Genomic DNA, 72,089 nt, shown 5'->3' on the forward strand with positions numbered 1-72,089 from the left:
TACAGGGAAACCATGCAGACAGACAGGCAGGCAGGCACTTCCAGAGAGGGGAGAGAGAGAGAGCATCTCAGCCAACATAAGAAGCCCCACATCACGTAACCGTCTCATACTTTTGAGGAAGCCAACGCACGTTCCTCTGCACCTGAATGTGACGGTGGTAGGGACAGGGGGAAGAAAGAGGATGGCCCATCACCACCACTTGAAAGACGTAGAGGGAAGCGAGCTACCTCCCTCTCTCTGTCGTTATGTGAGGTCTCAACCAATTAACTTTCACTCAGCATAAAACAGAGTCAACAGACAATTTCCTACTGAATTGAAATTAACTTTAGACTCCTATCTTAGACACTGCATATAATAAACTGGTGTTTTTTCCCGACTCTCTCTCTCTCACACTCAGAACATTCATGGTTAGTGAACGAAGCAGAATATTATTTATATGAGTGTCCCCACGGACTGCTTGTATCTTTAAGAAAGAGACGGGGAGAGCTGTAAAAGGGGGAGTCAATAGCCATTGGTTAGTGTGTTTCCTAACTTCAATGTGCATTAGAGAGAGGAAGAGAGACAGGGACAGAGAGACAGAGACAGAGACAGAGAGACAGAAACAGAGACAGAGAGAAATAGACAGAGAGAGGGAGAGAGACACAGAGAGAGAGAGAGAGAGAGAGAGAGAGAGAAGATAAGGAGGATAGAGATCATCATTTGGATAATAGTAGGGCTCCAGGACCTTCTTTCTGATTAGGATGTTGTTGGAGAGCTTTACAGTACTGTACATCAGTTTAACCAGGGGACATCACTCTGTTATGCATTGTTATTTATGTCAACTTAGCCTTGTCACCAAAACAAAACTACCCCCTGAGACATACCAGCCATAGAAACGAGAGGTGTTATTCCTTCCCTTGCCTGTGCACAATTTGACTTAGTGTCCCTTTGAGTCCCTGACATGTATTTTATGTGTAATAAGCTGCAACGGTCTCACTCTTATGCATTTGAGTTGTCCATTCCCCAAGAGACACATACATGTATGAACTGTCAGTTCTCAAGTATTATCTTTGGTTGTAAAAGTAACAGAAAGCATAATACGCCAAGTCATAAAAGAACGATGTGTTGGCATTTTAATCATTTATTACACATTGATAAAAATGTCAACGTGACCAGGTTTATTTAAAGACGTATGTTGAGAATCAGATTCTACTGAGAGTCATTTTATAACAAAACCAGACATTTACAGAAGATGCACCTTTCCATCCAATCCAACAGAATCCTTCCCCTTCTCCATCATCGTTGTAATTGATCAGCTGTTCCATATCAGTGTGTGTGGATGCCTTTCACCCTCATCCATTATAAATCTGCAACATTTGCGCTTTCGAAAATGTGTTTTTATTTCCGATTTAAATATATTTGTATGCCTGATAAATAAATGCACAAGAAAACAACAAACTCCCACAGGCACCTAATATTGATCAAAGACCCAACTTTGAAAAGCAATGAGGGAGGATTCTCGATGGGGGATCACTTGGTCTCCAACATAGGGGATCGGTTTGAGGTGCTTTTACATGTTACAGCTGATGAATGTAAAAAGGAAAGGGGTTGGAAGCTCATGTTTGAAAATGTGCCACAGATTCCACAGCCAGTGCTATGGAGCAAATACAATGCCTTCCTAAATGAGTATGCCAGAATAACAACAAGTGGGGTGGGTCCACTTTCCACTATGAAATGAATTGTAGCTGAGGTTTTCATTTGCTAAATGATAGAGGAACTAACTATCTCTAAAACTAAATTGCTAGCTATGTGGAAAATAAAAAAGTGTATTTATCCAGTCTGCAATTCATCAGTCTCAGATTATATAATCAAATCTGATTAATTTCATCGTCAAATAAAAATGTATGTTAACTTGATATACTTTAGCTTGAGGTTTTCAATTGACTAACTTTATTACCATAACACCCCCCCCCCCACCCCCCCCAAAAAATGCATTCGACATTCAAAGCCATCATCTTTCCATCAACCATCATTAGATTCAGACATGTACATCAAGAAATAATGGTAGAGTAATTCACAATCACTATCAACTATGTGATTACCCAGCAGAAAAAAAGTGTTAAACGGCTAAGTAGGTTGCATGGTTGATTAAAGAGTTAAGCTTTTTACAACACATTTTTAATTGGACAAACAACGGTCAAAGGAAAAGGTGAATTAACGTGGTGCAAAGCTGTCCTTGTACAGCACAAAGCTGTCCTTGTACAGCACAAAGCTGTCCTTGTACAGCACAAAGCTGTCCTTGTACAGCACAAAGCTGTCCTTGTACAGCACAAAGCTGTCCTTGTACAAAGCTGACTACATACATGTAAAGTATACTTCTAATGTGCAAAAGGCATAACAATAGGTTGGTACAAACAATATTTATCATTATCTTAGCTAGTATGTTTTATGAAATAGTCATATATGCATTATGTATATTATATATATATTTATACTCTTTTCGTCATGATATTAAACATCCATACAATACGTTTGAATTTAATTATCTATGTATTTATATTTGTACATTTCACACGGAACTTGTGTTCCTGACGCAGTTTGAAACAGACTACTCTGTGCACGGCAGAGTGAACCTGCATACTGAAAGCCCTCCATCTCCAGGAATGGATTCTGTCTATTGGTCGTAATGCAACTGACTCTCTCCTTCTCCCTCTGGGAAACACTGACCTTTTCACCCCTGTGCACTGATATACAATACACTCTAGTCTTTCTACAAGGTCCAGAGATGTCATCACCACTGCACAATGTCCAGTACTATAAAACCCATTTACTGTAAAAACACCCCAGCCCATGCTATGCAATACCCCCACTCTCAAATTGGATCATAGATTTCTGAAAGCAAGTCAGGTGCTGACGGCTTGAAAACCACAGAGAAGAAAAAATATAAGCCATTGCTCGTGATTGTTAATCCAAAGATATTTTGGATAACAACAATACACATGGAACTATGACTACAGAGGTCACCATAAAGCTACCATGGATATCATCCCGGACAATGCATGTTTTAAATTCAGATTTTCAAAAAGCCCTTGCTAATCAATATTGCTACATCAACAGAATATGAGAAGGACAATTAACTTTAACTTGCCACCTCTGGGAAAACATTGTCTGTTGGAATGAGAAAATAAAAAGAAAGCAAACATGTTTTCACGTTTGGTTTAGAATCTGTTGGTTCTCTCTGAGGAGCGATTGACATCATGCTACAAAAATATAGATATTCAATACTGTCAAAGAACTACAAGACATTTCCTATGCGCAGAACACAAGCACTAGCCAATAGAGTTGAGTGCCTCCGCCTTCTCTCTCATCAACATCAAGCAGCAACAGACGCAGGCCAAAAAGCAGCCTTCCCCTAACGGCATGTGAGACTGAAGGCAGCGTAGCAGGTGCGTTTTAAGTGATGTCTAAAACATCGGTAACAGAAGATGGGAACTACGGCGCCATCACAGGGTCACGGAATAGAGCAGGATGGAAAACGTAGTGTCATCAATCATGGGAGTAGCCTTTCCTTAGTGGCACTGCTCTTCACTCTCAATGTGTTTGCCACTGCCCGGCCGGTGCAACGCTCACTGCTACCAGCCATCTTAGAAACTTAACAATGTTGCTGACAGTCCTCTGGGCCCTGTACAAATGTCCCTTTAGGGTCTCATCTCTGCCATAGAAACCAGAAACCAAAGTAAAGAATAATAGTGTTTTTTAATTCTAAATATAAAATGCATTCCGACATTTAGACTTCGACAGTTTTACATTCTTACTCATTACTATCCCAGACCTGACACATTGTTGGTGTCAGTACGCACATACACACAGCTATGGAATTAGTTGAATATATATATTAACTTATACTTGATAAGTACTTGATAACTTGATAACCACTGTCAACGTTGACCAGCGACCAGTGGAACACTGACTTGGTAAGAAACAGTCACTTTGGAGTGAACCAGTAAATACTCTCTTCATACAAACTATTTTCAATGTTTCAGAAACAGTTAAAGAAAGAAAATATTTTTTTTGCCAGGAGTTGTATATGTATACCATTAGTTACTCTTTGAAAAGCTTAAACATAATGTTGACATCTCTAACACTTGATCATATTTACAAAACAACTAAATTCATATTACTCCTAATGTTGCACATAGAAACAATAAAATCATTTAGCCTCTTCTAAAATCGATGAATGAATGATGTTGTTTCCATTGAGACATGTTTTATTGCTATTGCTGAACCCCTATCTCGATTCTTTCAACAAAAGGAAATGAACAAACCCCAAAAACATCAACTACAGAGAATAGAGGAATATTTGATGAAGATTGAAGGTAGCATTTTGTCACTGATATCAAACAAACTGGTCCATCGGTGAAATAAATGTTGATTGATCTTTGAAAAGAAAAATGCCCAGTTCATGCAAAAACACAATTTTCTTTTACAGTGTTAAAAATGTAATGCAAAACAACAACTGAACATACATCAGAAAACTAAAACAAATAATAGATCCTTAATAATTGTTGGGCTATGTGCATTTGTAGAATAGCATTCTCTTGTGTATATCATATATTATTTATAGCATATTTTCTTTAGTAGCATAATCCCTCCCCCCAAAAACAATTCCCATGAAATAGTCACCACATTGATCCTAAGACCTTTACTCTTTTCTATTTTTTTTTTTAAATCTTGGAAGGTATTTGACATTAAAGCAATGTGGCGACTGGGAATTCAACCAGCATGAAAACCATGTTTTCAGAAAATAAACATTCGGGGAAAAAATAATTTGATTGAGATTGAGATTAGTGGGATCCTGGGGTCATACCCTGTAATTTAGGCTTTTTATTCAAGTAAGTTGCCCAGTAGACCAGGTTAAAGGTTCCAAAGAGTAACGGGAAGGCTATTCTGGCGATCCTGTCGATCTTGCTGACGCTGTTGAAGGTCTTCTTGGCCTCTGGTGGCTTGGGCTTGGGCTCTTCCTTGGGCTCAGTGGGGGGAGGGGGAGCACTTTTGGCAATGGTGGCCAAACCAGGATCTCTGGCAATGTTTGGAGCGAAAGCTGTAGCAGTGGCGGCAGTGTAGGCGGTGGTGTTGTTCTTCTTCAGGAGGGACTCCTTCTTCTTCTTTTGCTGCATGAGAGGTAAACAGACAGTTCCTTGGGTTAGCTTATGAGAAACCAACCAACAAAGCACATTGACAAGCAAGCAATTTACATTTTGGGACAACCTTTACAGATAAGTATAACAAAACATGGCAAAACATTGTGTGAGAGTTTGTCTAATAGCACTCTCAGTGTTGTTCAGGAGAAGCTGAAGACCACATAGTAATGTAGATCTAACTGCACTGGTGACACAGTGATGACCTGAACACTAAACTATTCATGTTTTTGTCATGTCCCATGAATATCATTTCCACTGAGATGAGCAAATGGCATAAAACCAACCCTTGATGTTGTGCTCCAACTGACTGCTCTGGTTTTAGGTAGAACACTCCCGATCTTGATGTTTAGAAACAATTTGAGTTTTTAAAATCTTAATATGTCACAAAATACGTCTTTTTTTTTTTTAAAGACAATATATTTTATGGGGGATAAGAGGAAGAACACCTTCTCTGGCACCACACTTTTTCCATCCCAGGCGTAGCCCCTCTTTGTGAAGTAGTTGACTGTAGCAAACTCAATGAGGGCAGAGAAGACAAAGGCATAGCAGACTGCAATGAACCAGTCCATGGCTGTGGCATAGGCCACCTTGGGAAGAGAGTTCCTAGCACTGATACTGAGGGTGGTCATGGTCAGCACAGTTGTCACTCCTGTATGGACAGAGAGGGAGAATGGGTTACTTTCTAGAACGGAACAAAGCATGTTCTTGCTTGTTTTGGTTTCACATTGTAGGCTAAATACACATATTACATCCAACAACTACACACTGTCCAATCTAGCACGTGTGGGCATTTACAAAATGGGGATGTTCTGGTCAAATTAAAACACACTGTTGTTGACATATGTAACACTGCACATCTTGAATCAGTAACAACATAATTGGTCACTGGGTAAAATTGCTTAAATGGATGAAGCATGAGCTACCATTATGTTGGCATCCTGAACATTACATTTTGATTAGCTGCCGCAAAGCTGGCCAACTTCTCCAAAGCATCCCTGATTCCAACTTCATGCATTACATGAAAAACGAGGCTGCAGCCCCAGAGAAATAGGAATTATCATGTAATGCCGGTGGAGACATCATTTAGTTTTGATAAAAGCACCAAAACACATGCGTTTCTATTTAAGCCTGCATAATACCTGCGCACGAAAGGTTGGATGAACTTAAATACAGAAAGAGGGAGGGTGTTAAGCCTACAGGGTTATGTGAGGTCATCGTGTACTATAGTTGGGGTTTGTTAAAGCAGAGGTGAGAGCAGGGCTGTTGGAGAAGAGAAGCAGGTCAGGGGATGTCTGTCGGTGCATTGCTCACCCACACGGACTGCTGCAGATGTTTACACCACAAAACAATAACAGCCCAGCGGCTTACACAGAGAACTCAGCTGGGGCCAAGGCAATTCAAGGGACAGAAGGAGAGACTGGTCATGAACTAGCCAGTATACAGTCTTCCTCCACCACCCCTGTGTTATACTGCAATGGTACTGGCTAAAACAGGTATATAGAGAAAGGATAGTGTTAGCCTTGTCAGCAGAATCAGAATCACTTATTCACGAATTACATTTACCCATACCTAGAATTTGACTTTGTGAATAGGTGCTGCCAGCAATAGACAATGTACAGACAGGATACAGACACACAGTCAAAAAAGTCAACATACAGACAATACTGTACAAATACAGTGGACATAAAACATAAAACTCTGGAGTATACAGTAAGCTGAACTCCAACATACGCTTCTAAACTACTGTTGTCTCTCCCTACTCTGCTCTGCTCGGATGACTGTGTTGACTGAGACCGAGATGGAGAGATTAGACAAATCAGAGAATCAACCTGGTGTTTTAGAGATAGGTTAAAACTCAGTGACTCCACTGACCTTGGTCCTGTGACTTGGTTTGACCTTGGTCCTGTGACTTGGTTTGACCTTGGTCCTGTGACTTGGTTTGACCTTGGTCCTGCGACTTGGTTTGACCTTGGTCCTGTGACTTGGTTAATAGACAACCTTATTCTAATTAATCGTACTTCTTTTTAATTACTTTTGTTGATGAGAATAGAAAAGAAAAATGTTTTTCTCACAGTTCAATGCATAATTATTCTAGACTTCACAAAGATATTACAAACAAAATGTGAAAATAATTTTCCATGTTGGTGTGTGAGGCTCTTTGATGTATATTTAACTCTTATGACCTTACTAAATAAAAAAATAAAAAAGTCAATCACAAATGAGACAGCACACGCACGCAATCTCAAAGCCACAAAAGCATCTGGCAGTGGAGAGGTTAACGTTCTCCTCGGAGCTCTGAATGTTATTGTTTGCCATCAGAATGATGAATTCTCTCGTTCCGATGATGTGACGATGACTCATAGTCCTACATCCCATTCACGCTCATTCTATTCTGATTTCATAGAGTTACATGAGGCTAACAAAGTGATGCTAATAAGACAATCACGTCAGCAACAAATAATAAAATCAATACAAAATTCAAATGTCCCCAAAATATGCATGTTCACTCCATTTGTAGAGGGACCACTAGATTTTGCAGATAGCCTTGTATAAGGCCAAGCTATGATATAATTTCTACTCGACTAGAGTAGTATGACAGGGGTGGAATTACTTTGAAAGGTCATACTACTATCAAGATGTCTTTTCACTGCCATAAAAACAATCTTGATCGACCTCAGACACTTTCCTTTATTGTACGGTGTCAAATCAGCTTTCTATTACTGTCATCATGTGGGTCCATCATGGGCTTAGAGTGTTTTTGTGTCTGGACAGGGCTTTACAGTAGAACATCTACGTGCTGTGAAAGGCAGCGCCCCCAACATGACATTATCCCCTCAGCAGCTCAGTCACCTCAGTCTGATCATCACTGGCTGGATTTCCATGCTAGGAGATTTGCCGGGGGTGATTAGAAGTTGAGGTCTCCTACACGCTACCCTTTTGTTAGGAGCTCAGCTGGAATCCATAGCCTGCAGGAAAACACATCACAACTGCATCTAACCGTGCCTGAAGATTTGCGCGGGGGGGAAGGGGGGATTGGATGGATAAGTGGGTTTGGGGAAGTGGGAGGGGCATGCAACAGCCAGTCATGAGGCTGGTTTAAGACAGCAGCCTCCATCCTTCGTTACCCCACCACACTCTTTCCCACTATCATAAATAGAGACAGCAAGCTGTGTTGCCATGGAAACAACTCGCCGGCTCTAACTTTGTTACGTCTTCACAACCCTTCCCCCACCCCCCAAAAAACAAGTGTTAAAATCCCAAATGATGCATGGAATGCAAACAAAGTCATGTGTTGGGCATGGTAACATTTACTTATAGAACAGAGAAACACTGTTCAGTATTCAGATTCCTTCTCACCTAAATGAGCACAGCCACTGAATCATTACATTACTCTATTTGACCAGTTGGACTAATAGGCGTGGTGGCCCTTACTGAACAGAGGCGCCCATCTAGAAAGTTCTGTGTGGATTAGTAGTTGTTTAGCTCAGTTTTTGGTATTCCTTCCACTCAATTTAGCTCAATGTGCAGAAGCACTGCCACTTGATTCAGATCAACACATATTCTAACAAGGTTTGCCTCCACACACACAGTAGGTAGCAGGGAAGAACATTTTAGAGATAACGAGTAATAGTGTCTGTCGGTCACACCGGTCACACCGTTGGCTGATAGAAAACGCTGTCTCAAGGAAATCATGGATGAATCATAACAAATAAATCAACTATATCAAATGAAATCTCAAATAAACTCATATTTAACTTCTTACCACTCCCAGCAGTGAAGTGCTCATCTCTATTCACCTATCAGAGAAGCCTGCTGTGTCAACCTTAAGACTACTGCTTTATTCATGGCCTTATCAATAACTAAAACGTATTCTGCACATGTCTAACCATGCCAGTGGCACACAGCAACCCAGAAGATGTTGTATAGCGGTACTCTGAGAGTGTTTACTGGGGGGAATGTTGCAAGAAAGACATGTGCCAGCATCACATCTCCATAGCTGACTGGTCTACCCACCCACAGTCACACACATACTCTCTCTCTCTCTCTCTCACTCAACTCACTCACTCACTCACTCACTCACTCACTCACTCACTCACTCACTCACTCACTCACTCACTCACTCTCTCTGGCTGTCTTCACTCTCTCTCTCGCTCTCTCTTTCTCTCTCTCTCTTTCGCTTCCATTGTACCTTAATCAGCAGATACATCAAAAAGCAGCTGGGCACAGCACAGCCAGTACATACACTGTGAATGGCTTTAAGAGCAGGGAAGAAAGAGCTAATCTTCTGAGCACCGTTGACGTCTATGACAGCCACAGAGAGAGAATAAAGGACAGGGTATTTGCTCCAAAATGTAATATAATGTAACATATTCATACAGTTTTCCTTTCAGAGCCATATAATAATTACCATATATGTATTTTATTTTATTGGGATGATAAATAAATAAATAAATAGCAAATAATTTTTCCACTGCAATAATCTGGCTCTGAATTTATCTGCCTTCTTTAATCGTAACAACGACAAATAGATAACCCTACCTAACCCACTGCTGTGTTTTTAAATTGCCTATTTATCTAAAAGGGAGGCTGTGTGTGTATACTGTGTTTTCTCACTCACACGGAACCTATTAACCAGGAGGCAATACATTACAATATCTTATGTTAGTTAATATGACTTGATGAGTCAAATACTACTACTCTAATTTCACTCATTATTTCTTAATGTCTTGAACAAGTTACATTTGAAGAGTTGATAAGACATGCTTGTTACAAACATCAGTATAAAACACTAGTACAGATACAGTATAGTACAGTATTGAACATGTACAGCTGATTATTGGAATCTTAAATTCAACTGTCTCAACTGAAAAACAATCAATAAGAATAACAACCATAAATAAGCTGTTTGTCAATAGCCTAGGGTTGATCAATCTAAGTTACATAACAAAACGATCCCCATCAAAATCTTTCAGTTTAAGATAGAGATACGGTGCCTTGCAAAAGTATTCATCCCCCTTGGCATTTTTCCTATTTTGTTGCATTACAAGCTGTAATTTAAATGGATTTTTATTTGGATTTCATGTAATCGACATACAAAAAATAGTCCAAATTGGTGAAGTGAAATTTAAGAAATAACTTGATTTAAAATCAAATTAAAATAGAAAAATGGTGCGTGCATATGTATTCACCCCCTTTGCTATGAAGCCTCTAAATAAGACCTGGTGCAACAAATTACCTTCAGAAGTCACATAATTAGTGAAATAAAGTCCACCTGTGTGCAATCTAAGTGTCACATAATCTCAGCATTCAGTATATACGTACACCCTCAGAGTCAGCAACACCACCAAGCAAGCGGCACCATGAAGACCAAAGAGCTCTCCAAACAGGTCAGGGACAAAGTTGTGGAGAAGTACAGATCAGGGTTGGGTTGTAAAAAATTATCAGAAACTTTGAACATCTCACAGAGCACCATTAAATCCATTATAAAAAAATGGAAAGAATATGGCACCAAAACAAACCTGCCAAGAGAGGGCCGCCCACCAAAACTCACGGACCAGGCAAGGAGGGCATTAATCAGAGAGGCAAAGAGACCGACAATAACCCTGAAGGACCTGCAATGCTCCACAACGGGGATTGGATAATCTGTCCATAGAACCACTTTAAGCCATACACTCCACAGACCTGGGTTTTACGGAAGAGTGGCCAGAATAAAGCCATTTCTTAAAGAAAAAAGTAAGCAAACGCGTTTGGTGTTCTCCAAAAGGCATGTGGGAGACTCCCCAAACATATGGAGACGGTACTCTGCTCAGATGAGACTAAAATTGAGCTTTTTGGACATCAAGGAAAACACTATGTCTGGCACGAACCCAATCCCTCTCATCACCCTGTGAACACCATCCCCACAGTGAAGCATGGTGGTGGCAGCATCATGCTAAGGGGATGATTTTCATCGTCAGGGACTGGGAAACTGGTCAGAATTGAAGGAATGATGGATGCGCTAAATACAGGGAAATTCTTGAGGGAAACCTGATTCAGTCTTCCAGAGATTTGAGCCTGGGACAGAGGTTCACCTTCCAGCAGGACAATGACCCTAAGCATTCTGCTAAAGCAACACTCAAGTGGTTTAAGGGGAAACATTTAAATGTATTGTAATGGCCTAGTCAAAGCCCAGACCTCAATCCAATTGAGAATCTGTGGTATGACTTAAAGATTGCTGTAAACCAGCGGAACCCATCCAACTTGAAGGAGTTGGAGCAGTTTTGCCTTGAAGAATGGGCAAAAATCCCAGTGGCTAGATGTGCCAAGCTTATGGAGACATACCCCAAGAGACTTGCAGCTGTAATTGCTGCAAAAGGTGGCTCTACAAAGTATTGACTTTGGGGGGTTGAATAGTTATGCATACTCAAGTATTCCGTTTTTTTTTTGTCTTATTTGTTGTTTGTTTCACAATAAAAAATATTTTGCATTTTCAGAGTGGTAGGCATGTTGTGTACATTAAATGATACAAACAAACCACCTGAAAATCTATTTTAATTCCAGGTTGTAGGGCAACAAAATAGGAAAAATGCCAAGAGGGTGAATACTTTCGCAAGTCACTGTATTGCGTCTCAATCCACCGCATCTGGCAGTGTAGCACTTCCACATCTGCAGTGAAAGGTGGCAGAGTTAGAGTGGTGTTTGTCAGACCATGTCACCGTCTCATCACGAACATGATGGTGTTCTCTGGGACTCGTCTGAAGGTAACCAGTTCCGGATTCAAAAACTAATGGAAGTATTGAGGTAGTTTTGTTCCTACCTTAAAAATAGATGTTCAATATGTGGAAATATATATATGTGTATATATTTCCTACGATACCTCAAAACCTTGCTTCTTATAATTAGTTGTTTTACTGTCCTTTTTGTCATTTACTGTAATTTGTGTGACTTTTATGGGCTTTAGTAATAAAGGCCCAAATCAATATTTTATCAAATATATATATATTTTTTTTTTTAGATACCTAAAGGGGTCCTACAATTCTAAATCAAATTTCTAAATGATACATAGTATAACCATCTTAAAACAATTCCATATGTCAGTTTATGCATCAAGGTCAACCTCATTCCCCTACTCTTCTCTCTGCCATGTGATGAACAGCACCAGGTAGGAAACAGCACCACAGGAACCCTGCAGCAAACATAGTACAGGCTGGGACTGGTGCTGAAAAACCCTCTTCCTTACACTCACATAAAGGCTGTATTATGGAGCTCGGAAAGCTCTTTTAATAAATACTCGGCCAAGGGAGACACTGGGCGATGCGCAGAGAGAGGATAAGGTAAAACAAGGACAACCCAGCTAGACAGTACTCTGCTCTGCTAAGGAGAAGCATGCTTCAGACTGACCAACAAGAGTCTTCCTTTTGAATGCTGTTGCGTACGAGCTGACACACACACAGCACTCTCTCTCACACACATGCATATCCACAGTCACAGCCACACTCAGCCAGAATAGAAGTTGAAATTCCACTGTGAACAGACAGTAACACTCAGCCAGAATAGAAGTTGAAATTCCACTGTGAACAGACAGTAATAAGATAATTCTCCCAATCTGGTTTATTATACTGACTTTAGAAAACCAACCAATGTGAGTGTCTGATACTTTTCCTTTGCTTCGACACAAACTCATTCATTGATGGGCGACAGACTTACTCCATCAAAATTGAGATAAAGTGTAGTAATTGAATCCAGAGCTACATGTGAAGGCACGTTAGTAAGGCAATGTGACGAGGATCACTCTGTTCCCATCACAATCTCAATGAAAGTGTAGGTCTGCTGTGGTTAGTTACCACTGAGTGTATGTCAACTGGTTTACGTTTGGCATGAAGTAGTAGGGACTCACCGAACACAGTCCTGGCTGGGACGGACTCTCTGTTGAGCCAGAAGGACACCTGGGACAGGATCACCGTCATGATGCAGGGCAGGTACGTCTGGATGACAAAATAACCAATCTTCCTCTTCAGGTGGAAGTGTGTCGTCATGACAACATACTCTCCTGTTTTTCAGGAAGGTGGGACAGGGGGAAACAGAGAGTTGAAAAGCATGAGAAGGGACTGTGTCATCTGAGTTGGAGAGCCACTTCATAGAGCTCTAGTGCTCCTGTGAATCCTAAATATTTGATCTGATATACTCCAAAAATGTGTGAGAGTGCAGTTCTTCTCTGCGTCAACGTACCCCCCTTCCAAAACAGAAATAAAAGCCAATTAGAAAGAAAAGATATGGAAACTAATACATCCAATCAGTCTATGTAGTGTGCTGGTTTTGTGCACTCCATAATCTTCAGCTGTCGTGTAAGACTATTAAACCATACCGAACAGGAAGTCTGTCTATGTGTGCTTTGTAGAGGTTAGTCATGTTATGGACATGGAGTAGTTTTATGGCCAGACATTTATTACTATTGTTTAGGTCTCATTTATCAACTAATTCAATAATGTGGCATGGAGTTAGTTGATAATAACCCAATTCATCGATGCATTTAGAGCAATACCATATTGAATGCTCTGCGACAGCACTGGGAATGACTTATGTCAGTGTTACCCAACTGGCGGCCGCGGGTGGATTTATTTGAAATATGTTGCCAAGTATTCCCACACAGAGAGAAACGTGATTGTATACAAATGTTTGCAAGGTTTGAAATGATTATGTTTTAGTCAAATATTAGATTTGTTTGGGCTTCTTGCAGTCAACTTGCATACAAATGATTTGGAATCATGTTTCCGGCCCCCGACCATCGGCTGAAGAAAACATTGGCCAGTGGCTGAATTGAGTTGATGATCCCTGACCTAGGTAGTAATACATTGGCTCTTTATGTTTGACAGAGATTTAAACAAAGGAATCATTCAATGGTCATACAACATTAATTACATTGGTTTTTGGTAAATCAATGGTTCCTCAGAATTAGCATATATAATTGAATGAGATAGGCATTGACACTATCAAACACAGACCAATACAGAAACTCAAATCTACCTTTCGGCCTGCAATGAAATGCACTGTAAAGGGGTCACCGATGCCAGTATCAATGTACCAAAAAGAAGGTAAAGGATGTGATGCCCACAAGGGAAATGACAAATCTGGGACATGTTCTCAGAGTAAGCCTACAAACACAAAGCAATGGAAGTGAGAGAACAGAGAGGGAAGTTTAGTGTAGGTACCCACCACATGACCAAAGGTATGTGGACACCTGCTTGTCGAACATCTCATTCCAAAATCATGGGTATTAATATGGAGTTGGTCGCTCATTTGCTGCTATAACAGCCACCACTCTTCTGGGAAGGCTTTCAACTAGATGTTGGAGCATTGATGCAAGGACTTGCTTCCGTTCAGCTATAAGAGCATTAGTGAGGTCCGGCACTGATGTTGGGAAATTTGGCCTGGCTCGCAGTCAGTGTTCCAATTTATCCCAAAGGTGTTCGATGGGGTTGACATCAGAGCTCTGAGCAGGCCAGTCAAGTTCTTCCACAACGATCTCATCAAACCCTTTCTGTATGGACCTTGCTTTGTCTCTCTCTGCCTCTGTCTCTCTCTTTGTCCATCTCTCTCTGTCCCACTTGCTTCCATCTCCCTCCCTCCCTCCAATGTCTGCAAGCTTTACACCACTCCAGCCGACACTTAGCATCGCGCATGGTGATCTTAGGCTTGTGTGGGGCTACTCGGACATGGAAATCCATATTATGAAGCTCCCGACGAACAGTTATTGTGCTGACATTGCTTCCAGAGGCAGTTTGGAACTTGGTAGTGAGTGTTGCAACCGAAGACAGACAATTTTGACGCGCTACATGCTTCAGCACTCGGCAGTCCCATTCTGTGAGCTTGTGTGGCCTACCACTTCACGGCTGAGCCGTTGTTGCTCCTAGATATTTCCACTTCATAAAAACAGCACTTACAGTTGACTGGGGCAGCTCTAGCAGGGCAGTAATTTAACAAACTGACTTGTTGAAAAGGTGACATCCGATGACGGTGCAACATTGAAAGTCACTGAGCTCTTCAGTAAGGCCACTCTACTGCCAATGTTTGTCTATGGAGATTGCATGGTGGTGTGCTCGATTTTATACACCTGTCAGAAATGGGTGTGGCTGAAATAGCCGAATCCACAAAATTGAAGGGTTGTCCACATACTTTTGTAAATATAGTGTACTTTACAAGGGAAACAGACCTGTGCTGGACTGGACAACCCCAGAGTCCACGCTTTGCCCCATCAGATCATACTGGTTGAGCCGAGAGCCATCTTCAGCCACCACAACAGACTGGGCTGCCCCTCTCGTCCACACGTACACAACCTCAGCCCTGGTGTAAGCATCTGTCAGGAAGAAGAGAGAGCAGTGGTGTGTATTCATGGCTGGCAAGGAGAAGCAGGCTTCCCCCCCAAAATGACCAAGAAATAAACATAAAATAATTCATATTTTGTTTGTGTTTAATATTTTCCTTCAATTCGCAAGAGGCTGAATGTATCTCACCAGAGAAAAGCATCTGAGCAAGTGAAACAGCGCCCCTCTGTCTCTGTATGTGTAGGCCATCTATTTGATGCTGTCTGGTCAAAAAGAGTATGACATTGTTGCTGCCCGTAGCATTGAATGCAAAATACAAAATAATAGCCAATCAGCGTTGCGCTCAACTGTGAATGGCCCTGGCGAACCAAAAAAAAGCCAGTTGGGATTTGGGATCACTCCAATCACATCACATCGAGAGCAATACGTCATTGACAGAAACATCTCGTTGTGTTGTTGTCCTCCGGTGGCTAGCAGGTTAAAATGGTCCCTTTCCTAAATTTGCCGTGTATGGAGATAGGGATTTGGACTTGTGGTTTTACTTAATTTTCCATACTGGCCAATGATTATAACGACGATTCTGATCCAACCATTAATTCATATACTGTGCCTCTGGCCTGAGAGGATGGAAGTTCAAAATGTAGCTAGATGTAAAAGGCTAATGTTAACTAGCTAACGTTGCCCATATAAGGAAGTTAGGCTAGCGAACTAACATGTTAGCCAGGTAGCCTAGGACAACAAAAACTAAAAATATGTTGAATATGACAGTCATAGACCGTAGGGGGAGTCAACATGGTTTTCCTACTTTCACGCACACACACACACACACACACACACACACACAGAGAATTCATAACCATGGACATCCACAACATTTTTTAGGTTTCCGTTGATTAGACTAAATAGTTTTTGGTGCCTTTTAGTTGTCATTGTATTCGACCAATCAGAGGTGATTCGATGATGATGAAATGTTGAAGTTGAAATGGTGCTGGATTAGTTGAGCTAGATCCTGTTTCCTTTGCGAATTGCGGTAAAACTCTGTGGTTCTAAATCAATAGTTGTTTAGTAGTCAGAAAATGTGGGGAACATTAACTTATCATGCTGTAGGCCACGTAACTGTTCGTTACATGCAATATGCTTTGTGGACTTCACAGGGGTTGCTCTCCGGTTTTGTGATGAAACAAAGGTGTGGTTGAATTTATTCTGCCACTGTGTGTTCTTACTGTCTCTGCCTTAGGCCTATCTATATATCACAGTGGCAAGGCATATGAACTAACAGGTTGTAGAGAAAACAACGCAATTATCACAACACATAGGTTGTAATATGGCTTTTTTTCTGTCTTCCCCAGTGATTTTACCCACGCACCGCTACTGAGAGAGAGGGAAAGAGAAACAAACAACATCTCAATCTGACTGACCTTTAAACAACCAAGTCAGATTTCTTCCCACCTGGTGACCCAGCCAACACGTAAAGTGTTGCTTCAGCACTGTTGAGGATTTGTACTGCAAAGGAGCCTCATCAATGAAATATTCAGCAAGCCAGTTTAAAGTTGAGAGTTGGTCTTTATTCAAGGTGTGTTATTCTGAACAAACTGACTCATTATCGTTGGGCTCCTACTCTCTCTCTCTCTCTCTCTCTCTCTCTCTCTATTCAAAGGGGCTTTATTTGCATGAGAAACATCTGTTTACATTGCCAAAGGTAGTGAAATAAACAATAAACAAAAGTGAGAAGACATAAAACATCAACAAAAAACGATTTCTCTCTCTCGACTTCTCGAGGATAATTTGGGGTCAGAAGACCTGGCAGCAATGACCAGCTGGCACAATGGAACTGGAAGTATGACAGGGAGTACTGCCTCAGATAAACAGAGGTCTACAGTATGCTGGTGGGTCTTGGTGGGGCCTGGCAGGCCTGGGAGGCCAGGTCCTGCCTGAAAATAGCTGTTACGCCACTGTCAACTCCTATCAGGTACGAGTACTGGGCTTCCTGTTGGAAGGGAAAGACAAAGAGAGCGAGGGAAAACAGCGAATCACTCACAGCTGCCGAACTTCAGTGGGCAAGCATGGGCATCCATGGGGAAGTCCTCCAGGTGCATGGGACACTCTGCCCTTACGGTCAGTCTGGAGGGAGGGAGGGAGGGAGGGAGGGAGGGAGGGAGGGAGAAAGAGAAAGAAAGAGAGCGAGAGAGACACACAGAGAGAGACACAGAGAGAGACACACACAGAGAGAGACACAGAGAGAGAGACACACAGAGAGAGACAGAGAGAGAGACACACACAGAGAGAGAAAGATAGATAGAGAGAGAGAGAGAGAGAGAGAGAGAGAGAGAGAGAGAGACAGACAGACAGAGACAGAGATGAGAGTGAGATAAGATACAACAAAGGCCTTTTGCAAATCTAATTGAAGGAATGGAGGGCCACTGCTGCAAAGCTCTGAGCAGCAGCCTTTTCCTGACAGCACAGTGAAAAGGGGAATGTCAAACGAACCATGACATGTCACCCATTCGTCATCTCTACGACATAAATATTAACTCACACTGCGTCCTTATCTGCTAATAAATATGTTAAAGAATGTTTTATGGCCACCCTCTGTGACCCACATGTTAGCTCCATTTTGTGGGCCATGGAAATTCACATCTGGGACCATTATTTATGATGATTCAGCTCAAATGAAAACTCACAGCGAGCCTCCACTCTACCACTCTAGTCTACACTACTCGCTCCACTCACTATGGTTCTTGGTGCTCTCCACTGCCACTCCCTTTTAAGGATAAATAATTTGCTGGATACCAACTGTATTTTCTAGAGCATAAGTTACAAAAACATTATAATGTACTGGAATCACGATCATCATGAGACTGACAGATGTATGCTTATTATCTGTAGAGAAAACCACGTTCTGCTTCCCAGTGAGGATTTCCACTTTCAGTGTTAAAAATACCTCTTCCTAAATCTAATATGAAGAAAGCAGACTATATCCCAGTTGAGAAAATGGTTTCTCTCACCTCATAGTATAGAGCAGAGTTCCCTCCTCTGTGATTCGTAGGAGTTTGTTGGGCATAGTCATGTTGTGTGCCACAGACTTCTTGCCATTGTGAAAGAATGTGTCAGGGGTCCAGATTTTACTGGCCATCAGGTTGTTCAAACGGAGAACCGCCATTGGCCCTTTAAATTTTAGCCGCTCGTCCTTCCAGCTTTGACGGAAGAACACATCAATGGTGTATTCCTGTAAGAGAGAATGCAAGATCAGCACCTGGAAGAGGTAGGTTGTCCTGCCCTAATCGTCCTACATCTGCCAGACATGTTACAGACCACATGCTGCTGAGTAATGCACACGCCCACTTTTCACCACTTTGTTTCTCTCTCACGTCACTCAGGCTTCCATGTAGCAGCATTGGTATATTTGTCCTGCTGGTGACTGTCTTGTCTTGTCAAGGAAGAGGCTTCAACAAAGGTAGGTCTATCTAACTGGTGGAGTGGCTTCCGTCTCTGTCTTCCAGCTTGTCCTCATGAATGTGTCCTCCATAAACATGAGGAAGAAGCACAGTGCTCTAGATTTTAGCGCACCAAAAAATACAAACACTGGCATGATATATCACTCTAACATGCACTAATCACTATGGCTAAGAATGTCATTATTCCAGAATGCCTGACAGAGTTAGCTAGCCAGTGAAATTAAAAGGTGCTTCTCAGTTTTCTCCCGACCGTGAGGTAATTAGTGTGAATGGTAACAGATCTGTGAGGTAATTAGTGTGAACGGTAACAGATCTGTGAGGTAATTAGTGTGAACGGTAACAGATCTGTGCGGTCATTAGTGTGAACGGTAACAGATCTGTGAGGTCATTAGTGTGAACGGTAACAGATCTGTGAGGTCATTAGTGTGAACGGTAACAGATCTGTGAGGTCATTAGTGTGAACGGTAACAGATCTGTGAGGTAATTAGTGTGAACGGTAACAGATCTGTGAGGTAATTCGTGTGAACGGTAACAGATCTGTGAGGTAATTCGTGTGAACGGTAACAGATCTGTGAGGTAGTTAGTGTGAATGGTAACAGATCTGTGAGGTCATTAGTGTGTACGGTAACAGAGCTGCAAGGTAATGGAAGTGGACTGGGAAAGGGAAGTGGTAGCTTCTGTAGCTTTTTCTTCTGACCAGACCATTCCGTTACTTTCTCTAAGGTAGCGCAGGCCCATATGTTAGAGCATGAACAGTAATTAACTCATATTACATCAAATATAAATGGTTCAACTGCATAAATATTGAACCTTCATCAAGACCAGAGGCAGAGAGAGAGAGTGAGAGAGAGATTCACACGGAGAGGGAAAGAGAGAGAGAGAGAGAGAGAGAGAGAGAGAGACAGACAGACAGACAGAGACAGACAGAGAGACATACAGAGAGAGACATAGAGTGAGAGAGAGACAGAGAGAGAGAGAGACAGAGAGAGAGAGCGAGAGAGACAGAGACAGAGACAGAGAGAGACATGCAGAGAGAGACAGAGTGAGAGAGAGACAGAGAGAGAGACACAGAGAGAGACAGAGAGACAGAGAGAGAGATCCAGAGAGAGAGAGAGATACAGAGAGAGAGAGAGAGAGAGAGATACAGAGAGAGAGAGAGAGAGAGAGAGAGAGAGAGAGAGAGATCCAAAGAGTGAGGCAGAGAGAGAGAGGCAGAGAGAGAGAGACAGAGAGAGAGAGAGAGAGAGAGAAAGAGAGAGAGACAGACAGACAGACAGAGACAGACAGAGACAGACAGAGAGACATACAGAGAGAGACAGAGTGAGAGAGAGACAGAGAGAGAGACAGAGAGAGAGACAGAGAGAGAGAGCGAGAGAGACAGACAGAGAGCGAGAGAGACAGAGACAGAGACAGAGACAGAGACAGAGAGAGACATGCAGAGAGAGAAAGAGTGAGAGAGAGACAGAGAGAGAGACAGAGAGAGAGACAGAGAGACAGAGAGAGAGAGATAGAGAGAGAGAGAGAGAGATCCAAAGAGTGAGACAGAGAGAGAGAGGCAGAGAGAGAGAGAGAGAGAGAGAGAGAGAGATACAGAGAGAGAGAGAGATACAGAGAGAGAGAGATACAGAGAGAAAGAGAGATACAGAGAGAGCGAGAGATACAGAGAGATCCACAGTGGTTAAAGAAGACGTCTCAACCAAGAAATCACGAACAAATCAATCCCACATTAGCCATTGCCATTCAATAAAGAGGACCAATTTAATATTCTACATTATTTTTCACATGGTAGGTACGCTCACTTTTGCTAAATGAAATTACTTTGGTCTAATTTGAGGAAGACTAGCCTAGACTAGCCCATTCCTCTGTCAGTTGATATCTCAGTGTGATTATGATATCCATCCAATCACACTATCCAGTCATGATAGACATAGGAAGGGTAATGTCTCTAGCCATGACAACAGCATCTGCTCTCTGTGTTAGCATCCCAAATGGAACCCTATTTCCTATATAGTGCACTTCTTTTGACCAGGACCAAGAGGGTGCCATTAAAATGAGTCAAAAGTAGTGCACTAAGTAGGGAATAGGGTTCCATTTGGAACACGGACTGGGGCTTTGCAATCTAGTCCCAAGCACCTGCTAATACACTGTACATCATGGCCACGTCTAAAGACCAAGGCTACACAAGATCCAAAGTCGTTATACCCACATCAATACCAAGCCTCTCCGCTTGGGTCATGCCATGCAATACAAACTGACATACACGTTTCATTTAAGACTACAAGCGGCATTTATCTAGGAAATGACTGAGCCAATTGGTCTAATAACATTTCCTTGCTTGTGACATTTCATTTATGTCAAAAAACTAATGGGGGGCTGATCAAATCAATAAACACTTTACCTTTGAAACCACATGAAAATAGGTTAAGGGGAGAACAAGGACACAGAACTGGTGACATTTCAGAGAGGGGAATAACAGAGAGGAAAGACAGGCATACCATGTCATGGTCCGAGACGGGCCCAATACTCGTCACGAAAATGTCAGTCTTGACTTCAGTTACACGCTCTGTTGAACCAAGAAATTAGGAGAGTGAGTGGCGATCAGGGCTCCTCGTTAGCTCTAACTAGCTCGTAATCCTGGGGAGCATTTCTAGCCCATTGATCGTTTCATTCCCCAATTCTCACAGAGCCCCCTTCCAAAATGACACCTTTACAATCCCGATTTTCACGTCAATAACCATTTCTGCAGTTCTCCGTTTCAGTGGCAGGACCTTTACCCGGGGACTGACTCAATCTCTTCATGAATTTTCAAATCTCTTGGCTGAGATCAAATTCCACCTGGTCTTTATGTGGCTGATGTGTTTACAGTAACTCTGTCTGCTGTATAGAGTTATGTTTCTTGAAGTGAATAATGGAAACATGATTTACATCAGGAATGGTGTCAATCATAATGTTTAATTTCTCTCCATTTGCCACTGAAAATATACTAATCCCCTGCCTGTTTGACCTTCCACTCAGTCAATTCCATACAAGTCCTCTTCACGTTCCAGTAGGCCTACATATCTCTCCAAAACTCTGTTAAGCTGAGTTGAATATAAATCAGTATTCGCAATAACTGTGTGGCACACAGTGCACTTCCATGAAAAGTGACAAAACTACCCAAGGTTCTCAATGAGAATATCCTACACCATACACTATTCCTCAAAAGAACAAGGGGAGTTATTTACTGGGGAGCTATAGTTTCAGTTTGCGTTAGTTTTCAAAAGATGCTAGTTTTTGATATCACGCTTCTAAGGAAACAAGCTAACAGTAAATCACCCTCCTGTAGATTCCTCTGATACGAGTGCAAAGGCAGAGAAAACAAGATATGAGCATGCTTGTGACGATACGCAAACACATTGCAGATTTATTTTTCATGAAGCAGGACAAAGGACTCCAGTCTGTAGTCAATACGCACGACTGTAAGTCACTTTGGATAAAACTGTCAGCTAAATGATGTATATGTTATATTATATAAGATTATAGTATATTATATTATATTACTTTAAATCCTGTTTTGATGTGCTCTTGATTGCTATCCTCCAAGTAATGGTTTTGGCAAACCATCAATATTAAACCAACAGAGTGCTGTAACCTGGTGCCAACAATTCCAAATAACACAACACATGATTCAGGAAATGACTAGCTGGAAAATACTTGACAGCATCATGCAATAAACATGTTATTGACTAAATTAAAGACACTCATCACCACCCATCTATCTCCCATCACCTCTATTTCCCTAAACTGCAGAATGATATGAGTTGGTGAGAAACCATTGTACAGTACTGTACCTCCCAACCCTGGTCTGAGACGATTGTCGTAGCCATCTAGAAGACTGTCTAGGATCCGGGTGAACACTGTTGTGTTGTCTTTCTGCTCGTCCGTCTGGCCATTCTGTCCAGAGCTGACGAAAAGGAAGAGCAATTTTGGAAAGTGAATTCGGTGAATCGATGCAGGAGTGTTGGAGAAAAATCCCACCTGAGCAACTTCTCTTGATCCTTTAAAATCTACTTACTCTGATGATACAGATTTGTAATAAAGCCATATGAATGTGAGAAATGGGTTTATTTTATCCACAGGGCATGAAATTGTACACACACACAGGACTCGTAATTAATTATTTATACCTTAATGTGGTCTCTTAACAGCAAAGGACTCATTGAGTGTGCTCTTTGAGCAACATGAAACAAAATTGTTCATTCATTCTCAGAACACCCACAATCAGTAATTGTGTGAGTGGAGTAAACATCTCCACTCATTAATATCTCAACACAATAATCAACAGCAATATAGATTTCATTATGTTGTGGAAGTATAGATGGAGAGGGAGATGGTCAGCTTGGGAGGGAGGGGGGGTTTATTTTCTCTCTTTCAAAAATAATCACAGGAAAGCCTTTCTCATAGATAATCACAGGACAACTTTTCTCATAAATAATAGTTTGCCTCTGAGCAATCACCTTCTCTTTTTACACCCAAATCGCGGACCACACTGGTTTGATTGCATGCTAAATAAACAGTCCCCAGTGTTTGGAAACAATCTCTGCTCAGAACGTAGCTTCAAGGAGAAGGGGAGGTCATCAAGATAAGTTAGCATGGACTTGCAAAGGGAAGGGAAGGGAAGGGAAGGGAAGGGAAGGGAAGGGAAGGGAAGGGAAGGGAAGGGAAGGGGGAATCTGAAATGGCAAGTAGCAGGAGGAGAGAACAAAACAGCTGAGAGGACATGCATGCAGGCGGCCGCAAATGAGAGAGTGAGAGAGAAGGTGGGGGCGGGGGGGTCAGGTCACACAGCTTTAAATGTGAGCAGGTAAACAAATCTTCTAAATAAGGACATGCTGCTCACATCACTGCAGGAATTATATAGTTAATATGCCATCAAACACACCTTTCATTCCCACATAGGCTATTTGTTAAAAATGCAGCTTCCTGACAAAAATACTATTAGGAAATATAAATAAGACAAATAATGAGACAAGCAATTGGAACAAGCGTCTGATATCAAACAATTCCACAGTTATGAATCTCTATTTTGTGTGAAACTTTAAGAAATGGCCAAATCTTCCATGCCATAGCTCAAGAGCCTAGGCCACCAAAGCAAATATCTAATGAACTGCCTGCAGGGTAATGTGAGGTTGAAAAACTCTCATCTGAATAACACACACACACACACACACACACACATGTATTTTCTGCTTGCTTGGCTTGCTGATACAATGAGTGAAAACAACATGCCGAAGGTTTTCGATTTTCCCCAGATACAGTAGATTAGTTCATTATATCCTCCTCACAAAAAACACAACAGGAAACGTGCAAGGATGCCTCTTTTTTAAATTTCACCTTTATTTTTCAATTTAAAACAAATTATTTTTTTACAATGACGGCTTGGCCAGTGACGACTGGGAAGTGCGGTGCAATTATTATTATTATTTTAAAACATTGAAATCACTGGACAGTACAGACATCATAACGCAGAAGGACAGGGACATTATGACAAACACAAATGTCAATACAGAACACTTACAGCAGCAGGAGAGCTGATATCACAACACAGCAGAACAGAAACACATGGCAACGACATAACATTTAGTAAAAACAGTAAGCGAAGCCGAGAGGTAAACGAACAAACAGAGCACACGCAGTACATCATGCTATGCTCACTCCGTCACACTAACACAGACTTACACTTACATACACGCCTTGGAGTTCTTTCAAGTGAGGAATAATTCAAATGCGCTTGACATAGAATATATTTGGGAATGGGAGGTGGGGACAGAGGATGGGAGAGGCAGAAGGAGAGAGAGAACGGGGGTACAGATAAGCAGAGAGCAATGGACTGAATGTTTAGGAGCTGGGGTCACTTCCTCATAAAACATCATACACCCCCCCCATCTACAGGTCCTCTGAACAGCAACAGTACTGCCGACTGCTGCCTTTGCTTTTATTGAACCTTTATTTAAGTAGGAAAGTTAAATAAATGCTGCTGCCTCCAGCCTGCCTCCCTGCCTCGCTCCCTCCCTGCCTCGCTCCCTCCCTGCCTCGCTCCCTCCCTGCCTCGCTCCCTCCCTGCCTCGCTCCCTCCCTGCCTCGCTCCCTGCCTGCCCCTCTCCCTGCCTACCTCCTTGCCCCCCTCCCTGCCTCGCTCCCTCCCTGCCTCGCTCCCTCCCTGCCTCGCTCCCTCCCTGCCTCGCTCCCTCCCTGCCTCGCTCCCTCCCTGCCTGCCTCCCTCCCTCCCTCCCTGCCTGCCCCTCTCCCTCCCTCCCTCCTTCCCTGCCTACCTCCCTCCCTCCCTGCCTGCCTCCCTCCCTCCCTCCCTCCCTGCCTGCCCCTCTCCCTCCCTCCTTCCCTGCCTACCTCCCTCGCCTCCCTGCCTACCTCCTTGCCCCCCTCCCTCCCTCCCTACCTCTCTGCCTCCCTCCCTCCCTGCCTCCTTCCTTCCCTGCCTACCTCCCTCGCCTCCCTGCCTACCTCCCTGCCCCCCTCCCTACCTCCCTACCTCTCTGCCTCCCTCCCTCCCTGCCTCCTTCCTTCCCTGCCTACCTCCCTCGCCTCCCTGCCTACCTCCTTGCCCCCCTCCCTCCCTCCCTACCTCTCTGCCTCCCTCCCTCCCTGCCTCCTTCCTTCCCTGCCTACCTCCCTCACCCCCCTGCCTACCTCCCTGCCCCCCTCCCTACCTCCCTACCTCTCTGCCTCCCTCCCTCCCTCCTTCCCTGCCTACCTCCCTCGCCTCCCTGCCTACCTCCCTGGCCCCCTCCCTATCTCTCTGCCTCCCTCCCTGCCTCCCCTGCCTACCTCCCTCGCCTCCCTCCCTACCTCCCTTCCTCCCTACCTCTCTGCCTCCCTCCCTCCCCTGCCTACCTATCTCCCTCGCCTCCCTCCCTACCTCTCTGCCTCTCTCCCTACCTGCCTCCCTGTCTATTCTGTTAAAATATCACAACACCAATATCAACATGTGCTAATGATTATTGCGTTTGTTCAAAAACCCTCCATGGTTTGTTTTTGAGTTCTAGAGGTCAATACAGTCAATCACAACGCAGTAATTACATTGCGGTTTATGGTGACAGTTGTAAGGTGGAGTAATCAGGGAAGGTGTTTATTGGTTAAATGGGCCATCCTTGAAGCAGTGCGGTTAAGATACATGAAACTGTCTGTTGATTAATAGGGAAAATGTCACAGCTCACAGAAAATAAATCCTTAAATGGCAATTTCATTAGACTGATTAGATGTGGATGCAGCTCAGACAGTTCTACTGAATTATTTAGGCTAGCAGAATAGAAAGAGAAAAAACGTCATTCATTTAATAGTCAAGCATCTTCCTGTGATTCCACATGATCATATGCACACAAAGTTATCTAGGTATATGCGGCTTCATTTGCAAATAGTGAATCCTTGATATTTGCATATTTTTAGTTCAATGTCAAACTTCTCAATGTTAATCCTAAAGACTGGATTAGCATTGAGGTGTAAATGCAAATGTCTGTCATTTCAATGGTGGGATTAGTAGTGTGGTAATCACATGTCAAAACCTAGCATCTCTCAACCCATCTCACTGTGGTACTGAGTGGGTGGTCTGAGCACAGACACCATCTGTATTCCCAAGTCTGACTTTTTATGTTGGACTAACCTCTACTTCAACTATGTCACTTGAAACACATACATCCTTTGAATAAACGACCGAATGTCTGAGACATGCACTTCTCTACTCTGGTTGAACATTTAGTGTTATCCTATGTGGTTGCTTAGCATATGGAAACTGTAACACAGTATTTGCTATTTTGGGCAAATCCGCCCCAGCTCCTCTTATTATCGCAATTACAGTGTGGAGTCTTGAAGTGATGCCCTAATTACTGCCATCACAGAGTCATGCACAACATAAAATATGATCAGTTGGCAAAACATGATCATTACAATCATACCTTCTTCTCCAGGATAATCAGGTGTTTGCTCTCAGACTGCCAGTGAGGGATGGATTCCAACATGACATGATTGCAGATCACAAAATATATTCTAATTCCACACTTTTGGGGACTTAAGAGACGAGCATATTGTCTCCGTAACTAGACCCTAGAACAGAACACAATGATTCTCTTTTCTGGGCCAAATCTAGCTTGACAGTGAACATTTTGTTTGTGTGGTCGAAGCCCACCTTACCTTTTCCCACAAAGCACTTTGGCCACCAGCAAACAGGCCCACACACATAGCAGTATGGCCGTTCCTGTCCGTCCACCCATGGTTGGAGAGTGGTTTGTCACTGAAGAAGGAAGACAACAACTACACATCAGAAAATAAAACAAAAAATAAAATACCACATCAGAAAATAAGCAGTACCATTGACAAGACTGGCTCAAAAGAGAATCAAAAAAGACACAAATCAAGAGGTGAGTGATTCTGAAACTAAGAAGATCAAGGAACATAAGAGGCTGGCACCGTTCTAAGACCAGCCTTTCCCAAGAACTATGTTGTATCTTTCAGTTCATATTAGTATCCAGCTTTTGTACACACAAAAAACGACTTACATTAATTAAGATGTGGTGATGGGTCGAACCTCAAAACACTAAATATTTCACAAAAACAGCCTATATGGGCTATCTTGAACCGTACTTTAACGGAACTGCATCCGTAAGCTCATATGTCACAAATCAAACCAAGCGTTCTCGTCACAAGTCAGATGTCAGTTGACACATAAACACACAGCCGTTAAAGCCATCAGATATAATTTAGTGTTTTCAGTTGATTATATATTAAACTTAATATAATTACCTGAAAAGAAAGATAGCGAGAGCGCGTCTGAATGAATGTGATACACTGACGGCAATGTATTGGTTTCTTTAAAAAAGAGCTACATTCCATGAAGAATCGATTTCGGATGATCCGTCGACATACATTACATTACGCATGCATATTGCATAAAGAATCAAACACGTTACCGGTTACATAGTCTTGTATGTCATTTGTTTTCATAGCACTTGTATAGCCTACTTAGTTTATTCACAGCCTGCTATTAAAAGGCGGCTGAAACCGCATATTAAACCAAATCCTCTTACATTCACGCATTTTCACCTTCGTCCGAAATCATAATGTCAACCCACTTTCAGAGGATGTAAGTGGTAGGATAATGTTATTGCGTTATGAAAATACAATTGTTGGCCAGATGCCCGTTTAACTGAACCATAAAAAAATAATATATATATATATATACATAAAACGATGTTTCCCACGGCAGCAGCAATTACTTACCCACGCAAAGGTATTGTAATCAATAGCTACACCATTATCAAACAAACGACTACAATAACCTGTAAATTAAAGATACATACTGTAGAAGATACGGCGCCTAATTTCTCCAAACTGCACTGGAATATACCGCAAACGAAGAGTATTAAACGATGTGCAATATTCTGTTAAAATGTCGTTAGTTGACAAGGATTTGATAAACCAGGGATAATGCAGCTTAATGGGAAAAACAAATCATACACACCACACTTCCTATATTATTCCGTGAAATGTGTCCCCAGTATAAACATCTTGAGTTCAGGGAGATATTGGCATTTCTCTATGCTCACCTTAAACATTCGTGTGTGGCGAGTAATTAAGCAACTGAATAATGCTACATTCTGAGCGCTGTCCAGGGATGAAACAACTTGGAGAAAACCATGTCATACCACAGCAGATGCCAGTAAATCGTCTTCATTTTCAATAGCTAACTCCACATCATCCACTCCCCGACAGTTGCAACTCATATACCATTTGAACTGGATTCTGCCTCTGTTAGGCTGAAAACAACTCACTGCCGTTCGAACTGCGAGTCAAATTCCCCGACTCCCTTCTGCACCGAAAAAGACAAGTAAATGGAAAATTCACTTACAGCGATATGCCAGAGATGTTCGAGGCTGTCGTATTTTCAAACTTTTATGGATATATTTTCTACACGGATTCGATGAGAACAATCCTCCAAGATCTCAGATCTGACCAAATTTAGCTTGAGTCTCGAGAAGCGGCAGCTGACGATGCTGAGTGTGCGCAGGTTTCGCGCACTGTTCAATGGTGTGGTTGAGTGAAACTCTTCTCAGTCCCCAACAAATTGGCAATCTAACTACAAAATCTACTCTAAATACCGAGACTGCAGCCAAATAAAGATTTACTTTACCAGGACAATGGTAACATATCACTGGGTAAACCGGATATGAAATAGGCTGTGACTTCAAGCCAGAGCGATTTATTTTAGAATGGAAGGTGGTACCAACGTCTCATCTAAAGACCAATCCGCCCATTGTTTATATTCAGCACATTGTAACTTCCACTGCTGTAGACTTCATCTCCTTTTCAGTGGCTGCAAAATCAAATCCTCTTCCATTTTCAACCAGCTCCCTTGTCCCCCGCTCCCCTTTTCTTCCTGAATGATGTTTCATGTTCTCCGATAAAAGCGGCGTTTTACATTTATAGAATTGATTATATCAACTAGCACGAGATTTCGCTCTGACCAAAACGAAGACTCCCAAACAATTATAAAATTATTATCTCATATCAATGAACACACAATGCAAATAAAAATAACACATTCATACACACGAAGACATTCTTCCCAATGTTAAGAAATGCATATTCCCTCACCCGATATATTTGATGAGACGAGACTCACTGAAAATTAACTTTAGTCACTCACTGTACCCCAAAAGCCCAGGATTCGCATCGAGATGACAGGACCGCCTGTTTACTGTCAAATATTATGCCGCTATAGCCTGCACTCCACGACTGAGCACAGACAGAGCTGTGCTGTGCTTCTGCAAAAACCGCCCGATGATACCAAGCTTATATTTTTGTAGTCATCTGCGTATTTCAAGTTAAACTACAAACCAGAAGACATTTTAATCATGATGAGATATGTAATAACGGAACATTTATGTAGCCGGTTTATTGACCTCAAAGCAAAATACACACTGATCTTATTGGTTTGTTTGAATACGTTTACAACACGCTATGATGACATCTAGACTACTCGTCCTTCATGTACAAATCATAACTCGCCAATGCAATATTGGCATTGGGTTTAATTTACCAGACTACGGAGACTGTGATTCCTCTCGTCTGAAATGGAACCGAATTTATGTGTTGCTTTATATGTGGTTAATATAGTGCATGTATGAGTTATGGGTATTCAGTAAGGTTTCTGTCGCTCTCGCTCTCTGTCTCTGTTATTATAACGTAATGTCTTCGCAGACATGCTTCTTCACTGTCCAATGAACATTACGAGTTCATTACGTTACAATAACATTAAGTATGGTCAGAATTCAGCGAATATATATATATATATATATATATATATATATATATATATATATATATATATATATATATATATATATATATAGAGAGAGAGAGAGAGAGAGAGAGGGCGAGAGAGGGCGAGAGAGACTACAGTGCAGTGTATGGCGAACTGTCATTTCAGCACCATGGGCAGTTCAAAACCGGACAGCTTGTGGCCAATCAAGTCTATTTCCAATGAAAATCACACCCTTCACAGAGTTCGAACAAAACGACAATGGCCTTTCATCATTTAGATTTGCTCACCTCCTGCATCCTCTCTCCTCTGTCTTCTCTGGCCTGCTTTTGAAAAGTTCAAGGGTAATCGAGGAGAGGCGGCGAGGACAGGGAAAGTGGACGAAAATGTGCTTGCATGAAATGACACTTCTTCTCCAATCGCGCGTCATCGGGCAAATGACGTTTACAGGGTGGAATGCAAAAATGTATGTATAAAGTGATAAAAACAAATGTAGCTAGATGTGCAATACATTTTATAGATAAAATAATAAATAGCATATCGTTTAAATCGTTTAAATGTTTGCATGCTTTTCTCCTTCGAGAAAACAATAGCTGATTCAAAGGGGGTGGCGGCAGATTTCCAAACTTTTTAGTGAAGGACTCAGGTAGGATCATAAAGATAGATAGATTACTCATATTTTTATCTGTGCCATTATAGCGTCTGTGACAGCATGGGCAGTGCCACTGACACAATCTGCATTTTGAAGTAGTACATTTTCTTCTTCAGTATTCTGATGTCAGGTTGAACATGACTCCAACAGGTCACTACATTAAAATGGTAAAAGCCCTCAATGGCGCTGACCAGCCTTTTGGCCACTAGAGGCCTCTATCATTCTCTATGGTTATAGTACATTTGCGCTTCCTCGCCAAAAGGAGGCTATAGAGGAAGAGACACACCTTTTTCGTTTGCATACTAAGGAATTGACACAATCCTGCACCACTCGACCACTTATGGGGTTTCGGGCCATGGAGGAGAGGACAGACTTTCGCCCAAACGAGAAACCCCAATCTCTGAGAGTTGCATGTTGTTACCTTCAATAAAGGAGGAGCAGTGGTGTAGTGTGGGGATAAAGTAGGACTAAACATCAATGTGATGGATGACTAGCATTTATGTAAGTGCCTTGTTTGATGTGCGGGTTACAGAGCTGTAATCACTGCTTCTAAAGTAAGGTTTTGAATGGAAAGTACATGAGTATAATAATCTACTACCCAATAGCCCTAGCCAGTTGCCCAGTAAATTATATCATCTTTCCTTGCTGTTTATATTCCATCATCTACATTCCCCACAAGTCTTTTGTACAATATAGGCCACCTAACAGCATTTTCACTATCATTCACTATCCATATATCTTGTGTGTGTGTGTGTATGTACACTGTATGTATCTGCGTGTGTTTCCCTGTGTGTGTGTGTGTGTGTCTGTCTGTATCGTGTGTGTCTGTATCTATGTGTGTGAGTGTGTATATTCATATTAACCGCCTGCTCACATTGTTCCTCTAAAGTGGTCACCATTGTATCGTTGAAAAGCACAAAGACATGCGTATGTCTTCTGTATTAAAGGATGTTGAGGAAAACCTACATAGCTGTCACGCTGGAAGACTATATTGCTATGAAGCTTACACACTGGAAAATTTTGGGACTGTCCAAAATGGCACACTATTCTCTATGGGCCCTGCTTAAAAGTACTGCACTGCATAGGGAATCACTTAGGACATACTATTTCTCTATGAAGCTACCTGCCAGTACCAACCATGATGAAACTTGCACTGTCTGCAGCACCATTTTTTAAAAACCCTTTATTTAACTGGGCAAGTCAGTTAAGAACAAATTCTTATTTTACAATGACGGCCTACCCTGGACAAACCCTCCCCTAACCTGGACAACGCTAGGGCAATTGTGCACTGCCCTATGAGACTCCCGATCATTGCCGGCTGTGATACAACCAGGGATCGAACCAGGGTCTGTAGTGACGCCTCTAGCACAGAGACCGCTGCGCTACTTGGGAGCCTTAACTGAGTCTGGACTCAATCACTCAGTTTTAGGAAGCAACCAGATTCCCACTGGTGGTGAAGGAAGGGGGTTCTCAGCAATCAGCCACAAGCTGACACTGTCTGTGACTCATCCACAGATCCACAGTGAGGCGGAATGAAGTTTCAGTGGGGGTATTTTCTTTATTAATTAAGTCTTTAGGTGTATAACGTTCCATCTTGGTGAGTCATGCACTAAATGTATGATCAACAAACTGTGGACACATTCGACTGCAAAGCTATGAAACACGTGCAAGGTAGGCAAGGGGTCATTCACCGATAGTTACTCAACCATCCACCTTGGTAAACAACAGCGTCCGCTTGCCCTCACCTGCCTCAGGAGGATTGTCTGTGGGTCCGTTCTCGAGTGAGTTTACCTGAACATTCCGTGTCATTCCCATGCCTTCACAACTTACGCTGTTGAACATATTACTCACAGTTACAAATATAATACAAGTTCTAATGTAGCATCTTGATATCGGTGTATTCCGCTGAGGGAAAAGAAAACATCTTCACGGCGCAAGACAGAAATAAATCAGTTTAGCAAAACATATGAATGCATATATAATGCATCATTGATGGATAATGTCTCCTGCCAGCAGTCTTTTTGGAGTGGGTGATTCAGGAAGAGGGCTGCTTGTACTGAATAATAGTGTATGGTTGATTTTATGTTGTGTGCGTAGGGAGTGCAGGCAGACAGTGCAGTGTATCCCGTCCGCGGTGCAACAGTTTGGCTCCGGCATTAAAACCTCCACTGACCATCTGTTCCTCCTCTTGTTTGCTTTCTTTCAAATACTTTCCTTCCATAACAACTTTTATTGGAACAACAATGTGCACCAGTTCAGAACTCAAGGAAAAGTATCAGTTAGATGCTGTTTTTGTAAAATATACTATGAAAACAAATGAAAACACAGGGAGATTGAATCCAATGCTTTAAGAGTCATGACACTTACTTTGTCTGTTGTGTACCTGGTGTAATTAATTGTGTATGTGCTTTGCATTCTACATATGGTCAATTTGATGTTACGATAAATATTTACAGCATCGTTTTTGACCTTTCTCTCTGTGATGAAGGCCAATCATTTACTGTCATAGATATTTCAGTTACTTAGACATCCCATAAGTCCAATAAAACTCTACCTTCAAAGACACTATGCTTTTAAGGATTAGCCCCTCTCTCTATCCTCCTTATTCTCTCTCTCTCTCTCTCTCTCTCTCTCTCTCTCTCTCTCTCTGCCCGCTCTCTCTCTGCCCGCTCTCTCTCTCTTCCCCCTCTCTCTCTCTTCCCGCTCTCTCTCTTCCCGCTCTCTCTCTCTTCCCGCTCTCTCTCTTCCCGCTCTCTCTCTCTTCCCACTCTCTCTCTTCCCGCGCTCTCTCTCTTCCCGCTCTCTCTCTTCCCGCTCTCTCTCTTCCCGCTCTCTCTCTTCCCGCTCTCTCTCTCTTCCCGCTCTCTCTCTTCCCGCTCTCTCTCTCTTCCCGCTCTCTCTCTTCCCTCTCTCTCTCTTCCCGCTCTCTCTCTTCCCGCTCTCTCTCTTCCCGCTCTCTCTTCCCGTTCTCTCTATTCCCACTCTCTCTCTTCCCGCTCTCTCTCTTCCCGCTCTCTCCCTTCCCGCTCTCTCTCTTCCCGCTCTCTCTCTCTTCCCGCTCTCTCTCTTCCCGCTCTCTCTCTTCCCTCTCTCTCTCTTCCCGCTCTCTCTCTTCCCGCTCTCTCTCTTCCCGCTCTCTCTCTTCCCACTCTCTCTTCCCGCTCTCTCTCTCTTCCCGTTCTCTCTATTCCCACTCTCTCTCTTCCCGCTCTCTCTCTTCCCGCTCTCTCTGTTCCCGCTCTCTCTCTTCCCTCTCTCTCTCTTCCCGCTCTCTCTCTCTTCCCGCTTTCTCTTCCCGCTCTCTCTCTTCCCGCTCTCTCTCTTCCCGCTCTCTCTCTTCCCGCTCTCTCTCTTCCCACTCTCTCTTCCCGCTCTCTCTCTCTTCCCCCTCTCTCTCTTCCCGCTCTCTCTCTTCCCGCTCTCTCTCTTCCCGCTCTCTCTCTCTTCCCGCTCTCTCTTCCCTCTCTCTCTCTTCCCGCTCTCTCTCTTCCCGCTCTCTCTCTTCCCACTCTCTCTCTCTTCCCGCTCTCTCTCTTCCCACTCTCTCTCTCTTCCCGCTCTCTCTCTCTTCCCGCTCTCTCTCGTCCCGCTCTCAGGTTCCAATGTATTCAATAAGAAGGCTTTACAGGTTAGAATATTGACATTAAAAGCACATAAAATCCACTTCCCCTCCTCAGGCTGAAGCAATACAGAAATTGTCAGGGCGACATCATTAACTATGAAAGCTTTATGGAGTAACAGTAACCATAAAATCAATCCCAAAAATAGAGAGGAAATGGGGAGTAGGAAGAGGAGGAGGAGGAGGAGGAGGTGGAGGAGGAGGAGGAGGAGGAGGAGGAGGAGAGAGAGGCACATATTTGGTTGTTAGCACTGTAATGAAATACTGAAAGGTGACGTAATCAACGCGAAAGGCGTGTGATGAACACAGTGTAACACAGTTATCAGGCCCCTGCTCACATGTCCCAGTCCTACTGAGATCCAATCATATGACTCTTGAGCAGAGAGCTCCTGATCTGCCATCAATACCTGTCTGTCTCAAATTACATCAGTCCCCAGGCACACACCCACATGGGGACTACTTCATGAAGGCACAGACAGAGACGTGTGAAAAATATGTCTGTTCATTCATCCAGCCAATTTTACACAACTGTGGGAAGCGTTGAAGTCAACATGGTCCAGCATCCCAGTGGAACATTTATAGCTTCTAAACAAATCTCATGCTTTAGCATTCGGAATAATGAACCATAATGTGTGTGAATTCTCTGCAGGTGTGGGCCTCAAGTTCAGCCTTTGCTTTCGTAATAAAATGAAGAGTGTCGTGGCTCATATATTACCGTATGTAGTTGCTATGGGTTATGATACACACACACACACACACACACACACACACACACACACACACACACACACACACACACACACACACACACACACACACACACACAGTAATTTTAATTTATGCATTTAAGTGAGTACCTCCAGTGAACACAGGGTGTCTGAAGGACTTGGGTTGTGGTATGTGGAGAGAGCTGTCCTTGGTGCTGAAGTCTATCAACACTCCACGCCACACTGCTGCTCCTCTCCTCCACTCCATCAACCTCTCTATTCTCCTCTCCATCCTCCTCTCCAACAACCCCTTCATCAACCTCTCCATCCTCCTCCAGGTGAAAGGGGCCATTGCTTGAGTAAACTGGTGCATTTGAAAGTAACTCTCTCCATCTCCCATGGCTGCAGAGGAGTTTATGATAGCAGGGTGTCTATCAGCACTTGTTTTTGTTTTCATAAAGTACACTCCCATATAAAGTTCTCAGTAACAGCATGAGAGAGCACAATCAATTCTTAACACTGTTATTTCCTCTGCACAAATAGATTTGAGTAGTAAACATACTATTAGAAATTATCTAAAACAACTAGAGAGCCAGAGTGGAAGACTTTCAGCTCAGACAATTCAGCTCAGACATTTCAGCTCAGAAAATGGCCTCCTAATCAGTTAGTTTGGAGAGTGGTCATTTAGGAAATACTGCACAAAAATATCACTTACCATCCAGACAGACAATCACCGACCACTCCCACCTGGGTGGTTGTCTGGTCTGGTCCACATTCTGTGGGCATCAATCATCATCACCTTACTGACCTTGTGGTGACCGGCGGGCGGACTCTACCACCTGGACATGAGCCACAGGGCTTCTCTGCATTTCGTGAAGGCTCTGCCTCACCCTGGGCCCTGCAACGTGGTTCCTACCACAAGCCAACAGAGCTTGTTTAAAATGATGAATGGCAGTGAGCCCACATGGTGGAGAGAGAGAGAGAGAGAGAGGGAGGGCGAGAGAGAGAGAGAGAGAAACCCTTGTCTCCCTCTCCCTCCTTCCCCCAGCTCTACCTCACCCCTGTCTCCCTCTCCCGTCCAGTATGACTGCCTCATACACAGTGACATGCCCTCTAGTGTGCATTGTACACTGCCTTCACTCAGGGTTGGAGCTGAACACTTGGGACTTCAGCACTGACAGCATGACAAGGCTGCATGCAGCGGCAGATTGGAGACACACTGTATGCATTCATGTTAGACACAGATGAGCAGACCAGAACCTTCTGGTAATGTGCTGTTTTAATCAGAGCATTGATCTTTTGTTGCCTGGCTACCCAGACTCCTTGATTCAGTCAGATGCTACACCACGCCCATAGACATTAGTTTCTCCTCTGCAATGAGTCTGGATCTGAGTACCTCCCTGACCCTTCACCAAATGCAAACACATTCGAGGCCGTCTGATTGGTCCAGAAACTGACGGGTTGGGCCAGAGCCAGACACACATGGGTAAAGCGGTAGTTTGAAAATGTGTCATTGGCTTTGATACAACGCCCCTCTTACCCCTCACCACCATGAACGACTTCAATGACGGCAGTCTCAGACTATGTAGCGAACGACGAATGTCGCGAACAACTAAGCAGCGGAAGAATCTCTTTGAGTAGCTGATGCTAGAACCTACTAATTTACCAAATGTTCACATTCATAGATAATCTTTTGTTTTCAGAACATCACGCGTGCTATGATTTCCACCCACTAGCAACAACATGTATACTCTGAGCTTACAAAACATTAGCAACCCTGTCCTAATATTGAGTTGCTCCCCCTTTTGCCCTCAGAACATTCTCAGTTGGTCAGGGCATGGACTCCACAAGGTGTTGAAAGCATTCCACAGGAATGCTGGCCCATGTTGAATACAGTACTTCTCACAGTTGAGTCAAGTTAGGTGGATGTCCTTCGGATAGCATGCTATTTTGATACACACGTGAAACTGTTGAGCATGAAAAACTCAGTTCTTGCAGTTCTTGACACAAACCAGTGCGCCTGGCACCTACTACCATACCCCCTTCAAAGGCACTTAGATTTTTTAATTGCCCATTCACCTTCTGAGTGGCACACATACACAATCCATTTCTCAGTTGTCTCAAGGCTTAAACATATTTTTTAACCTGTCTCCTCCCCTTCATCTACATTTAACAAGTTACATAAATAAGGGATCATCGCTTTCACCTGGATTCACCTGGTCAGTCTATGTAATGGAGAGAGCAGGCGTTCCAAATGTTTTGTATAGTCAGTGTACATTTCTGAGACAGGAATGAACAGACATATTTTCACACCTCTCTGTCTGTGCCCCCATGAAGTAGTGGGTGTGTACCTGGGGACTGATGTAATTTGAGACAGACAGGTATTGATGGCAGATCAGCCAGAACAGGAGCTCTCTGCTCAAGAGTCATATGATTGGATCTAAGTGGGGTGGCAGGTAGCCTAGTGGTTAGAGCATTGGGCCAGTAACTGAAAGGTTGCTAGATTGAATCCCCGAGCTGACAAGGTAAAAATCTGTTGTTCTGCCCCTGAACAAAGCAGTTAACCCACTGTTCCTAGGCTGTCATTGAAAATAAGAATTTGTTCTTAACTGACTTGCCTGGTTAAATAAAGGGGGAGGGAAAAAAGTAGGACTGGGACATGTGAGCAGGGGCCTGATAACTGTGTTCATCATACACACACACTATGTATTGACAAAAACGTCAACCTTGTGACACGCATCTTTTCCTATTGAATGCAATATATTGAGTTTTCCCTTTTGGGAAAAAACGCGCCAGGATGATGTTTTCCTATGATATCATGTTGCAGTCTTTCTCAAAAGACAGTGGAAGGGCTTGGAGATGTCCTATAATAGCCAAGCAGACTGAAGGGGATTGAATGTATTTTATGTAACAAGGAACAAGGGATTGCAGGGCTGGATTGACTTTCAGTTTCCTCCCAGTCAGCCCCCTCTGCACTACGGTCATTCCAGTCTGCCCCCTCTGCACTATGGTCATTCCAGTCGGCCCCCTCTGCACTACGGTCATTCCAGTCTGCCCCCTCTGCACTACGGTCATTCCAGTCTGCCCTCTCTGCACTACGGTCATTCCAGTCTGCCCTCTCTGCACTATGGTCATTCCAGTCGGCCCTCTCTGCACTACGGTCATTCCAGTCTGCCCCCTCTGCACCATGGTCATTCCAGTCGGCCCCCTCTGCACTACGGTCATTCCAGTCTGCCCCCTCTGCACTACGGTCATTCCAGTCTGCCCTCTCTGCACTACGGTCATTCCAGTCGGCCCTCTCTGCACTACGGTCATTCCAGTCAGCCCCCTCTGCACTACGGTCATTCAAGTCAGCCGTCTCTGCACTACGGTCATTCCAGTCTGCCCTCTCTGCACTACGGTCATTCCAGTCTGCCCCCTCTGCACTACGGTCATTCCAGTCTGCCCCCTCTGCACTACGGTCATTCCAGTCTGCCCCCTCTGCACTATGGTCATTCCAGTCGGCCCTCTCTGCACTACGGTCATTCCAGTCTGCCCCCTCTGCACCATGGTCATTCCAGTCTGCCCCCTCTGCACTACAGTCATTCCAGTCGGCCCTCTCTGCACCACGGTCATTCCAGTCTGCCCCCTCTGCACCACGGTCATTCCATGCATGCGCTCCACTGAGTTTCCTGGGACATCCTGACAGTGAGACAGGGAAGACTTTATGCAAGCACTCCATTATCGTCACTGGACTGCACAGAGCAATCAGTGCCTTTTGCAGCGAGAAATTGCCTATAAAAACATCCATTTGGCATATAGACGCCAAACACTTAGCAGGGATTTTACGCAATGGTGAACCCTGGCACTCTGATGCCATGGGAGAATGGCGCAGTAGAAAAGGCTATCGAGAACATTGCAAGAAGCATCTCTCACACTAATTACACAGCACAGGGTGGGTGTAAAAAAAATAAGAGGAAGATTGCTTGAACAAACAGCTGGCACGAGGTGTTGGAATTCCAACTCAAAGTTAGCTGGAACAGATGGAGCAGCCAGTCCGCTCTGCTTTGTTTCCATGGTAATGTGGAGTTGACCTGATGTCTAATATCTCTCCTCCCTCTCCCCTCCCTCCCCTTCCAGGCTCTGGCAGGCCTGCTTGGAGGAGAAACTGTGGCCTGCTTCGCATCCAACTTGTACCTTAAACCCAAGGGGACGCTCCTGCACTTCACATTAGCATAGGTTCTGTCCATGCTGTTCAAGCTGTCATCAATCTTCCACTTAAGATATGCAGACGTGAAGCAACACAAAAAAAAACAGAGAAAATCCAAGCAAGACAAACACTCTTCGCTGTGAGGATGTGTGCAGCATCATAGTCAAATTTATTGAATGTTTACTGTAATTTACACCTAAAATATAATATCTACCATTTTCCATACTGTTTGGACCTACAGTATATCCATTAGCTTGATTCTAGCCTCCTCCGTCAGTTCTTGTTTCATGTTTCACTCGTAGAATGCAGCCATATTAGTCATAATCTGGCCGTTGTGGAGCAGTGAGCTGCTTACTTGTAGTTATTAAGTGTTTGCTGTTTCTGTTACCCCCCCCCCCCCCCCCCAACTAAGGCCATATCTTTATCTAAGAGAGAGTGAGCTCTCCTTGCTTTTACTTCACTATCAGGTTATTGTGTCAATGGAGAGATGGCGAGACTGAAGCGGAAAGGTTTGAGGCTGTATGTGGTGCATCTCAACAAGGTGCAGAACTAGACCATTTTCACTGGGCCAAGGATGGTTGAACACTTTACATTATGGCAGGAGGTCTTAACATAATGAGTTTCTTCACTAGCTCTCCATATATGTCTACAGTAGGCTATTATGCTAACTATTTATTTAAATGCAGACTGAAAACATATCTCTTAAAACAGATTAGGCCTGTTGAATATTTAGCAGCAAATCGGATCGTTATGACGATCAATGAAATGATCAGCTTTTAATGAGCCCTCGCTGCTACAGAAAGCTGGTTGTCTCCAACACTCGTCAAGGACCTCCTGCCAAGATGCCTGGCTTGGCGGTGAGTCTAGTGCGTCAACAATACCCTTTCAGGCATCCTTAATGGTTCCAATCCCTTCAAGCTATACCTCGATTATCTCTGCATGCTAGGGGAGCCTGGGGGGCTAGATGCACTAAGCGCCCCCTCTCTGTCCTTTAACTACAGCGTAGGAGAGCGGAGCGGAGTGGCGACGCGCTGCCGTCTGGTTGGATCTCTCTCTGGATCCCAGAAAAGAGAAACGGTTGCCATGGAATCAGAAGTGCTTTTAATCATATGCTGGAAAGCATCTCCTCGCGCCATGTGTTTTACGAGTACCTCACGCATAAAGGGTGCTTCCAAGCGAACTGCTAACGATCTACACTGGCGTGGCTGTATGGTGCCGGTCCCCACTGGGTACCACTGCGAGCCACACTTTACCTGGCAGGGCAGGATCCTGGAGCAATGGTAGACCATGGTGACTAATGGGGATTTGATTGTTCCTAAAAAATATAATTAATCCCGGAAAAAAAGTTGGCTAGCTTATATAGTTAGTCACTTGTTGTCCAAGTATTAAGAGCTAGGCAATTATTCACTACAAGACAATAATAGGGCATGTTAATAACGACATATTGACGTTAATAGGAGAGCGAATGCCCCATTACCTCACTGAGAGACAACAGACACATCCCAGGGCAGAGTCACCTGACACCTCACCTCTACTCTGATAGGCTAATTCGTCGATTTACAAGCATTGATCTGAGAATACTTCCTAGAGCAGGAGACACAGTAAAGTACAGTACAGAACAGATACAGTACAGTACACTCTCTATCTGGGCTTTCATGGCTTTCAAATAGGCTAAAACACACACACAAACACATAGATACACACACACACATACACACACACACACACACAAATGCACGCACACACACACACACACACACACAAACACACACACACACACACACACACACACACACACACACACACACACATGCACGCACACACACACACACACACACACACACAAACATACACACACACACACACACACACACACACACACCAGGTAATTTTTCTCTCACTGGGAGTTGTCAATGAGAATAAGGCCAATGTAGGAAATAGGGAAATTCAATGGGTTCACGTGGATGTGCAGAGGCCATTCATTCTACAGGACCTTTGTCTTTTACATAGGATTTGACTAGAGCTTATCTACTGTAACCTCACTATAAAGTTATCGGGGGTCCACACCTAATCAGACAGAATTGTAACAGAACCCATGGCCTCTTCAATCCCCATCTTAATTCCCCCCTTTCCCCAGCATCGTCACCGTGAGGGACTGTGAAGCGATAGAGTCCATGGAAAGAGGTCGTTTGTCACTGATTTCAGTTTATTTTTAACCGTGCCTCATGAGAGTTTTAATCAGAGCATGCTGTTCTATAATAAATTAAATCAGGAATTATTTGTATAATCAAACAGAAGGCATGCGCGACTATCATTTTTGAGAGTTTAGCACGTACAGGAATAATCTTGGTTTGGGGACACGTTGTTAATATTTATAGAGAGGGTATTACATGTTTGTCTTTTTATTTTTTTATTTTACCTTTATTTAACTAGGCAAGTCAGTTAAGAACAAATTCTTATTTTCAATGACGGCCTAGGGTGGGTTAACTGCCTGTTCAGGGGCAGAACGACAGATTTGTACCTTTTCAGCTCGGGGATTTGAACTTGCAACCTTTCGGTTACTAGTCCAACACTCTAACCACTAGGCTACCCTGCCGCCTTTAAGGAGACACTATTATCCAGAGCTACTAACAGGAGCACTTACGGTTAAGTGCCTTGCTCAATGGCACGTCGGCAGAGTTTTCACCTAGTAGACTCTGGGATTTGATCTAGCAACCTTTCAGTTACTGGCCCAATGCTCTTAACCGCTAGGCTTCCTGCTGCCCGTTACACCTGATGATCATAGCAATGTGTGACTCCTAGTGTGTGGACGTTCAGTTTCAACAAAGACACATCACCAGAAGCTACTGTACCTCCTCAGAAGACATGGAATTGGTGATCCATACATACACAAGATACAGAGGTAATTCCTTCATACATCGGAATAAAAGGGAAATATAATTTTGGCAAAATCTGGCAAAAAAAAGGGCACCACACATTGTTGTCTTTTTATTTGATTTAGCTCTGTTATTGTGGAAGCACTGCCAGCTATGTGGAACCGTGCGTGTGACACTTGATGTCCCTGGATGGAGCAGGTTTGCAGTCATGTTTTTCAAGCACCAGCTTGGCATTTCAGGCACGAAAGAGTGGGAGTTCTGCATCTATGCTTAAAAACATAATATTCATCCTTCTCTTTCTCTCGATTCCTCCGCTGGCTCGTCCTCCCCCTTTCTCTCTGGCTCTGACAGTGTCAAGGAAGTTGATGAATCAGACTGCATGTGACAGTCTGGCATTTGAGTGAATATGATGGGCCTAATATGGTGTCCTCTGACAGGCCTGTGGAAATCATCAGGAAACTCAGTGTGACGAAGCCCGAGACACAACAGCAGTTCTCTACTGTCTGCCTGCTTCCCATCCACACCGCTCATTATGCCTCTGTGCCTGACTGTGTGGGCCTTTTTTCTTCTTTCGGGGGTCGGGGGTCAGGGATGATAATGTCTTCTCTCTATCCACCTACACCTATCAATCTAGCTCCAGAAAGCACAACAGCACTCGTTACAAGTAGAGTTCACTCACTACAGCAAAAGTTCACCTTAAAAAACACAGAAAGTAGACACAAAAACAACATTACCCCTTTCGCCTGCATATGTAGCACCTGACAGCAGAGCTGTGTGTGTGTGTGTGTACAAGGGATATGGTGAGCCTGTGCGGAGCAAACAAGATGTAGTAGGATACGGGCTGTGCACCAATAGGTGGCACTCTACCCTTTTTGACCAGAGAGGAGGGTAACCCAGGGCTTTGGAGCGCATGGGCGTCCCGTGGTCCAGACCAGAGGACAAGTGAACTTAGCAAATCTCTCTCTCGTACTCACTCACACTCCTCTGCCCGGCAGCTACTTTCACGATGGTATGACAGAGAGAATAGAAAGAGAGGTGGGATTGTATTGTGGTCCTGTGTGCTTCAGTTGGTAGAGCATCACCAAGTGTCGTGAGCTCCTTTCCCCTGGCGTCAACCACACCTAAAATGGATGTACCCATGACTGCAAGTCGCTTTGGATTAAAAAACATCTGCGAAATGGCTTATATTGTACTGTATATTCTTATAGGAACATCCCATTCACTACCTACATGAATGAAAAGTGCCTATGCCTGAGATGTACTGTAGCTGGTTTATATTGACCTCCTTTCTCATTTAGTTCTGTTACTTTGTTTCATCCCCTCCAGGATACTGACTTTGAGGTTAGACGTTGGCTCGAAGCCAGTGCATCATGTTGTAAGCCCAGGTCTATTGTAAATCCATTCAGAGAACAAATCAAATTGAAGGGAGTTACATACAAGTGAATCACAACTCTTTCATGAGTTTCTGTCTTGACCCATCTCTCCTATATGTCATTGTTATTTTGTCAGATAAGAAGGCATGAAGTTGGTGTCATTGTGTGGCGTTGTGTTATTTTTAATTCCTGGGGAAAAATGTTTCTGGCAGGTCATGGAAAGTCATATTTACTAAAAGAGCTGAAGGAACATATTTAGGGGTTGTCATATTACCCATAAACAACTGCACAAACAAAGGGAATACATAATGTTTTGAATTGCGGGTTGTGTATTTTACAAGGAAAGAAACACATAATACATCATTTGGATTTATTAAACATGATAATATTTGCACAATCCTGAGGGAAAGTATTTATGTGGAGATTGTTAATAAAACTACAGAACGTCTAAACACCAAAATATTGTATTCTATGGCAATAAAAAAAAAAACTCAGGCTCCAAGGGAAAATAAAAACAAACGGATTTCAATGTGCAGAATAGAGAACATAATGTGTGTGCACAAAATCATTTGCTAAAATCTCATTATATACAAAACGCTGCAATACATTTAAGGGCTGTGTTTCCTGAAAGCATCGCAGGGCATCTTAGTGCTACGATGTTTACGGGAAACACAACCCTGATCAGTACAAATAGTTAAGATAATAGCCGTCAAGCAGGGTTCCCGAGAAATAAAAAATATAAGTCTATAAATACATTGATCATGAAATATTCACAAATATAAACAAATAGCAGTGTTTGCGATAAAACTGCTTCATATTCACACATTTCTTGGCCTGTGAAAAACGAGCAAATAATACTGGTTAGACATCAATGTAACCCATGCCTTTAGTGAAATATAATGTTGTCATGGTCTTAGACACTCACAACCCCCACACTCCAAACTCCTAAGGAGGACACTAAAGGGTCACAGGTCATGCTAGTGCTGGTCCCCCATAGAGACCAGTGAGTTAAAGATGATCAGTCAGGTTGAGGGAAATCAATAAGGTCATTGATACAGCCCCCCCCTTCTCGTTTCATTCAACTGAATAGCCCTTTCAATAGGGCTATTCAGTCGCTGCTCTACATCAGCCACTTCTTTGCCTCTTTGTTGAGATTCAGCCAGTCTAATGTCAAGGAGTCCCTTCCAGGGCCTTCCAGTGTAGTCACTGCTGAAGTGTCCTGTCTCCCCAGACTCCACATCAAAAGAAGAGGAGGGTTCAATTGAATAATAATATAAGCCAATTAGCAAACGCTTTTATCCAAAGCGACTCACAGTCATGCGTGCATACATTTTATGTATGAGTGGTCTGCCCATTATCCTGGCTTTGCAAGCACCATGCTCTACCAACTGAGCTACAGAGGCAGTCCTACTTTTTCTTAGCAAAAGTTCTCACAATATTGGGAGGGGGACATAAAAAAACAGGAGGAATATTAATAGACTTTACAAAACAGTGAAAGAGATGGTTGATAGTGTTGTGATGGTGAAGTGTGTTGATGAGCTGCAACATGTTTTGCTGAGGGAGGCAACCAGTGGAACGATACAGTCATGAATAACCAACAAACACACACATATCCATGTTGGATATATTTAGATGGCGCTACCGTGTGGATTTAATGGTTTACTTCTTTATTTTAATTGGAAATGGTGCATAATCATATGTAAATCCAGAAAGTAGCTAATTTATTAATGCATTTTGCATAATTGCTTATGAGGTGATGCAGTTCTAAATTAAATGTAAAGCTGCCATTTAGTGAATAATCGCCAACCACAGACCACTTTAGCATCTTTCCCAGTTCAATCATGACTGATGCAATTACATAAAAGTACGCAAAGAGAAAACATGAACACAAACAGCACAGCACTGACATTATAGAATACATCCATTGATTGAGAGGCTGGCTGTTGCCAGGGAACTATATTTGTATTATCCGTTACGCCGAATATAGCCAAGTAAAGTTAGCAAGGAAAGAAGATTGTGAATGCCTTAAAGTCCAGGGTTTAGTTTGAGGTGGTCGATGCCAACCAATACAGGCCCTGTGATGGATCTATGACCTGTGTGGAGAGGCCAATGATTTTACTGTCTTCTAAGACAGTGTGTGTGTTTGGTCGTGTGAGTGTGTATGTGTGTGGTTGTGCGAGTGTGTGTGTTTTGTGTGTGTGTGTGTGTGTGAGTGAGTATGTGTGTATATCTGTGTGTGTGTGTATGTGTGTGTTGTATTTCTACTGATTGTGTGTCTAACTGTGAATATTAAACTGTATGTGAGAAACAATGTTCATTGTAAGCTGCCCGCGGGCGAGCAGTAGCCCAGAGACTGCTACGCAGCCCCCCGGGACTGCCGCGAAGAAGAAATATCAGCCCACAGAGAGAAGCACGAGATTGAACTTCACTCAACTTTCTAGAGTTTTCTCAGTTAACACTATCATTTCCCTTTACTGTGGCAGTTGTGATTGAATCAATGCAATATTAGCCACTTTCAATGCAACATACTGAAACAAAATTAACTACACACACCAGCGCAGCATAACCAAACAGAGCTGCAGTTGGCCTAAATGCAAATAAACCATTGCCATAAATGGATCTGTGCCATTTACATTGAACTGGACTATGTTAACAGCATGAGCAGTCGTGAGTAGATGAGCTTGTTTTGAGATCAAAGCAAGAGCTGCATGTAGCCACTTGTGCACATTTAGTTCATATCCTTTACTAGTTAGTGAGTTATTAGCCCACTTATAGATCATTTGTAGTCAGCAATAGGGGAATGATTGTTTCCAACAAGAGCACAAAAGATCATCTATGAAAAGCGAGTCAGGTAAAGAGCTTTTTTTTGTGTTGTATTTTGAGACAGGCTTGAATAAGCTAAGTAGCCAATAGGCAGATTGTAGCATAATTTATCTGATTCTCTGAAATAATGTTATGGGAATAATAATGCATTTTATTTTGTAAAGTGGATTCTTGCCACAAACAACAGAACAACATTTTCAGTCACCTCCTTGTCTGAAGGACAAGTGGATAAACACGTTAATGTCAAGCCCTGCATGTTTTTTCAAAAGTCTCATGGAATGTAGGCCTACATTGAACACCACACATTGGCTGCTACTGTAGGCTGAATGATAGAACAGCTATTTCCATGTTAAAATGTTATAGGATGTATGTTCTCCATAGTGTTTGATGGTAGGCCACTCTGGTAGGTCTACATTATGATCAAATAGCCACAGTAGCCTATTTGGCCACTGTTCATTTAAAACGGTAACTTAAAGTGGGTACAGCCTCAGTGTTCACAGTAAACGCGTGCTGGAAATTGCACAGAATTCTCACAATGTTCAATTTTGTACTCAGCAGACCTGAGATTTGCTCAGTGCCTAAACATTTTTGAGGGAACATTGTTGAGGAACCAATAAGAACCCTATGTTCCATGAGATGAGTGAATGTAAACCAATGAACCGAAAAATAGAGAAAGATGGCTATGTTGAAATTGGGAGGAGAGAGTCTGTCAGTCAGTACACATTACTCCCCTCAGGTGTGTTCCAGTACTGTCCAGTGTAGACGGTACCAAGCCGTGTGTCATTTTATACAGACAAAGAGCCTCCACTGCCTCCAGACCTGTGGCAGACACTCAGCTACTTCTTGGAAAGACCTACGGATTCAGGCAGCGACAGGGAAAGGGCATTACACATGGAAGAGAAGTACAAATGCACATTGTCTCTTCAGGGGGGAAGACACAGAGGGATGTGCGAGAGACAAAGAGATTGAATACCTTTCTTAAATAGACTGAGAGACCAAGCTAGGAGTGAACATGCTCGAGCTCCCAGGTCAAGAGTTGGCAAAGCCCTTCAAATCCTCACACACTGAAATAATGTATGGAGGCAGCATAAAAATAAAATGTGTGTGTGTGTCCATGTGCGTATGTGATCAGTGAGGGGGCTCACTCCTGCAGGTGGCTCACACGCTGTCCCTGTAACAGAAAAACAGGAAAGACATAAAGAAAATGTGAAAAAACCCAGAGAGGTTATAACTACAGTCACATCAAGTGAACAGAGACACTGCTGTGTGTAGTAGAGGGTGTACTGAGGGGGTTGGGAATGTGCGGGGGCAACATGTGACGCATTTTGAAAACAAATAAAGCTCTGCTTTCATCTTGTTAACGCAGGAGGTAGATGGAGTGTGTATTAACATGGCCCAGCAGCCAACCAGCAGTGTGAACTGGCACACTAAAGGGGTTCTAATTTCATTCCCCTCCCAGGGTTGGCATGCAGGGGCCTGCGTATATTTGAATCAATCCCTTGCTCATGGGCTGTCGACAAAGACCTTGCGAAACTAGTCCGCCTCTATAATTTTTTCCCTGGGACACTCTGCCAGCTATTTCACACCTACGCCTCCTCCGTCTATGTGTCAAACCAGGGGATTATTGTGAGCACAGCCTTCCTGAACAGTGTAGTACTGGATTTATTGTCATCAGGAATATCTGTTTCCAGTTTCCTACGGTAGTGTGCATGGACACTGGTGTGATGTCTTAAATGTAATCATAAACAAAACTCTATTGCTCTTTATGGACAACAGTTTTACTGGCCCCTATATTCTCTGCCTAAAATGCAGTGATTGAATGATCATTACACCAAAGTTATGGCAATGGTCTGTGCTGGAAAATAGGAATTGAGTTAAAAATGACATTTACTGTGTTGATTTATGAGAGACAAGGAGAGAGCTGTTTTTCAAGTCTGGTACTCCAGTGGGCAATAAAGAGGAGAGGACACATAGCAAGACCCAATCCTATTTATTTATACCAACGTGTCCTGTGGCTCTGCTCCTCTAAAGAGCCTTTCTCCCTGCTCCTCTTCAGAGGGACTTGTCAAACAAAAGTGAGGCTACAAGGAGGAATGCACTGATAATGTGATAACTGCATTCAATTAAGTGGCTGGCGTCATCAGAAAAATAGATTTATTTCCCATAAATGAAAAAGGGGGCTTTCAAGAGATGCGAATGACATGTGGGTTAGGATGAATGTACAGCTCCCAGAGCCAGAGGTCAGGTTGGTGGGAGGTCGCACATGGAAAACTATACAGTGTAATGCGGTTGTATAAACAAGGAAGTTGAAAGCTGACAACGGCTTGCACTTGGAGAATGAACCATACATACTATTCACATATCCTGAGAGCCTCACTTCAATGGCTCCTCCACTGGTTGTTGTTCTATTTTTGATCACAGTGCTTTCGAGCGCCTAGGCTTTCACTATGCTGCCCGCTGCGTACGTAGCTAACTGCTTGGTCACTTATAGTCCATATCAATGAATAGCAACAGTCAGCAACAAACCCTAGACAATTAGCACCTTTTTTCTATCTAGAACACTAAAGGGTTCTTCGGCTGTCCTCATAGGAGAACCCTTTGAAGAACCCTTTTTGGTTGCAGGTAGAACCATTTTGAGTTCCATGTTGAACTCTTTCTACATGAGATTCTACATGGAACAAAAACGGGTTCTCCTATGGAGACAGCCAAAGAACCCTTTTAGAACCCTTTTTTTTCTAAGAGTGTAGTCAGCTCTTATCACTGTCATGTAATCGGCCTGAGGCACCTTATTCAGTGAGAAAACACACACATACAAACCTGGTAGGCTATCAGTAAAGCAAAAGAAGATCCAAGTTAATGGCTGGTGTCGAGCCACTGCTGTTCCAAAGCCCTCTGTGTGTGTGGTGTAACGGTAGCGCTACACACGCTACACTACACCATCCTGTCAAGTGTCAACCTCTCAGAATCCCATGTTTGATGCATTAGGAATAAAACAGATATGCACAACACATCTTTACTCAACATACACTCCACATGTACAATACCGGGGCCATTTCCTCAACCAGAGTGTACAGTAGTCCCACTATTCATAAGCGCAAAAGCACATTCATTTCAATCCATTTGCCCTGACATGAGGCAACTGTTGTGTCTTTAAAGCAGCCCTCTACCTTGGCAGCCTGCGGTGTGTAGCATTCAATGATCAATCAGATGCTGTTAGGTGAAAAGAGAGATGAGTGGAAGGTGTCTTAATGCTTCCTACTCAAGTAGGAAAGCAATCTCTGACCCAGGAATTTGTGTTTGACGAACCACTCTCAGAAGCCATGAGGAAGCTGGATTCTATGCGATGCCAATATCACTCCATACAGAATGTTTACAGTGTTGTGTCTGATAGATTCAGGTGTCACATAAGAAGTGGGAGTGCCCGTGTGTATGAGTAACGGCTGTGAGAAACTGCAGATATCAAATAGATCTGAACCTGCCACTCTTCCATAATTCATGATCTCCCATTGGCTATTGAACATCTATGAGGATGAGAACAACCAACTTAATCTCGGTCCAACACATACGTACTTTTTTTTCTCAGTTCTGGTTCCCCGTGGGAATCGAACCCACAACCCTGGCGTTGCAAGAGCCATGCTTTACCTTGTCATCTCCATGGTGTCCTTGGTGAGATAGACGATCCAGTACACCAGGTTGAAGGCCCCGAACGACAGAGGGAAGAGGATGCGAGAGTACTTGTCTATGATGCTGGTGCCCGTCAGTAAGTTGTTGGACGGCACGGCTGAGCCTTGCTGGAGGAAGGCCTGGGCATTCACTGGAGGGTTAGGGAACACCTCCGCTGGTCTCTCAAAGTGAGGCGTGGAGTTCATCCTCTTCTTCAGCATACTGCTGGCATCCTGTATAGTACACCAACAAAACGATTGGTGGAGGGGGTGAGTGAGAGAATCTATAGTAAATCTATGACCAGAACGTCAGTAAATCATTGGAAATTAAGATTAATAAAATAGGAAATGAGTTGTGTTTAATTTTGATAAAACACCGTTTTAATTTAATCCATTTCCCATAACAACACAGTATGTTATATGCACAAAAATCATAAAAGATTAATTAATTGATTAATTCATCAATACAACATTATACATTGAGTGTATAAAACATTAGGAACACCTGCTCTTTCCATGAAAGACTGACCAGCTATGATCCCTTATTGATGTTACTTGTTAAATCCACCTTAAATCAGTGTAGATGAAGGGGAGGAGACAGGTTAAAGAAGGATGTTTAAGCTTTCAGACAATTGAGACATGGTTTGTGTATGTGTGCAATTCAGAGGGTGAATGGGCAAGATGGGCAATATTTAAGTGCCTTTGAATGAGGTATCGCAGTTGGTGCCAGGCTCACCGGTTTGTGTCAAGAACTGCAAACGCTGCTGGGTTTTTCACATTCAACAGTTTCACGTGTGTATCAAGAATGGTCCACCACCCAAAGGACATCCATCCAACTTGACACAACTGTTTGAAACATTGGAGTCAAAATGGGCCAGCATCTCTGTGGAATGCTTTTTATGCCTTGTGGAGTCCATGCCCTGACTAATTGAGGCTGTTCTGAGGGCAATAGGGATGCAACTCAATATTAGGAAGGTGTTCTTAATGCTTTGTACACTCAGTGTATATAAAATGCATGGCAAGTTAAGTTCAGCAGAGTGTATGGAGCAGGAAATGAGGCAGGGTTGGAAAGGGTGGAGTGGGAAGCAGGGACAGGGTAAGGATTGGTAGGGGTGGTGTGGGTAGCAGGGACAGAGTGAGGGTTGGTAGCGGTGGTGTGGGTAGCAGGGACAGAGTGAGGGTTGGTAGGGGTAGTGTGGGTAGCAGGGACAGAGGAATAATTGGTAGGGGTGGTGTGGGTAGCAGGGACAGAGGAAGGATTGGTAGGGGTGGTGTGGGTAGCAGGGACAGAGTGAGGGTTGGTAGGGGTGGTGTGGGTAGCAGGGACAGAGTGAGGGTTGGTAGGGGTGGTGTGGGTAGCAGGGACAGAGTGAGGGTTGGTAGGGGTGGTGTGGGTAGCAGGGACAGAGTGAGGGTTGGTAGGGGTGGTGTGGGTAGCAGGGACAGAGGAATAATTGGTAGGGGTGGTGTGGGTAGCAGGGACAGAGGAAGGATTGGTAGGGGTGCTGTGGGTAGCAGGGACAGAGTGAGGGTTGGTAGGGGTGGTGTGGGAAGCAGGGACAGAGTGAGGGTTGGTAGGGGTGGTGTGGGTAGCAGGGACAGAGTGAGGGTTGGTATGGGTGGTGTGGGTAGCAGGGACAGAGGGAGGGTTGGTTGGGGTGGTGTGGGTAACAGGGACAGAGGGAGGGTTGGTAGGGGTGGTGTGGGTAGCAGGGACAGAGTGAGGGTTGGTAGGGGTGGTGTGGGTAGCAGGGACAGAGGGAGGGGTGGTATGGGTAGCAGGGACAGAGGGAGGGTTGGTAGGGGTGGTGTGGGTAACAGGGACAGAGGGAGTGTTGGTAGGGGTGGTGTGGGTAGCAGGGACAGAGGGAGGGGTGGTATGGGTAGCAAGGACAGAGGGAGGATTGGTAGGGGTGGTGTGGGTAACAGGGACAGAGGGAGGGTTGGTAGGGGTAACAGGGACAGAGGGAGGGTTGGTAGGGGTGGTGTGGGTAACAGGGACAGAGGGAGGGTTGGTAGGGGTGGTGTGGGTAACAGGGACAGAGGGAGGGTTGGTAGGGGTAGCAGGGACAGAGGGAGGGTTGGTAGGGGTGGTATGGGTAGCAGGGACAGAGTGACGGTTGGTAGGGGTGGTGTGGGTAACAGGGACAGAGGGAGGGTTGGTAGGGGTAACAGGGACAGAGGGAGGGTTGGTAGGGGTGGTGTGGGTAACAGGGACAGAGGGAGGGTTGGTGGGGTGGTGTGGGTAGCAGGGACAGAGGGAGGGGTGGTATGGGTAGCAGGGACAGAGGGAGGGTTGGTAGGGGTGGTGTGGGTAACAGGGACAGAGGGAGGGTTGGTAGGGGTGGTGTGGGTAACAGGGACAGAGGGAGGGTTGGTAGGGGTGGTGTGGGTAGCAGGGACAGAGTGAGGGTTGGTAAGGGTGGGGTGGAGCGGGGGCCATAATTTGACTGGCTTCCATCACAGACCAGGTTGGAGCTGAAAATGTCAGCTGCTGAATGCTGTGCGCGTCTGACGGAGGTGAGAAATCATGCAGGGAGCATGTGGCTTTAATACTGCAGCTATTTCTGAAACGACAGCAGGCTCAAATTCTCTGCTGGCTCTCAGAATCAGAGCAGATTCTTATGCAGTGCGTATTACATTGTTTTGCATGCCGCCATAATATATCTAGAGATCACAAAGTGTCAATACCGGTGCCATTGTTTTGGTGAGATTGAACATGCAGGATTAATGGTGTGACATTGTTATAATACACAGGTTATCCTGTCAATGTTGCTTGTGTCCTCTCTTTGATCCAATTTTAACAATGGAATTTTAGCATGCTGACATAAGTGTATAATATAAACATCGAGCAAGGAAGAGCTGATAGACTCAATTAACTATATTTTATCCAGTCAGCAACCAGACAACCACTGAGCAATATTTTATTCAGTCAACAACCAGTCAACAACATCTTGTCCAGTCAACCACATCTTATCCAGTCAACAACCAGTCAACCATTCAACAACATCTTATCCAGTCAACAACCAGTCAACCAGTTAACAACATCTTATCCAGTAAACAACCAGTCAACCAGTTAACAACATCTTATCCAGTCAACAACCAGTCAACCAGTTAACATCTTATCCAGTCAACAACCAGTCAACCAGTTAACAACATCTTATCCCGTCATCAAACAGTCAACAACATCCAATCCAGTCAACAACCAGTCAACATCTTATCCAGTCTACAACAAGTCATACATAACCAGTCAACATCTTATCCAGTCTACAACCAGTCAACATCTTATCCAGTCTACAACCAGTCAACATCTTATCCAGTCTACAACCAGTCAACCAGTCAACATCTTATCCAGTCTACAACAAGTCATAAGCAGTCAACATCTTATCTAGTCTACAACCAGTCAACATCTTATCCAGTCAGCAACCAGACAACCACTGAGCAATATTTTATTCAGTCAACAACCAGTCAACAACATCTTATCCAGTCAACAACCAGTCAACAACATCTTATCCAGTCAACAACCAGTCAACCAGTTAACAACATCTTATCCAGTCAACAACCAGTCAACCAGTTAACAACATCTTATTCAGTCAATAACCAGTCAACCAGTTAACAACATCTTATCCAGTCAATAACCAGTCAACCAGTTAACAACATCTTACCCAGTCAACAACCAGTCAACCAGTTAACAACATCTTATCCAGTCAACAACCAGTCAACCAGTTAACAACAGCTTATCCAGTCAATAACCAGTCAACCAGTTAACATCTTACCCAGTCAATAACCAGTCAACCAGTTAACAACATCTTATCCTGTCAACAACCAGTCAACCAGTTAACAACATCTTATCCAGTCAACAACCAGTCAACCAGTTAACAACATCTTATCCAGTCTACAACCAGTCAACCAGTCAACATCTTATCCAGTCTACAACCAGTCAACCAGTCAACATCTTATCCAGTCTACAACAAGTCAACCAGTCAACATCTTATCTAGTCTACAATCAGTCAACATCTTATCCAGTCTACAACCAGTCAACCAGTCAACATCTTATCCAGTCAGCAACCAGACAACCACTGAGCAATATTTTATTCAGTCAACAACCAGTCAACAACATCTTATCCAGTCAACAACCAGTCAACAACATCTTATCCAGTCAACAACCAGTCAACCAGTTAACAACATCTTATCCAGTCAATAACCAGTCAACCAGTTAACAACATCTTATCCAGTCAACAACCAGTCAACCAGTTAACAACATCTTATCCAGTCAACAACCAGTCAACCAGTTAACAACATCTTATCCAGTCAACATCTTATCCAGTCTACAACCAGTCAATATCTTATCCAGTCTACAACCAGTCAACATCTTATCCAGTCTACAACAAGTCATAACCAGTCAACATCTTATCCAGTCTACAACCAGTCAACCAGTCAACATCTTATCCAGTCTACAACAAGTCATAACCAGTCAACATCTTATCCAGTCTACAACCAGTCAACCAGTCAACATCTTATCCAGTCTACAACAAGTCATAACCAGTCAACATCTTATCTAGTCTACAACCAGTCAACCAGTCAACGTTGTATCTAGTCTACAACCAGTCAACATCTTATCCAGTCTACAACCAGTCAACCAGTCAACATCTTATCCAGTCTACAACCAGTCAACCAGTCAACATCTTATCCAGTCTACAACCAGTCAACCAGTCAACATCTTATCCAGTCTACATCCAGTCAACATCTTATCCAGTCTACAACCAGTCAACCAGTCATAATGAGTCAACAACATATTATCCAGGTCATTAAGATTTGTCTGCATTTTAAATAGATAGTAATTCAAAATGGTGCAGATGGAGATATAACTCCTCTCAATTGGACTATTTAGTTCATATATTTGGTGCAGCCACCTAATAATAGTCTCTTTCCCACAGAAGCACAAAGCATTGGGCTTGCCTGTCCCCTCTAGGCTTCTTGTGAGCCTGTAATGATCTGCCTGGATATTCCCTTAATCTATTCCTTTCACATAATCTGTGCTCAGGAAGCCACTGGCTGTCTCTTCTCGCCAAATCTTCTTGTTGTCACAGACTAGGAGTGGGGGGTGAGAGGGACACAGAGATGAGAGGAAAGGGAAGGGGGGAGGAGTGTAAAACGAGGAGAGAGGGAGGAGGTGGATTACCGAAGAGGACTCCCCGTCGGTCCTCCCGACCTCTGCTGCCTCCTGGGCTGCCTTAATGGAGGCCGCCTTGCGGAGCTCCCGGTTGGCCTGCAGCGTGGAGAAGTAGTTGACTGCGGCAAACTCAATGAGGGCTGAGAAGACGAAGGCGAAACACACAGCGATGAACCAGTCCATGGCCGTGGCGTAAGAGACTTTGGGCAAAGAGTGGCGGGCGCTGATGCTGAGTGTGGTCATGGTAAGCACTGTGGTAATGCCTGGCATACACAGGGCACATTGAGAAATGTTAGACAGAGATACTGGACATGGCAGCCATTTTGTTTTCTGCATCCCAGAGCCCCAGGGTTAACTGGCTGGGTTTCCAGTGTACCAGCCCATCATCTTGTTGAGTGGTGATTGTCAGGGTGTGGAGTGAAGTGGAGGGGGTTGGAGGGTCAACCATCCAATGGTTTGCGTTAGAGCTGTTGTGCGGGCAGTGTAATGTGGACACACAAGCTTACATGCAAAGGAATAGCTTAAGGGGAAATAGTTAAGGGTTTACTCAAGCATGTCATTTGGCATGAAAATTGTTATTTCTATAAACCCAATAGTTTAAACCTTATCATACATTTATTATTATTATTTTTGTTGTAATTCTCATGACTGAGCTCTAACATTACTGAACATTGAGCAACATTTATGTCTTTAGTTCATCGGATTAGACTGTCCCGTTAATATGTAACTGAGGATACTGTAACAACTCAATCAATACCAACCTACAAAATGAAGATTAGTATTGCATTACACAAAATCCTCAGGGCCCATTGATCATTTAGATGGTAATTGATGCCATACTTCGCCAGAAGGTGAATTTGTGGGCATGATGTTTAATCTCTAGCCTTCGGCAACAAGTTCACACGTCTAGACATGCACTACTCAACCAATAAACTTGCTCTTCCATTCAGAAATTAATTTGTGTCCAAGTTCAATGCTAAGCACTTTGTATCACACACACTGTCCTTGTAAGATCACTTTATTTGTGATTTGTACGCAAGGTCCAACCGAAATGTGACTACTCTGGAACAGTTGTTGAGGGCGGTTAAGTACCTTGCTCAAGGGCACAACAGCAGGAAATGGAATCTAGAATTCTATAACAGCAATCCTCCTGTTGACAGCTCATTTCTTGACAGATGTTTTCTGTCAGACCTGGGATTTGAACTGGCAACCCTCTAGTTACTGGCTTGCCTCTCTAACCGCTAGGATACCTTCTGCCCACACCTTTGGATGGAGGGTCACCATTGTTTATATACCAAGTTGATTATAATGTCTATCTCTCGGAAACCAAACCAATGTGTTCTGGCATTATTGATAAGTCATGAGACCTGTATAGCATTAAAATAAATGGCCAGTGAAATGTTATAAAGTCCAAATCAATAGTTCAGCCATATTTGAAGTGTACTCACTTTATCAATAGTGAATCATACAGTGTAATGAAAGTAGCACACCCCAAATAATCTATTGATCCTGAGAGGCAGCAACCAAAAGCATGGCTTAGTTTACTCTCTCACAGCTGAGCCTTAGCATCATTGAGTGCAAACACAAGAGCGGTACAGATGTAGGATCTTAGTTTGAACCAGGTTGCTACAGCAGGAAAATAATCCTGCCACAACAGGAAATGTGAATTATTATGCGGATTATAATTAATGGACATTTTTATTGGGATTGACACATTTTTCGTAAGGGAAAATCAAGTCAGAGATTTCTGTTCCAACGTCAGAAGCCTTTTTAAACCTCAAATACACTACAAATGTTAACTTTTCTGCAATGCAGGAAATGTATCTTTTAACAGCGTGAGCAAATTAAGATCCAACATCTGAAGGGCCTGTGGTAATGAAGTATGTTCCTAACAAGCTTGCCTAAAACAACTAAGTCAGGTCACTTAGGCATGCGATTTGGAAACATCCTAGCATTTGTCTTGATTTGTGCATGCAACTATGCTAATACTAAGCTTTAGCTGAGGAAACTAAGCCATGCTTTTGGTTGCCGACTCTCAAGATCAATAGATTATTTGCTAGTTATCCATCTAAATGAGGTCAAATGAGGTCAACTTTTCTTTTACTGTTCCTGTTACATCTTGGACACAAATCCATTTGAATTTCTGACTTCCTTACAAGCCAAGGAAGGTTAGAGGAGGAGATAAAGTTTGTCATACCATCCACCGTGTTTACTGGTTATGGGATGGGCTGTTTTTAGTGATGATGATGATGATAATGGTTTCAGAGCAGCACAACTTGCATGGGTTAGAGTTAGACACATGGTGATGAATGGGATATGGGTTGGAATGAGTTGCCCGGGTAGTGTAGTTTCCTCTCAGGGAGACAATAATGGCTGGGCTGCGAGCAGGCCTGGAATGAGCAGGAGCGGCCAGTAATGATGATGATGAGGAGGGACACAGATGAAATTGACAAAGGCTTACACGGAACAAGTTGACAGGGAAATAGAGCAATATAAGTCCCAATCCTGGATAATGAAGAGAGTACGTAGAAAAGCTGTCCTGTTCACTGATTATATGAAGCAATTTAGTGTGCTATACAGCTGATATAATGTACATTTCTGAAACACTTTCTACTGGTATAAGGCTCATTGGACTGCCAAGTGACTATACAGACAGGAATCTCCAGACGTACAAGATTTCACAATTCCACAACCATTCTATCTCATCATAACACAGGGAAGAGACTGCAAATATTGTTAGACTAGCAAATGTTTTCATAAACCACTGCACCTGTACAGTATATTGATATAAATCGATAGGGAACCTCAATCTGCACAACCTTTTCCAGAATGGAGATGCTTATTTCAAGTGGATCACTGCAAGTTATGTTTCGAGGGAGTACAAATAAATTGCCATTGATTGAGAGTGTTAAGTAATACTATGGTCAGGTTCATCTGAGGCAGGGCTACTACGGACATTGATTGGCTGCATAACAACAACAATAACAACAATAGGCAATGTAGTTGAGCCTGAATCTGTTACAGTTAGCGTGACAACAGTTATCTAAGCAATGAATAACATTGTGGAGATTCAAAATGCAAACAGACCCATGGATACAAGGTGTGTTACATACAACCACGGTAATACATCTCTCACATGTATTCAAAGTATGTTTTAATCTCTGGGTTCACACTAAAGACCCTTACAAGACATGATTCATTTACAAAAGGGACATGCTCCATTATGGTCCATTAACAAGGTACAGATATAATTTCACTGAGATCGTTTTCATCAAGCTAAAACAGTTGGAAAGAAAAGGGTCATTGACCACTGGCCTGCTATGCTCTTGTCAATTTGATATTTACACAGTTCATTTGCACAGGGGAACATGTAGATAATTTAAGTGGATAATGTAATAATGTTTCAATACATTTAAGTGCTGCTTCAGCTCTGAAAGACAGTTACCAACTCTCCATGAAGCTAGATACAGTACCAGCTCTCCATGAAGCTACATACAGTACCAGCTCTCCATGAAGCTAGATACAGTACCAGCTCTCCATGAAGCTAGATACAGTACCAACTCTCCATGAAGCTAGATACAGTACCAGCTCTCCATGAAGCTAGATACAGTACCAGCTCTCCATGAAGCTAGATACAGTACCAACTCTCCATGAAGCTAGATACAGTACCAGCTCTCCATGAAGCTAGATACAGTACCAGCTCTCCATGAAGCTAGATACAGTACCAGCTCTCCATGAAGCTAGATACAGTACCAACTCTCCATGAAGCTAGATACAGTACCAGCTCTCCATGAAGCTAGATACAGTACCAATTCTCCATGAAGCTAGATACAGTACCAGCTCTCCATGAAGCTAGATACAGTACCAGCTCTCCATGAAGCTAGATACAGTACCAACTCTCCATGAAGCTAGATACAGTACCAGCTCTCCATGAAGCTAGATACAGTACCAGCTCTCCATGAAGCTAGATACAGTACCAGCTCTCCATGAAGCTAGATACAGTACCAGCTCTCCATGAAGCTAGATACAGTACCAGCTCTCCATGAAGCTAGATACAGTACCAGCTCTCCATGAAGCTAGATACAGTACCAAGTCTCCATGAAGCTAGATACAGTACCAACTCTCCATGAAGCTAGATACAGTACCAGCTCTCCATGAAGCTAGATACAGTACCAGCTCTCCATGAAGCTAGATACAGTACCAGCTCTCCATGAAGCTAGATACAGTACCAGCTCTCCATGAAGCTAGATACAGTACCAACTCTCCATGAAGCTAGATACAGTACCAACTCTCCATGAAGCTAGATACTGTACCAGCTCTCCATGAAGCTAGATACAGTACCAACTCTCCATGAAGCTAGATACAGTACCAACTCTCCATGAAGCTAGATACAGTACCAACTCTCCATGAAGCTAGATACAGTACCAGCTCTCCATGAAGCTAGATACAGTACCAGCTCTCCATGAAGCTAGATACAGTACCAGCTCTCCATGAAGCTAGATACAGTACCAGCTCTCCATGAAGCTAGATACAGTACCAGCTCTCCATGAAGCTAGATACAGTACCAGCTCTCCATGAAGCTAGATACAGTACCAGCTCTCCATGAAGCTAGATACAGTACCAGCTCTCCATGAAGCTAGATACAGTACCAACTCTCCATGAAGCTACATACAGTACCAGCTCTCCATTAAGCTAGATACAGTACCAACTCTCCATGAAGCTAGATACAGTACCAACTCTCTATGAAGCTAGATACAGTACCAACTCTCCATGAAGCTAGATACAGTACCAGCTCTCCATGAAGCTAGATACAGTACCAACTCACCATGAAGCTAGATACAGTACCAACTCTCCATGAAGCTAGATACAGTTCCAACTCTCCATTAAGCTAGCTACAGTTACCAACTCTCCATTAAGCTAGCTACAGTTACCAACTCTCCATAAAGCTAGCTACAGTACCATTTCTCCATAAAGCTAGAAACAGTACCAACTCTCCATAAAGCTAGCTACAGTACCATTTCTCCATAAAGCTAGCTACAGTTACCAACTCTCCACAAAGCTAGCTACAGTTACAAACTCTCCATAAATCTAGCTACACTACCAGCTCTCCATAAATCTAGCTACACTACCAGCTCTCCATAAATCTAGCTACAGTACCAACTCTCCATAAATCTAGCTACAGTACCAACTCTCCATAAAAACCCCACAATTGCCAACAATTGTCAAACTCAAGCACTTGTTAAATGATCACACACTGGGAAAGAAGGGTATGGGAGAAATCGTGTCAGGAAAAAAAGCAGAGGAGGCGAGAGAAAGAGAGAGAGGGAGGAGGATGAGGAGGAGGAGGAAATGAAGGAGAAAGACAGGAGAAAGAAACGAAGAGCTTGAGGCATCTGTGTGCTTTTAAAGGCAAAAAGCAAGGTACAAATTAGGCCCACTCAATTAAGTCTGTGAGACTTCAGCTCTGGAGACTTTCAGCTCTTAGAAAGCCAGCATGCGAAGCTGCACACAACAACAATGCCTAATGTGCTTGAACCCTGATGGAGTGCTTCTACATAGCTCTCTGTCTCTCTCTTTCTCCGTCTGCACACGTCAGTGCATTACCACAACTTATTTAGCTACTGGCTTCTCACTGTGCCCCATATTACTGTTGTGTCACCAGCAAAGCATTAAAATACATTGTATTTACAGAAGCAATTTACAATCTCTTAATCATAGAATTTCTTTAAAAATTGTTTTTTAAAAAACGTGTAAACTGTGAAGATAAAGCCTGTCATTCATGCGTTTGGGGAAAATCCAATATGTTGAATGCAACAGCCTCATAAAGGACACACAATGCTCACACTCAAAACACTCCAATATCTCCACAGCGTTTTACTCCCGCTACCATGCCAATTGAAAGCAGCAGGATGTGGGAGGTTAATGACTTTCTGCATATGTGCGTCTCACATTGGGCCTAACTTGAACGCGTACTAATGATTGGTATCTTTTCCTCAGTGTGGGCTTGTCAAAATGCTGACAAGCTCCCAAACACAGCCATAATCTACAAAGGCCAGCAGCCGCTACTCCTGCACACAAAAATGTAGCTGAGGAAATTTAAATTGAAAATCAAAAGGATGGCAAATGAAACTTAAGAGCGCTCTGCTCCTGAGGCTAGAGGCTGAAGCAAGTGTAGCATGATGTAATGGGAACAACCGGAACCTGCAACTCCTCAGAACAAGTTCAAGTAAACAACATCCCCCCGCTCTCTGCCCGGATTGAATGATTTCAGAAAAGGAGTTTTTACTATTAATTCAGATCCAATTGGAAGGGAATAGAGATAAGAGGTAGAAGACATAATATATACCATGTGACTGTGCTACCTATGTCCTCTAGTACCACTCTACATAATGCAAACCATTACCATGTCCTGCCAAGAAAACACATTCAAATACTGAAGTACAACATCTTCACCAAATGTACATAAAATGATACAGAATAGATCGTGTTATGATTGATGAAACTGTGTTATCCAAGGTTAGTTGTTTTGTTATCTTAAAAGAGGCTCTATTGTTGAAAAAAAAACAGTTGTTTGTGAACTAACACTTGCACGTGCCTCCCCCTCTCGCTGATAGCTACTCCATTGAGGAACAATGAACTTCCTATGATAGTGCTATGTGGTTGTCCAACCTAGCTAAATGACTAAAATGTACAATGTAAATGTAAATATCACTTTAAGGGAACAACTTATATTGGGACTTGTAGGGGTTACCCTGTAACGTAAGCATGGTGGACAAGACAATGGAGTTAATGGTGGAGATCAGGAGGAGGCCTACCGAATACAGTTCGTGCAGGAACCGATTCCTTATTGATCCAAAAAGAGACCTGAGCCAGGATCACGGTCATGATACAGGGGATGTATGTCTGAATCAAGAAGAAGCCCATCTTCCTTTGCAGGTGGAAGTGAACAGTCATGACTACATATTCACCTGTCAGAAAACAAATGGAATACTGTATGTGGGCACAGAGAGTTTCGAACAGACACGTTGGTAAATCAGCATTTCACAGAGCACATAACAGATTTGTGCTACAGAAAACAGATGAGACAGTGAACTTCTCAGGGAGACCTTGTACATGCAGTACATGCATACTCTAGCACATGTCAAATGCTGCATTTTGAATGTGTACTAAACAAGCATAGATTCAAATGAAAATGTCATTTAGAAATAAAAAAATGACTTAGATTGAAATCTTCATTCAAATCCATATGCATACGGTATGCATACTGCTAGCATGGTTATTTTTTAAGCTTATTTCTTTAAGCATTACTAAAGCGTTAAGTGAATGAATCTATTCTTACCAGTGTTGGATTTTAACCTCTCACTGGACACTGTCTGTCCTATTAGATCGTACTGTAGCAAGCTGGAGGACTCCTCTGGGACTTCCACAGAGAACAGTGGTCCTTTTTTCCATGTGTACACAATTTCACTCATAGGGTAGGCATCTGGACAGCAGAAATAAAGATAACGTAGTCACTCTGTAATCACCAGCTAGCCTGGTGGAACCATCTGTCTGACTGAGGTTTATGAAAGACAACTTACAGCTACCAAACTTGAGAGGACAGGCATGGCCATCCATGGGGAAGTTCATCAGTCTCATGGGACACTCTGCGTTTATCGTCAATCTGCAATGGAATGGCAAAGAGTATTGGACAAACTTTATGTACAGTGCACCAATGGTCACCCATGATCATCTACAACTGATCACGTACCAGGCCAAACCGTCTTCTGAAAACAAAGCAATACTGATAGAGATATGCCTGGGTAAGTTGACGTGTATCGCACAAATATCTTAACCAGGGCTCTCCAACCCTGTTCCTGGAGAGCTACCGACCTGTATGTTTCGCTCCAACACCAGCTGTAACTAACCTGATTCAGTTTATCAACCAGCTAATTATTAGAATCAGGTGCATTGGATTAGGTTTGGAGCGAAAACCTACAGGACGGTAGCTTGGTTGGAGAATGCCGGGCACTAAACCATAGCCATGACTGTGTTTGTATGATACTCAGATAGATGTCCGGTAGAACGCAGACTACTGTCCTACACAGGTCAGTTTTGGACCTGGATGGCTGTGACTCAGTAGTACCTCATAGTGTAGAGGATAGTTCCGTTCTGCATGATGCGGAACAGCTTGTTGGGAGTGGTCATGTTGTGAGAGATGGACCTCTTGCCATTCCGGAAGAATGTGTCTGGTGTCCAGATCTTGCTGACCATGAGGTTGTTGAGACGCAGAATCTCGATGGGGCCCTCGAATTTCAACCTCTCGTCAATCCACGTTTGACGGAAAAATACATCCATGGTGTACTCCTACAACATCGCAGTTTGGAAATCAAATCAGCAATCAACTCATATGCTAATAATGACATTGCTATACAGTACAGTACATAGTCTACAGTACATCAGTGACCTAATTTACGTGAATGAAGTGTCGATAATAAGTACGATTATTATATTAAATATTTTAAAGTCTTCCTTACATGTTGTTTTTGATCTGTTGAAGTACTGTGCAGGTCCATATTTCTCAACTTCTCCACTAAGAAAACTTGAATGTATTTCATTACAGGTTCCAAGAATTATCCAAATTCTAACCCAACAGTATTGATTTACTTTGCTTTCTTGAATTTCTTGATGTGTACGCAATTCAGCTTTTAGCTGCCATATATAATGAAACAAAACTCAATGGATAATGGCTTTTTCAATCCAGGAATACTTTTAGCTCAAATTGATTTATTTACAGCTCTGGTCTTATCTATACTGCCTATGGGATGGCTACTAGTGGATCACATGGTACCAGAAGTGGGTTTTAGATGCTGTGAAATATAATATAGTGTGTAATGGAAATCAAACGCTCAGCCGGCTCGGGACCCTCACTGACAGGGATTGTCAACCAGATTAAAATCCCTAAGCTGCACTAATGACATCCTGCCCAGAATAATGAAGGCTGGTAGGAATATGACTTGAGGCTGTGGACGGACATGCTAGGACTGGGTGCACCAAGCAATTATTCTGTCCTGTCTGCACTAACACAAGTATGTGTTATTGAAATATAAATAAATGCCAACACTCTGGAGTTTTGTGTTATATAAGTGGACTGGATAAAGTAGTAATGAGGCCACATACCATCTCAACATCTGACACTGGACCAAAACTTGTGACAAAGATGTCTGTTTTGACCTCAGTAACTGGACCTACAAAGATAAATGTTGTTTTGACATAAGACATAAATAAACACAGCTCTTCAATCTAAAAACAAATGGACGCTGGTGAGATATTGACAGGATAAAAACGTTGTTATTGTTAATTATATCACTTTTCTAGTTTACAGTTACTTGACCTGTAGTTGTTGGCTATTACAAGTCAGCACAATAACATCCCTTAGTAGGATTGGAAATTAGCAATTTGTGAGAAAGAAACCCTGTGGTCAGTGGGTTATATGAATTGCCTGGACACTCGATGTCACAAATTCGACAGTTATATTAATGACACCAAAAGCAGCTTCCAACGATGGGACAGTGACCAATAATTAAGCTCTATCTGGAACATAGGCGCCTCACTACTGTGGAAAGGAAAAGTTTATTAACTACGTGAGTAGACTTGAATTTCACACATTATCAAACAACCTGTTAGAAGTATTAAATATGTATTACTGTACCTCCAAATCCAGGTCGCAGTCTGTTGTCATATCCATCTAGTAATCTATCCAATACACGCGTGATGTTATCCAAATAGATATTCTCAGTTTGCGTTGATTTCACATGATTTCCCCAAACATTGCTCACACTGTAGACAAAGTGCATATTCATTATCTGGTGGCTCATTCTACTCAATACAACTTGTTACTGCATCAAAGTTGCACAGTGTACATTTATCAACATTCTAGCACTCGTAAAGTCGGGGGGAAATGAGTTCACTTGTACTCACCAGGACAGAAAAAAACAATTGAAAACGAAAGCCATGCCTCGTAAACACTCCACAGCCACAAAGCCGTGGTCAACTGTTATAATTTCCATATTCCATCATTTAAAATCATACAAAACGCTGATCACACGGCTTAGTCTAAAAACGAGAAGGCTTTTGCGCCAGTCCTACTCGACTTCCCCAGTGCGGCTGCGCCTCATCTGACTCGCTCAGTAGAAAAACTAAAGAGTTTTAAGAGACTGAAGAAGAGCAGGCACGGAGGGCATTGACAATAATCGAATAAGGCATTATGGGAGATAAGAACGAAGAAATCCACTGATAGTTTTGGCAGGGAATCAGTTTGGACCCGTTTGGAGATTTGGAAAAGGCTCAAATATCCTCCTGGAAGAGATTGCACCAGAGATGGTTTCAATTTCTGAGGAGGAGAGCAATTTTACAGATCATAATTCCTAATAAAGTTGAGGAGATAACAGCATCACTCCATTATTGCATGTTGGACTTGGTCATGTCCAACTTAGCTGTTTCCATTAGCTGTGTCCATTACAGTCTGTTTACACGTGCTGTCCTTCACATCTCCTGCAAATCAGCATGTGGGTTAACAAATAGAAAACAAATAAAACAGATACATCTTGGATGGTGTATGTGATTGTGCTGTTGGTGGTGGTGGTGGTGTTGGCAAGGCAGAAGTGGGAGGGGGTTTGCTGTTGACATTGTCAATGTCAGTTCATTTTCGATTTGGCACAAATGTGACTGTTACCACAAAAGTATTGCTTGTGTTACACCACTAAGATATAATCACAGTTGCATGGACAGATCTTTTCTGATAAGTACAGTAACTGTAGGTCTCGTTCTAAATGAGAAATAAAGCACTACTTAATACAGCACGAAGGCAAATGTGAGAGCAAAGTGATTAGTGCAGTTAAATATTATATGCTGTTTAGTTCAGGTAAGTTCTCTGTCACAAGATCTACTCTGATTTTTGGTTCAGGCGTTTGATTAATCTTATCTTCTATCTTGTTAATCTGTACAGAACATGGCACACTATATTTTATTGTTAAACTCGACTTATCCATTAAGGGTATAACATTCCACATATGTATAATTTATCTAAAGCATGTTTTCTTTAAAAGCCTTAAAATAGTTATGCAATGAAATCCCACTATCCTGGTCTCATTGTACTCAATATGTAACTTATATAATGTTGTTGATGCACTTTGAACGGTGTACACCCACCTCCTTTAAGATGTGGTGCAGTGTGTAATGCTGTGTCTATGTGGACATTGGAAAAATGTGTTAAACCAAGGCAGTCAAGAGAATAGGCATGATAAGATATGTGTTTGTATGTAGGACAATGATATAGTTGTTTTATTTATAGTAAGAGGCCTGGAGACTTATATTAGCTCCCTAAGCGAATGCCTTGGTTTAAGTTCTGCGGGCTAAGACAGTGTTGGGGGGGGGGGGGGGGGCAGGAGATCTGAGTTTGACCCCAGTCACTTACAGCAGCACACTAATCATAGTAAGAGCTTGGGCCCGAGTCCAGTATGTAATAGAGTTGGGTCAATGTGATTTCTGCATTATGATGCATTTACATGACACTACGACATTCTATGGCAGCCATGTTAACTCCACATTAACATTACATGGGTAACATTAAAACAATGCTATGTAACTGAATGTCTAGAATCAAAACAATGTTCACAATTCCAAAAATAAGCCTAATTCTCTAAATATATGGCATGGGTCACATGGTCAGCTAAATCTCCTGGCCCTGATAATACTAGAAGCAGCACTGATCGTTGTAGAGGCCATAGTGATGGTAACATAAGCAAGGGCCGCGGTTGAATCAACATTATATTAAACATTACTGCATAATATGATTCACTTAGCATTAATGGAAGCCATTCTCTGAGCCAAGGTGCCTCTTAGGAAGGGAGCTTATTTCCGATTTCATTGGTGTGAATCTGCTTGTCATGCTATGTACTGCCACCATTGAAATGACACAGGGCCATAATCCACATCCATGACAATAAAGTTTAAGCACCAGGAAATGGGCACAGCATTATTAATTAAGGAGCGTGAGGACCATGGTCGATAAAGCAGAGGTTTCAACCACAGATCATTAAGGAGAGTGAGAACCATGGTCAATTCAGCAGAGGCTTCAACCACAGATCATTAAGGAGAGTGAGGACCATGGTCAATTCAGCAGAGGCTTCAACCACAGATCATTAAAGAGAGTGAAGACAATGGTCAATTCAGCAGAGGGTTCAACCACAGATCATTAACGAGAGTGAGGACCATGGTCATCGTATCTCTGCCAGCACACAAACACACATGCACGCACACACACACACACACGCACGCACGCACGCACACACACGCACGCACGCACGCATGCCACTGAAGGCTTGTTGGCCCACAAGTGTAGCCTTATTGCTAATTGCCAATATACAACAGATCACCGGAATCTTAATAGTTGAACTGTATACATATTAATGATAATAATGGTTTACATTCAGGTTGAGGACTAAACAGCTCTAAAAACACTTTATATTGCACAGGTAACTTGAGGGGTAACCTCATCCAACACCAATGTTTATTTCTGCACTGTTGCCATTTTGAACCAGGATTTTAGTATTTAGTATTTATTAGAATCCCCATTAACTGCAGCCAAGGCAGCACCTACTCTGGGGTGCAAACAGGAAAAAAAAAACAGTTACATCATAACACAACAACAGTTTACATCATATAACAATACATCATACAATACAGTATTACAATATTACTGTATTATTACACATTTACAATATATAATGGACAATACTAAAATAATACAGTATTGTAATGTGTGGGATATCACACAGATTCAACACTGGAGAGGTAGGTGTAGGTTTTCCATTCCTCAAAAGATTTTGAAGAATAAATAACTTGGCCTTTTTTTGTGAACTGTGTCATAACTGAGTCATCTCCATAGATGACAAACTGACCTTGACTAAACCTACGACAACGTCTGAGTGTTGGCGCACAACTCTTAGTTTTATAGTTCTTCAATCAAGCAGCTTTCTCAGTGCCTTGCTGTTTCTTGCTTCACAGAAAACGTCTTTTATAACTCCCTGAACTTTGCCAAATTTCCTGGGAAAATAGCATGTTTGAAATGTTGTTTTGTTAAGTTAAAATAGAATGTTGTAAATGTTGTTTTGTTCAGTTTAATACATTTTGTTTTGGGCATCCTAAAAAAAAAATGTATTATTTATGAACTGAAATGTTATCGTTCATAATTGTGCACTGAAATGCAGTAAATTAAAGTTAACTTTCTTCACCCCATAAACTTCAGCAGTGTACACTTCAGCACTGGACAGCGGCATCACCCTACCAGACCTTTTTAAGGCGGTCTAAAAACCTCGGCAATGGAAATTTCAGCACCCTGGACAGCAACAGAAGGTTGCGTAGAGCTGTGATGGCAGTCAATGCATTTAATGTTATAAAAGTTAGTAACAGCACAAGCTAAGGAGCAGGCCCTCCTCTAAACTACAGTACCCAGATTGTGACCCAGTGAATGTCCTCTTTTACAGCCATCCTAATCTGGGGCATGTTGTTGTGCTTGAGTGTCAGTCTCTTTCAATCCTAATTATATCCCCTGCTTACTGCATCACCTCTTTAATTATTTACAACAACTCTGGATAAACAACATATCCCATCATTTCACTAATTCAATTAGATAAATGTCTATTTCTAATCAACAATTTTTAAATTAATGACTTCTTAGTTCAAATGTATAACGTGTTTGAGTGTAGTAGGCGACTTAACTTCATCAGTTCTGTAGTGGTGTGTTGTATATCATATACCGCCTACAGTAGATGTGGCAATTCTCCTTTATTATACAGTATCTATGGTAACGGTTCGCTCTTACAGAAAAATAAACTCAGTGAGTCAAAGTCAGAGAGCCTGCAGAGGTGGTGTAGGTGGCAGTGGTTGTTCTGAGGTTGGGTGGGCAGTGGTTGTTCTGAGGTTGGGTGGGCAGTGGTTGGTCTGAGGTTGGGTGGGTAGGGGTTGGTCTGAGGTTGGGTGAGCAGTGGCTGTTCTGAGGTTGGATGGGCAGTGGTTGTTCTGAGGTTGGGTGGGCAGTGGTTGTTCTGAGGTTGGGTGGGCAGTGGTTGGTCTGAGGTTGGGTGGGCAGTGGTTGTTCTGAGGTTGGGTGGGCAGTGGTTGGTCTGAGGTTGGGTGGGTAGGGGTTGGTCTGAGGTTGGGTGAGCAGTGGTTGGTCTGAGGTTGGGTGGGTAGGGGTTGGTCTGAGGTTGGTTGGGTGGGCAGTGGCTGTTCTGAGGTTGGATGGGCAGTGGTTGTTCTGAGGTTGGGTGGGCAGTGGTTGTTCTGAGGTTGGATGGGCAGTGGTTGTTCTGAGGTTGGATGGGCAGTGGCTGTTCTGAGGTTTGATGGGCAGTGGTTGTTCTGAGGTTGGGTGGGTAGTGGTTGTTCTGAGGTTGGGTGGGCAGTGGTTGTTCTGAGGTTGGATGGGCAGTGGTTGTTCTGAGGTTGGATGGGCAGTGGCTGTTCTGAGGTTTGATGGGCAGTGGTTGTTCTGAGGTTGGATGGGCAGTGGTTGTTCTGAGGTTGGATGGGCAGTGGTTGTTCTGAGGTTGGATGGGCAGTGGCTGTTCTGAGGTTGGATGGGCAGTGGTTGTTCTGAGGTTGGATGGGCAGTGGCTGTTCTGAGGTTGGATGGGCAGTGGCTGTTCTGAGGTAGCCTAGCAGGTCTCTTCTGTGAGGGGGCAGAGATTGGGACAAATACAATCAAATTGTATTGGTCACATATACATGTTTAGCAGATGTTATTGAGAGTGTGGCGAAATGCTTGTAGTGTAGTGAAATGCTTGTAGTGTAGTGAAATGCTTGTAGTGTAGTGAAATGCTTGTAGTGTAATGAAGTGGCCAGAGGGGGGGGTGAGGAGCAGATGTTGCCTTGAGGGTCTCATGTGGGAGGTCTGCCGGTGGAAGAGCTCCAGTCCCTCTGTTGGAATCTCCATCTCTGAAGCCAGGACATGAAAAGGCACTGTTTGCCAAGGTCGCTCAGATATTCCTCCCAACTGTGGCTGAAGCTGACTCTCACCCCAGATTTGGCGATGGTGTCCATTGTCGTGTAGTGTGAAGGGCGTGGTGACTTTGAGAAACAGCGTGTGGCGCCTCCTCTGGTTGGTGGAGGATGGCATGGAGGATGGCCGATGGTCTCCGTTTTACTGGTTATCTACACTTTCAAGGTTGAGCTCACTCCTGGCATTGGCAGGGACACTGTTGATAGTTTTATCAAAGCACCCTGGTGTCTGTCACAGTGGAGGAAAACCAAATGGCTGCTGAACAACATTAACAGATAAGAGGTTAAGAGAGAGGCAATGTAATGCATTGTGAGATTGAATTAAATGTAACGATTGGTATCATAATTCCCTTTTTGGAGCAAATATGGATATCAGCTGCCTCTGATGTCAATGACTTAAGATCTACAAATGGTTTCAAAACAACTTCAGAAGCAGCACCTTGTTAATGTGTCAATACAGTACTGTGTAAAAGTATTGTCCCCTTTTCTGATTTTCTCTATTTTTGCATATTTTTGATACTGACTGTTATCAGATCTTCAACCAAAACCTAATATTAGCTAAAGGGATCCTGCGTTTACAAATGGGATACTTTTTGGATGACAATGGTCCCATTTTGCCTGGCGAAAACCAAACACTATATTCCATAGTAAGAACCTTATACCAACAGTCAAGCATGGTGGTGGTAGTGTGATGTTTTGGGGATGATTTGCTGCCTCAGGACCTGGATGACTTGCCTTCATAGAAGGAACCATGAATTCTGTTCTGTATCAAGAGATTTCTACAGGAGAATTTCAGGCCATCCGTCTGTGAGCTGAAGCTGAAGAGTAGCTAGGTCATGCAGCAAAACAATGATCCAAAACACACAATCAAGTCTACATGAAAATTGCTAAAAAGCAACACATTTGAAGTTTTGGAATGGCCAAGTAAAAGTCCAGACCTAATCCCAATTGAGATTTGTATCAGGACTTGAAATGAGCAGTTCATGCTTAAAAACCCACAATGTCACTGAGTTGCAGCAGTTCTGCATGGAAGAGTGGACCAAAATCCCTCCACAGCGATGTGAGACTGATCAACAACTACAGAAAGCATTTGGTTGGATTCGTTGCAGCTAATGGTGGCACAACCAGTTATTGAGTGTAAGGGGGCAATTACTCTTTCAGACAGGGGCATTGGCTGTTGCATAACTTTGTTTCTGAAGTAAATTAAAGAAATATGTTGTTGTTTTGTTATTTTTTCACTCAGGTTCCCTTTATCTAATATTAGGTTTTGGTTGAAGATCTGATAATATTTAATATGACAAATATGTAAAAGTAGAGAAAATTATAAAGGGGGCAAAAAGTTTTTCACAGCACTGTATACTACTCTATTCAACGCATCTTTTGCCATGAGAAACAGATCTGGAAATGTCAAGTTCATACTAAAATACAGCTTGCTTTAGAAATCAGACTTTATTCAATGAGTCAGCTATGATCAGTCCTAGGAGTACCAGATGTCCTTTTGAGTTTTCATGCTCTGATTATGTGTTTAATTGGCCAACCTCTGTGATTTCATCGCCATAACACTCCTTTGACTAAACATCTTGTCAATAGAGAAGCATCATTCAAATGTACCTTTTAGGACTGTGACCCCCCATTGAGTTAAGAATTCTTAATCACCACTGTAAGCCCTGTCATCATTTCACTGCATTTTAAATACACTAAACCTTTTTAATTGTGGCGGAAAAAA

General features: G+C 43.0%; 2 protein-coding genes across 7 annotated transcripts; both read right to left on the reverse strand.

The window, feature by feature from the left end:
* Positions 1-1,104: 1,104 nt before the first annotated feature.
* On the reverse strand, positions 1,105-30,565 carry gabra1 (gamma-aminobutyric acid type A receptor subunit alpha1). Of its 6 annotated transcripts, none has more exons than XM_021617487.2 (10): positions 30,538-30,565; positions 27,121-27,220; positions 22,767-22,879; positions 21,432-21,499; positions 18,487-18,707; positions 17,520-17,602; positions 15,370-15,513; positions 13,057-13,209; positions 5,627-5,829; positions 1,105-5,150 (listed from the first exon to the last, which is right to left on the reverse strand). In XM_021617487.2, the coding sequence occupies exons 2-10, from the start codon at positions 27,198-27,200 to the stop codon at positions 4,824-4,826; spliced, it is 1,392 nt and encodes a 463-aa protein (XP_021473162.1). In that variant the 5' UTR covers positions 27,201-27,220; positions 30,538-30,565; the 3' UTR covers positions 1,105-4,823. The 6 variants fall into 6 exon arrangements, with proteins under 6 accessions (XP_021473162.1, XP_021473157.1, XP_021473158.1 ...); XM_021617482.2 differs by lacking the exon at positions 30,538-30,565 and adding an exon at positions 29,609-29,815; XM_021617483.2 differs by lacking the exon at positions 30,538-30,565 and adding an exon at positions 29,581-29,815.
* A 13,453-nt stretch (positions 30,566-44,018) lies between these two features.
* Positions 44,019-65,677, reverse strand: LOC110533362 (gamma-aminobutyric acid receptor subunit alpha-6). The gene is made up of 10 exons (XM_021617488.2): positions 65,282-65,677; positions 65,013-65,140; positions 64,481-64,548; positions 63,447-63,667; positions 62,902-62,984; positions 62,661-62,804; positions 62,137-62,289; positions 55,331-55,584; positions 50,129-50,382; positions 44,019-47,657 (listed from the first exon to the last, which is right to left on the reverse strand). Exons 1-10 carry the CDS (start codon positions 65,368-65,370, stop codon positions 47,645-47,647), a joined length of 1,407 nt encoding a protein of 468 aa, XP_021473163.2. The 5' UTR covers positions 65,371-65,677; the 3' UTR covers positions 44,019-47,644.
* Between the last annotated feature and the right edge of the window lie 6,412 nt (positions 65,678-72,089).

Source organism: Oncorhynchus mykiss, chromosome 10 (genome assembly GCF_013265735.2).
Source record: "Oncorhynchus mykiss isolate Arlee chromosome 10, USDA_OmykA_1.1, whole genome shotgun sequence".
In the NCBI taxonomy this organism is placed as follows: Eukaryota; Metazoa; Chordata; class Actinopteri; order Salmoniformes; family Salmonidae; genus Oncorhynchus; species Oncorhynchus mykiss.

Coding starts and splice junctions, on each gene's coding strand:
- LOC110533362 (XM_021617488.2), bottom strand. CDS start 65,370: ATGGAAATTATAACAGTTGACCACGGCTTTGTGGCTGTGGAGTGTTTA. Junction 64,549..65,012: donor ACTGCGACCTGGATTTGGAG/GTACAGTAATAC, acceptor TTATCTTTGTAG/GTCCAGTTACTGAGGTCAAA. Junction 62,805..62,901: donor TCCTCTCAAGTTTGGTAGCT/GTAAGTTGTCTT, acceptor TCTGCTGTCCAG/ATGCCTACCCTATGAGTGAA.
- gabra1 (XM_021617482.2), bottom strand. Junction 21,500..22,766: donor TCTCAGACCAGGGTTGGGAG/GTACAGTACTGT, acceptor TTGGTTCAACAG/AGCGTGTAACTGAAGTCAAG. Junction 17,603..18,486: donor ACTCTGCTCTATACTATGAG/GTGAGAGAAACC, acceptor CCCTCCCTCCAG/ACTGACCGTAAGGGCAGAGT.